The 72,089-nt window shown below is 37.8% G+C and overlaps 1 long non-coding RNA gene across 1 annotated transcript; it reads right to left on the bottom strand.

The window, feature by feature from the left end:
- Positions 1-56,808: 56,808 nt before the first annotated feature.
- Positions 56,809-63,295, bottom strand: LOC114052067. The gene is made up of 3 exons (XR_003570222.1): positions 63,242-63,295; positions 57,011-57,126; positions 56,809-56,928 (listed from the first exon to the last, which is right to left on the bottom strand). It is a non-coding gene; the product is annotated as an uncharacterized LOC114052067 (long non-coding RNA).
- Between the last annotated feature and the right edge of the window lie 8,794 nt (positions 63,296-72,089).

The following is a 72,089-nucleotide window of genomic DNA, read 5'->3' as shown; positions in this document are numbered from 1 at the left end:
CTTTTGCTTCCACTCCCAGATCTATACTTAGGTATTTTTAAATTGTAAGTAGTTACATGAGAGAAGGTGGGGATGGGAAGAGGGAGTTTAGAATTAAAATGATCATTCCCTCTATCTCTGCTCAAGGTCCTTTAATCTGGACATGTATAAGTCTGTAATCTCAGGTACTATGTAGCTATAAAATTTCTTTTTATCTGAGTATTATCAATGTGCTTGTAAATTTTCAGAGATTAGAACATCTCAGTTTATGTGGTAGAAAGCAAAATGTCAGCAAGCAATAAAATGGCATAGATATGCAAAAATAAAATAAATATATAATAATATAAATAAAAAATAAAATAACATAAATGGTTGTGGGCACAACTGTGCCAAGAGAATTAGTTCTCTCTGTCACTAAATTTCTTGGCCATTGCCAGTCGAATGGCTTTGGGATGTCTTTGAAAATGAAAGGACAAAGGTCCTTTGTTTCAGGGGCTTATAGGATTCTCTTTATATTTTAAATATTAATTATAGCCTAGATTCTGGAGGTGGAGGGGGAAGAAATATTTATAATACATAAGGATTCTGATATTAAGGGAGAGGGAAGGGGTTATACCTATGTTGTTGTTCATTTGTTTCAGTTGTGCCCAACTCTTCAGGAGAAAACCCATTTGGGGTTTCCTTGGCAAAAATGCTAGAGTCATTTACCATGTCCTTTTCCAGCTCATTTTTTACAGATAATATGTACAGATATATAACTCTATGTATATGCACATATAGATTTTCTAGCAAGGAATGTCATGCATTTATATTCACAAAGAAAGAAACACTGTCGTTACAGAAATTGTAAATAACAGATAGTCAGGACAGCCATAAATGAAACAGTATGCAATGACTTGAGGCAGCCACAATTTAACTAGCCATCAATGAGTGAATGAATAAATGAAAGAAATGGTATATATTAAACATTTACTATGTGCCAAGCTGTGTGATATGAGGGAGACAATATATATAAGAAAATCGTGGCTAGGGATGGATATTTTTGGTTTGGAATATCATTAGGATAGTGAGAAAGGCCATAAAAGAATAGATAGTCACACCCTTTCCATGAGCAATGACAGAGTTGATTCAATCATGATTCTTAGAAATGGAAAGAGGAGAGGGAGGGTTAGGGCTCAGGAGAGGGAGGAGAGAATAAGATGACATCTGGTGAATTTATGGCTGGAGCCTGGGCCCAGATACAGTGTGCAAATGAGTAAACCACCAATTAATGGAAAGCATAGCCCCAGGCTGGGAGTTCCAGGAATAAAAGGGTCAAATACTCCAAGGCTTGGTTGCTTGTCCAGGAGCCATGGCAGCTGGTCTTGAGCACTATGGTCTTGAGATTCTTCACTACCTAGGAACCCACCCCTCTAGCTCATCAAACTGCTTTCTAAAATGCTGTGATAAGAACTGAATATAGTTCTCTGAATACAGTACCATGGTCTAACCAGAACAGAGTACAGAAGGAATATTATTTTTTTGTGTCTTGAATATTATAGTTCTCAATGTAGTCTAAGACTATTTTTTCTACTCCATCATACAGTTGACTTATTTTATATCAATGATACCCCACCATTAGTGCAAGGAATGGAATCAAGGAAACCAGAGTTCAAATTTGACCTCAGATACTAGCCATGTGACTTTAACCAAGTCACTTAACTTCTATTTCCTCATCTGTAAAGTTGAATAATAACAGCTCCTACCTTTCAGGGATATTATGAGGAACAATGAGATAATAATTGTAAAGTGCTTAGCATAGTGCCTGGTACACAGTGAGTGCTATATAAACATTAGCTACTATTCTTGTGAATTTTCTGAATCCTAGTATAAGAGTGTTGAGCAAAGCTCATTTCAGATTAAGCTCTTTTCAGACATTGAATGACCAATCTGAGTGACCAACATATATGTGCTATAATGGGTACAAAATTTGGAATAGTCCATTCACGGCTTGTAAAGACCACACAACTTGGAGTGGTTCATACTCTCAGTGACCTATTATACCAGATGGTAAAGAGACAGGTGATCCTATCAGACTTTGATTGACCAGCATAAGGAAGTGTCCTCTTCTTGACTACTTTGAAGTAGTCAAGCCACGAAGAAGTCCTTTAATCAACCTGAGAGAATTTTAGGGCCTGAGCTATTCAAGGAAGGCAACTGACATCACAGAAGAAATGCTTTGTGATCAGCTAAGATCAGCTATGCCCCCGAGGCCTATGCAAAACAGCAAACTCAGCAGCTGTGGGATCAGTCAAAAGAAGAGTTCTAGCAGACAAGAAGAGACATCTCTTTAAAAAGTACTCGGATGATGAGAACTTTCTCTTTTTTTTTTTTCTTTTTCTCCTTGTACCTTTTGAAGAGGGTAAAAAGCAGAGTGGGGGCTTCTTTTTCTTCCCCCATCTTTGTCAGTGATGTATTACAGCAGGAATATGCCTTGATAAGATGTGCCTCCCCTAGCAGTGAGAGTCGAACTACAAAAAAAAAAAAAAAAAAAGGCAGACCCAGATTGCCCATTAGAACAGTGTGTGAAGTAAAGAGGTTGCATCCAGGGCAGCAGCGTGAGGACCTCACGAGAAAAGCCATGCAGGCATTGTGGTAGTGGAGATACAAGATGTCATGGGAATACAGTCCTTATGTATGTCCCTTTCTAAAAAGAGTACAGCCAATTCTACTATAACGCTTATTTTGAAAATGCAGTTTATTCTAATATGATTTAATCATTAAGGAATAACTTAAACATAATATAAATTTTATGTTTGCTTATGCTCGATTTTGTCCACAAGAAACAGTAAAAATCCAGAAAACTGTGCCACTTCACAGTAACTCACAAGCTACACTCCTTTGGAGGCTCACTTCCACAAGCACACTGCAAGTTATTTTCAGGGTAAAGTGCCATATGTCCTATATATCTTCTGGTGCGGTGGGAGCTGTGGATAGTGGAGGGCTGGCCTGTACCACTCCCTCACCTTCTGCCTCCAGTCCTGAGGCCTGATTATCCTGTCTAACTCGTGAGAGACTTTATCAGCCTGGTTCATTTGAGAAACCTTTAAACCATTCCCATGTTGTTAAAGGATTACATCTTATAACTCTTTGTAAACTTGTACAGTGCCTTGCATGTAGATATGGTCACAGAATGGCCAATAATGGCATGGCCAATACATACTTCTTTCATGATTAGTTGACTTGATTTTTGTTTTAATCTTTACAACACTTGTGGGAAAATAGCCAACTGCAGCATCAGATAGGTGGCTTAGTGGCACAGTGAATAGAATGCTGGGCCTGGAGTCAGGAAGATTCCTCTTCCTGAGGTCAAATCTAGCCTCGGACACTTACTAGTCAAGTGACCCTGGATAAGTCACTTCACCCTGTTTGCCTCAGTTCCTCATCAGTAAAATGAGCTTGAGAAGGAAATGGCAAACCACTCTAGTGTCTCTGCCAAGAAAATCCAAAAATGGGGTCATGGAGAATTGGGCATGACTGAAAAAACAACTTTAAAAATTAACAGCATCAGTTACCACCTCCCTCTGCAGTTTTTCTTCAGTTAACTTTTAAACTGAATCATTATACTTTACTTCAAAATAATCATTTATGCTGCCATGACCAGCAAAGATGACCAATATGTTTTTGTTCCCTCCACTCCTGGTTGTTCTCCCATGCCTAGAACATACTCCTTCCTTATCTCTGCCTTGCAGAATCTCATCCTTTAAGATACAGTTCCATCACCTTCCACATGAAGCCTGTCTTGAATTTCCTCCACTGCTAGTGTCCTCTACCCCAAATTACTTTGTATTTAACTTTTGTACAAGTTTGCAGGTACTCACTTTGTAATTATGCTGGATATAAGAATATATCCCCTATTAGAACATAAGCTATTTGTAAATAGAGGTTTTCTTTTTCCTTCTTTTTATTTGTCTCCCTAGTGCCTGGCAATGTTCATAGCAGTTATGTAATGAATAATGGATTAATTCATTGTTGCTTGTATACAACATTCCTCTTGCTTTCTACCTAGCTTTAATTACTAAATGGGTGTTGTCTCAGTCAAACTGAGACCTGTTAAAAATCTTAACTAAAAAGGTCAAGGTCTCCCACTGCATCCTGGGCCATTTCCAGTCATCCTGATGTATATCTTGCCCTTGGTCCCAGATGGCTTTGGAGGAGAAAGTGAGGCTGGTGACTTTGCATAGGCCTCCCTCACTTAAATCCAATTCATTTGCCCGTCATGGCATCACCTCCCTGATGTTATAGTCCCTTTCAAGAACAAAGGATAAACAGCAAAATCTGAACAGGTAATGTTCCTCACATCTCTCTCTTTTCATTCTGTCTCTTAGAATGCCTAAATTTATTCAAAGTTCAGATCAAGGGCTACCTCCTGTTTGAGGCCTTCCTGAACTCCCAAGTTACTAATACACTCCCCCTCAATGCCTTTGTTTTTATTTTATATACAGGTAGTGTGTAGTAGCAGATAGAGAACTGGTCTTGGAATTAGGAAGACCTGGAGTTAAGTCTTATTAAAGAACGAATATTTGGCCATGTGGCCCTGGGAAAGTCACTCAATGACTCATAGGCAACACTCTGAGACTAGAAGTTACAGTAAATGTAATGTTTTGCATTGGAAGGTCCTCATTAATAGCTCCTTGCACCAGTGAAATCATAGGTGCAGCCATCATACAGGGTGTCCCAAAAGTCTTAGTACAGTAACTCTAACAACTCAGAAGTACAAATGCCACAAACTTATAAAAAAAATTGAAAGATTAATTATACAAGTTTTAAAATAATTGATAGGTTTTTTATTAAAATTCAACATAACTACAGTTTTCCTTTCCATATCACAGTGGTTGCAGGTGTGGCACCTCCATGATCTAGAAAATTCATGTAAAAATTTTTGGTTCTCCCTTCATATGAGAAGTCTGAATTATTATAGTATTAAAAGATAAAAATATGTTGATATTATACAATACTACACATATATTTTATACATTTCTGAGTTTCTTAACTTTTTCTGTGTCACCTGCTGGCCTACATGTATCATCTGCAGATTCCACAAAACTCCCCCAAAATTCCCATTTAATTTCTTATGCTGACCCACGATATACTGAAACCACAATGTGGAAAGTTGTGATGCAGAAGGAATAACTGTACTGTCCTGTTACAGTGCTCTATTAAATTTCTGAACTTTGTAAAAATATTCATCAGTTGGACTCAGTGATGAAAAGGATTGCATTTGTAATCCCAGCCTTAAGATCATCCAAAGAACAAGGTTTTTATGGAGGCATCAGTTTGAACATGACCCCACAAGAGATAAGCAATGGAGATAAATCAGGTGACCAAGGAAAGTCAAGCAAGAGGACCTCCTCTACCAATCTACCTGTCTAAGGAGGTGTCATCCAAAAACTCATGGACACAAGATAGGCAGCTAGGTGGAATCATAGTGCATAGAGTGCTAGGCCTGAGGTCAGGACTAATCTTCTCCAGTTCAAATCCGGCCTCAGACACTTAGTAACTGTCTGACCACGGCCAAGTCATTTAATACTGTTTGCCTCAGTTTTCTTATCTGTAAAATGAGCTGGAGAAAGAAATGGCAATATCTCTGCAAAGAAAACCTCAAGTGAGGTCATGAAGAGTCAGACATGACTGAAAATAATAATACATAATGACTGAGTACCTCATCTTATTAAAATTAAAATTTTAAAAATATAAAAAAAAAATTAAATGAGCATAAAAGAAATTTTAAAAATAAACATTTTTTGTTATGTTTCTGGGAAGATTGTAGCATTTTTACTTCTAGATTAGCAAAGTTTAAAATTACACTAAAACTTATATGTATATACCTGTATGTATACATGTATATAATATATACATATATGTATGTATACATATATATAATACATACATATATGCATGTAAACATATATGCCTATAATATTTAGCTGTATATGTAGAAAGAAAAATAGATATAAATTCCTCTTAGGATCATAGGATTAAAACTGGAAGGGACTTTTGAGGACCTCAAATCTCACCCCCTTATTTTACAGATAAGAAGAATGAGGCTATCTTGGAAGTTCTTATTTCTTTTTCTTGGTGAGTATAAACTCTTTGAGGGCAAGTAACTATTTTGCTCTTGTCTTGTGTCTCATCTGCCATATAGTAGGCACTAAATTGCTGCTTATTGAATGAATGAAAGACCAAATGGTTATAACCTAAGTGTGCTCTGAGATCCAAAACAGAAAATGCTTTCCCTCCATAACCTGACACCTCAGATTTAATTTGCTTTCCTAAATGATCACCATAATAGCAAATGAGAAGTTCAAAAAATGAAAATGAGAAATAGTATGGTAATGAGGCATTCTGAAGCAATTAAAATGTTTCATTATGTGCTACCTAAACCAAGGCACCTCTGGCAAGAAACAGGTGTTCCCCATTTATCCCATCAATAAATTAAACCATCCTTGTTGGAATGCTATTTCCTATCACATGGGGTACTCACCACATGGCTTAGTTCTTACATTGATTTGTTTCCCAAGGTGAAAGAATTCTTCAGATATTACTGATCTTCTTACCTGAATCTTTTCTTTAACCAGCTCCTGCAAAGTTATGTTGGAGCATATTTTAATTTATTTTAATTTACATGCACAGTCTGGCAAGGAGTTCCATTTTGAATACAAAGAAAGTTGTGCAACCCTAGAAATAACCCTTGGTTCTGCTGCTTTAGAGGCAACCATAAGTGGGGCAGTGGATAAAGTACCAGTCCTGGAGTCAAGAAAACCTGAGTTTCAAATCCAGCCTCAGAAACTTACTAGCTGGGTGACTCTGAAACAGTCTCTATTTAGCTCATTTTCTTCAACCATAAAGTGGGGATGATAATAGTACCAATCTCCTAGGATTGTTGTGAGGATTAAAGGAGATAATATTAATAAAGTGTTTAGCTCAGTGCCTTGCACATAGTGGGTGTTTAATAACTGTTTCCTTTGTTTCTACTTCTTTATTTCCTCATTCCCTCCTTCTTTTCTTCCTTCCTTCCTTTCTTTCCTTCCTTCCTTCCCTCCTTCCTCCCTTCCTTCCTTCCTTCCTTCCTTTCTTCCTTCCTTCCTTCCTTTCTTCCTTCCTCCCTTCCTTCCTTCCTTCCTTCCTTCTTTCTTTTCTTCCTCTCCTTCCTTCCTTCCTTCCTTCCTTCCTTCCTTCTTTCCTTCCTTCTTATTATCCAGATCCTATTCATCCTCCAAAGCCTAATTCATGCCCCACCAGCTTCAGAAAGTCTTCCATGATTGCTATTCTCCATTTTGGTCTCTCCTGATTTTCCACAGCACTTGATCTTTCTTCTAGCCTCTTCTCTTTTTTTTTTCCATTCATGATGGATTTACTGATTTGTATTTTTTAAATTGATTGTTGTATAAATTTTGTCTTCTCAGCTAGAGAACAAACCCCTTTCCATTCCCATTACAATGATACTAGGTCAGGATTTCATCATCTCTTGCCTAAACTATGGTTAACCTACTATTTTGTCTTTATGTCTCTATCCCTTTATGTCCCTCCCTTCCATGTGAAGAAATTGAGGAAAATTTGCAGTCTGGTCTTGGGGAGCTGCTCACCAGCAAAGAGGGAGAAGCCAGATTGTGAGTGATAGAGGATTTTTTTAAAAGTGAAAATATGAAGAGGAAAATGTCATAAAAACCTAGTATTCAAGATTCATCAACAGAAATAGGAAAGCTTGGCAGAGAGGCAGGTTTGGGCAGGGAGATAATCAGTTCTACTTTGTACTCAAATTCCGAGGGAGCTCTGAAGAACAATAAGGGATTAATATATAGGTGTGCAAGCCATCTTCATAGAGATAATGACTGAATCCATGGAGAATAGACATCAGGCCCTGAAGCAAATATATGTGGTAAAGGCCACTAAGATGTCTTCCATCACATGTCTGACACATGAATATAGAAAAGTACCCCAGAATAATTCACCTACTTTATGATGTTGTGGAGGCCAGTCCTTTTTAGCTTTTAGTCTCTATCTTTATTGTTATTTCTATTATGATCCAGACTAGATGACCATATTCAATCCAGAGCATTCCAAAAAATCTGTCTTCAAGCCTATTTTCAAAGTACTCAAAAAATAGCATGGTTTCTCCCAAGACCATCCCTTGGGTGCAAGTCTATTAGGTAGCATAGTAGAGCAAGGCAACTTCAGTAAGATGAATGTCGATGGCAGTAGTGGCAGGAATGATTTATGGGAGAAAATATATGTTATATATGGTTTCATAGGTTCTCTGTCTATTTTTGTGGTTTCTCTCAACCTACACCTGCCATTATTAATAGTAAAAGCCAATTCTATCCAAGAGATCAGCATTAGGCTCACAAAATAAGCTGGCTTGATTTTGCTCCCAGTCCCCGATTACATGAGAATTTTCCCATTATAATCAGCATCACAAAAATCACTTCTAATCAGTATTATTTAAACCTTCAATTTTCTTCATTTTCCTGGAAGCAAAGAGAACCTGATATCAGAGAAATTTCTTCCAGTGACACCATTTCTTTTCAAGTATGACTTAATTGGACAGTTCACACTGCCTCAGCCATTTCGTATCCTTGCACAAGCCTTTACATGCACATTTCAGCATTGATCTAAAGGTAAGTTTGAGTGGAAGGTCTAGATAAGACAGTAAGCTATTAAATATAAAGTAATCCCCCCTTTTTTCTTATCCAATGGGGTTATCCATGGGATGTGTATGTGTGTATGTGTCTGTGTATGTGTGTGTGTGTGTGTGTTGTGCTAAGGCCCTATGTTTGAATCCTTGTTCCTCTACTTACTAATCAGTTTTCTCATCTGTAATGTGAGAGAATTGGGCTATGTAACCTGTGATATCTCTTCAAGTTCTAAATATATTGTGGTACTTGAGGATACCCTCCACCTGCATGCGGGCCCCCCAAACAAGCTTTCTAAATTCAAGATACTCTGGTTTTCCAAACACTCAAAAATTCATCATTCATGAATGAGTCTCCATCTATATATGTACTTTTAATAGTCAGCCAAAAGACGAAATTAGCTCAAAGTAATTTATGAAATGGCATACTAAGAAAATTCACAACATAATATTCCCTCATTAACCTAGGGCACATTCTAAGGCACAAATATGCATAGCATCAATAGGTAAAGTGGCAAAGTTGGGTCAGTTAGGTGGTGCAGTGGATTGTGCACTGGCCCTGAAGTCAAGAGGACCTGAGTTCAAATCCAGCCTCAGACCAAACGCTTGACACTAGCTGTGTGACCTCGGCGAAGTCACTTAACCCCAATTGACACCCCCCCCAAAAAAAGATTGGAAAGGTAAAAAGAAGGACAGATTTTGAAGGGCTTTGAATGACAAATAAAGGAATTTATATATAAAAAAAGAAAAGTAGCAAAGTCTAAGGAACATCTGTGGAATAAGACACACAGGGTATACACAGGGCCACGTGCGTGCATAGAGGGGTAAATCACGTTTCTGGTGTGTAAGATGTTGTCTTTTGGAGATTTTCTGTTTCCAGCTTTTGGCTTTAGCTGTAGTCCTTAGCCAGGGTACTACTTGTTCTCCATCAGCTATTTCAGTTCTAATTTAGAAACAGAAACTTAAAATTTTAGCTTTTTTAGAAATTCAGGGCCCTCATACTTCTAGTCATTGATTTTGCAGAAAAAAAAAGCTTCTTTTTTTCCCCTCCATATAGAAAGTTCTCAGAGTCTTAATTTTGTAGGTGTTTTTTTTTTTTTTTTTCCTCCATAAGGAGAGTTTTACTTTCAGGGACACAAAGTATGCTCATTCATTTTCTTTTTTAACCCCATTTCTTCTTCATAATCCCTTTGTCTAATTTAAGGCTAAAAAGTCTTTGTAACTCCTGCTTAATGTCTGATTGCCAAGCTGTACCTCTTTAGAATGATGGTTTTTACTTTTTTTGTGCTATGGACCTCTTTGGCACTCTAGGTCAAATAAGATCCAGATCCAGCCTTAAGATTGTAGACTACAAAATTTTCATTAATAAAGTTTAAGTTAAAGAAATCAGGGAGATATTAAGTCACATAGCTAATCCACTTGGTGAGATTTCACTAGAGAAAGAATGCTGTGCTTTACTTTCTTCCTTGAACCATGTCAGGTTTTGTTATGGCCCCAGAACGTAGGATGGCTATAGAGAGCTATGAAAAGTTACTAACTGGTTTGAATAGTCTGACTGCTGGAAACCAGACCCAATACCTCTTGTAATTATCTTGAAAGTGTTTTTAGATAAATGGACAGAGAATCTCCCCAGATTTATAAATGAGCTAAAATTTGATGTATTTTACACCTTTAATATCTTTTGTTTTCATAGGAAGGGCTACCAGCTGTCCTCATTCAGGCCATGTTGCCTAAAGCTCACAGAAGCATGCTATGCCCTCACTCTCTGTAAACTCAAACTATCATCTCAAAGGGACATCACTTGGGAATGCCACTGAGAAAAAGGATGCAGAAGAGAACTGGCCATGTCCATTGGTAATAAATAGTGAGATGTTTTGAATGGAGTAGAACCTGGGAGTTATGACAACCATAAGAATAGTCCTATTTGTATAACATTTTGTATTGCTCAGAGTGCTATCACATGTGTTATCTAATTTTGTCTTCACAATGGGAAATGGGTTCCCCAGATCAAATGCTAGAGTTTATAAACCTTTGATTCTGGCTGCACTACTTCCAGGGTGGCAGAGCAGCCATAATTCAGACTGGAAAATTTCTAAATGATCCCAGACCATTAGGGTACTATCCCAGACCATAGCTGTCACCCCTACTGCCCTCTCTCAGCATGAAGATTGGAGGTAACTTCCAAAGATCACCAGAAACATGTCCAATTAACTTCTGGGAGAGTCATAACTTGGTTTCTTTTTACTATGTAACTAAAATGGATTAGAAAATGAACAAGGTTAGTCAAGTTTTATCTGTAGTTGCTCTGACATTTAAACACTATTTATTTTATCACTTTGCTGCCATTTTGGTCAACCTTGGACTCCTTTCCTTTCTGTAAGATCTCATCCCTTAGGGGCAGCTAGGTGGCACAGTGGATAGGACACTGGCCCTGGAGTCAAGAGGACCTGAGCTCAAATCTGGCCTCAGACACTTGATTCTTACTAGCTGTGTGACCCTGGGCAAGTCACTTAAGCCCATTGCTTAGCCAAAAAAAAAAAAAAAAAAAAGATCCCATCTCTTGCTCTTGATCATGTTTCTCCGTTTTTCTTGCTTACGATAAATATGTTCCTTATATCTTGTTTGTCACAGAATAATAGAATTTTGCAGCTGCACTTGAATAACCATTTACTCCAGTCTTCTACTCAATACCCTAAGAGCATGCTAGACTTGGAATAAGGAAGACCTGAGTTCAAATGCCAACTTTGATACTTCATAGTGTTTGTTAATCTTTAGTTTAAATCTGAGCTATGATCCTTCACTCTGAGTCTGGTCCACCATTTCCTCTGCCATGCCATCACTCCTTTCATAGGGATCTGAGATTTTTTGTGAAATTATTGGAAGAAAAATATTATGAATAGACAATAGTATGTTGATCATGAGTATTTCAACCTCACTTTATTAATTAACAATCTAGTAAATATGAGTATGTTTTAGGGGATAGAGTGCTAGACTTGGAGTCAGGAATATCTGTGTTCAAATCTCGTCTCTGTCGCATACTAGCTTTTTTACTATGAAAACATAGTCACAATTTCCTTGAACCACAATTTCTTCATCTGCAAAACTGGAATAGCAATACCCCTAGTATCTGCTTCACAAAATTGTAGTAAGATTGAAATGAGATGATATTTTGAAGCATTTTCAAATGTTAAGGCATTGTTTAAGTGTCAATAAGTACAAATTAATTCTAGGAATAGGGAAAATATGAGTCAGGGCCAGAATTGGAAGCCTCTGAATAGCATTACATTTTTTGACCACACTTTCGAGACTTGAAAGTCTTTTCAACATAATTAATATTTCATTTTAAGTTTATGGAAAGATCGTGACAATGTCTGTCATTTAAAAGAGACAAGTTGAGATTAAATAATTTTTTAAAAGGCATGTCATATTAAACCAAGTATTGAGTGGCTCTGTATTACCTGATGCATAAAGTTAAAACTCTTGAAAATGGCTTTAAATTCCCTTCTTTATTTTATGCCAGCCTACTTACTTTGTGTGTGAATTTGTATCTTGACTCTCCTTAACACAGATCCTCTGGTAAAACCAACCAACCTTGTGAACAAACCTACTTACTATTTTATTTTTCTTTTCTTTTTCTTACGAATTTAACAAAAATCAACAAATGTGAACTTTTCAACATACAAATAACAGAAATGGAATTGTATACGAAACCCATTAACCTGTATATAAGGATCCCTGTAGGCTACATACTGACTTAGAAAACTACATATTCATATGATCTAAGTTTTATTGTTTTTTATCTATTTTGTTAAATGTTTCCTAATTACATTTTAATCTGGTTCAGTCCCTACTTGGGAGTATAGTGGGCTTTATGTGGCCCATGGGCTGCATGTTTGACAAGTCTAATATTCAACTTCTTTTTAAGCATATATTTAATTTAACATGAGAATACCAACACTACCTGCTGACCTGTGTCCCTTTTCAGAACTCCTGCTCACTTTTGTATAATTTGTAAAATGTTTCATTGATGCACTTTTCCCTTTTCCCTCCATCAGTATCACTGCTCACTTGCTATTCTCCATCATCCTATCCCCCATCCAATAAAAGTCCTCCTTTGTAGCAAATAAGTATAGTCAAGCAAAACAAATTCACACGTTTGCCATTTGTGATATCTCATTTTGCCATTTTAATCCATCACCTCTCTGCCAAGGGAAAAGATGCATGCTTCATCAATTAGCCCTCGAAATGTTGATTGGTCATTGCGTTGATCTGAATCTTAAGTCTTTCAAATCTGAATCAAAGTCTTTCCTTTACATTATTGTAGTCATTGTATAAATTGTACTCTTAGTTCTGTTCAATTCACTTTGCATCAATTCATACAGGTTTTTCCAGTTTTTTCCCAATTCATTGCTCATATCATGCATGTCTTAAAGTATACAATAATATCCTATTACTTTTATATATCACAAACAGTTTAGTCATTTCTCAATTCATCATTACACACTGTTTCAAGTTCTCGGCTGCAACAAAAAAAGTGCTTCTATAAATATTTTTTTGTACATATGGGCTCTTCCTCTGTCTTTGACATCTTTAGAAAACATGTCTTAATAGTATAAATATGTCAACATATAGCAGATTTTAATTACTTTTTAGTATATTTTCAATTTGCTTCGCATGATGGCTGTATCATTGCATAGCTCTATCAGTAGTGCTTAGTATGCTTGTCTTCTTATATTCCCACCCCCCACCAACAATTGTTATTTTCTTTTCAATTTTGTCATCTTTGTCAATCTTATGGGTGTGGAGGTAGAGCTTCAGAGTTGCTTTAAATTAAATTTCTCTAATTATTAGTGATTTGAAACTTTTTTTAATATGGTTATTGATAGCCTAGGTTTCTTCCTTTGAAAAGTGCCTTTTCATATTCATTAGTCATTTATCTATTGGGGAATGCCTCTTATTCTTATAAATTTGAATCACTTGCAGATATATATCTTGGATATGAAAGCATAAGCAAAGAAGGTTGCTGCAAAGATTTTTTTCCCCTCAGTTAGCTGTTTCACTTCAAATTTTAGCTGCATTTTGTTTTGTTGATATAAAAACTTTTTAATTTACATATTCAAAGTTGCATATTCTATCTTCATTTGTTTGATCAAGTACTCTCTTCTGAACCATAGTTGTTAACATCATCTTCATCCATTCTCCAACTTGTTTCTGATAATATATTTAATTGCTAATTCTTTTATCTACTTGGATTTTATTTTGGCATATGATAAGAGATGTTGGACTAAACCTAATATCTTTGATAGTATTTTCTAATCCTCCCACGTATTTTGTCTAATAGAAAGTCCTTGCCCCCATAGGTGAAAGCCTTTGATTTGGACACAGAATCACTATATTTCATTGCTTCTAGAACTTGTGTATCTACTGTCTTAATAATTTTATATGTTTTAACCAGTATCAAGAAGTTTTGACAATTACTACTTTTTAGTATAGTTTGACATTTGTCACTGATAAAGGTATCATACAAAGAGGAATGTGTATACCCCTTTCTATTTCCTTTCAATAAACACCAGAGATATAGCATATCTAACTTTTCTAAAATTCTACTTGGATTTTCATTTCTTTCTTGTTTATATTTTTGTTAGATTTTTCTAAATCTGAAATGTACACATTGAGAGAAGTATCATAGTTTTGCAGTCCATTTCTCTTAATTCTATTTTTTTATTCAATTGCTTAGAAGCTACAGCATTTGGTGCACATATATTCATTACTGATATAACTTAATTATATGTAGCAAACACAATGCAGTTTCCTTGGTAATTTCTTTTAGTCATGAGTATTTTTACTATTATTTGGTGTAGCCTAAGGAGAACCTGGGTCTAATAATGGGGATGCGAGTGTAGCAAGAACCACAATATAGTAGCAGAAGAACATTTATTTAATGAAGATAAATATTTTTGTAAAGAATCTGCAAAATGGTGGCCTGTAGGAGAACCTTCTGGCATGACTGGCTCAAGCCAGATGGAGGTTTCAAAGAGCCTAATTAGGACAGTCCATTTGTGTGTCTTATAATTTCACTACTCAAGGTCAGAAAATGGTCACAATATCATTGGAATTCAGAGATAACCTTTGTTCATACTATTTTCTCATAAAGTCTGCTACAAAATCCCTGTCTCCTATACTTTGTCTGAGATCATGATTGTTGCCCTTGACTTTTTGAATTTGCCTTAGGCATAATAAATTCTGCTCAAACCTTCTATTTCAACCGTGGATGAATGTTTATTTTTCAAGTGTGTTTCTAATAGATAACATACTGTTGAATTCTGCTTTCTCAACCCTCTTAGTATCCTCATCCTTTTTATGGTGAGTTTTTCCATTCCCATTTATGTTTATGATTGATATTTGCATTTTATTTCTTCCATCATATCCTTTTATATTTTGTTCCTCTCTAATAATTTCCTGATCTTTACAAAGAAGAAGAAGTTGGGGAAAGCAAATGAATTGGATTGATACTGGTAATTTGTAATTGAAATTCTCTGATCCCACTTTTCCATCCCCTATTCTTCATCCACCTCATAACTTGATCACTAATTTCTATATTTTTCCCTTTAATGATCCACCTGTCAAAGTTTGCTATGTTTGTGACTATTCCCTTCTCAGTTCTACTCTCCCTCTGAAATCCCCCTTATCCGTAGCCTAATCTACACCTGTTTCCCTACTAAATTTAATGTATTTTTACATTAAATTTCATGTGCATGTGCATTTAACCTCCCTTTGCCTGGCACAGATCAGGATCAAGTTCACAAAATGCCCACTTCCCTAAACTCTTCCTCTGGATTTGTATATTTAGCATAATGCTGAGGACACAAAAGATATCCTATAAATACATGTTCAATCAATACCACAAACATTAAGTGTCTGCTATGAAGTAATGTGCTAAACTGTATTTACAAAGACAAAAAATGAAAAAGATTCTACTCCACAAGGAGCTTATGTCCTATGTAAGAAACACAATTAACATTTATAGTTATCTACAAAAAAAAGTCAAGGTAATTTTGGAAAGTGAGGCACAAGCAGTTGGCAGAAAGAGGAAAGGTGTCATGTAGAAAATGATGCTTGAGCTCAATTTTAAAGAGAACTGGGGATGCATAGAGATGGAGCTGAAAGAGAAGAGAATTCCAGGCACCACTGAATTAAGTTATTGAATTAAAATGAAAATAGACCAGCTTTCTATCTCTGGTAGTAATTTCAAGAGTCATTTTATGAAATAAAAGAACAGGATATTTACCTGTTGGAGGTCATTCTTAACTGTAAGACACATCCCTTGAACATTTTTCCCTTCTTTTTAATAACCTATTAAAACCTTCATTAATTTATCCTTCATTAATTTACTGACACTCTTTTTGAACATGTTTGTATTCTTGGCTTCTTCAGCCTCTAAAGAGCCTGTCAAATTTATCCTTGATTTGGAAGCGCAGGTTAACCTGTCGTATCCAATTTGTGACCTAGATTCAAAATGAAATGTGCTTCTGCACTTAAGTCATTTTAATTCCAGTCCTGCTGTGTGTAGAAATGCTTCCTGTTTTAACATGCTTATCTAATACAAAAACAGACACACAGAAAATGCTAAGGGGTGGGTTGGAGGGGCAGCAGGGAGATTTCTTTCCCAGACATCTCATATGGTGGTTATCTTGATTTCTTATCTAAAATTTGGAAATAATACTTAATTTCAGTCATTCTTCTAGTAGTATGATGTGTTTAAAGAAAGGCATAACTAGGGAATGTGGCACACAGGACAACTTCAAATGCAGTTGCATTGGGATTGGGGAAGAGATTAACTCCCAGGGAATTTGGCGCTAAATCTGATGGCATAGAAGAGGTGTGGGGAGGACTTGGAGCCTAAGAGTTGGTGGTAAGGGGTTGCTTAGGATCACTATAAGGAGGTAGTATATGCCCCAAACCCTGTTCACCCCATTCTAGTTACTGCCCTATTTTGATAGAAAATGTACAATCTACTTTGTTACAGAAGTAAGCCGTTGGCCAATGGGTTCCTCTCCAACAAGTGCTCCAAACCGGTCACATTACAAGTATTAGTGGTGGGGGTGGTGGTGGTGGTGATAATGGTAATAGTTGTAGTAGAGGCAACAGCAGCTAGCATTTGTATAGTATTTTAAGGTTTGCAAAGCATTTTTCAAATATTTTATTTTACCCTACTAACATCCTATAATAATAACCTATAACAACCTTAGGAGGTAATTATTATTAGGTATTATTATCCCTACTTTATAGATGAGGAAATTGAGGCAGACAGAGGCTAAATGACTTATCCAATGTTGCATAACAAGTAAGTGACTAAGACAACTTGTTTCTTCTCCTTTTCATGATATTATTCCAACATTTGCTTCATTTGGTTGCATGATAGATGTGGTCTTAGAAGACACCAGAAGACAAATAGAAAGAGCTCTGGCTCTATAGTAAGAGGAGCTAGTTTCAAATGTTGTCTTTGATGCTTAATATTTGTGTGACCTTAGGCAAGTCACTTAACCTCCCTGGGCCTCAGTTCCCCCATCTGTCAAAGGAGGGGGTGGATTGGATGACTTCTGAGGTCTTTCCCAATTCTAAACCTTTGATCCTAAGTTACTAAGAGCAGGTGTCTGCAGGAATTTAGTAATTTAAAATGACAGATGGAGGAATCCCTTGCTTGCTTGGTGGCTACAGTTTTAAATGTAAATACAGGCACGGGCAGGATAGTTAAACATTGGAAAAGTAAGTTAAGAAATGCTGGGTAGGCCTCCAACATCCAAAACACCTCCTTACTCCACTTGCCTTGGTTCCTGAAATGTCAGTATTCCCCAATATTTTGACTGATTCCTTGGTAAAGAAAGTAATGCTCTTTGCAAACAGCATAGATAGGTCTTAGGGTTGGGAAGACTTGTGCTCAAACCCTTCTTTAGACACTTATTGCCTGTGTGAGCCATTTGACATCTATGTTTTTCAGTTTCCTCATCTGTTAAGTAAGGGCCTTGCATCCAATGGCCTATAAGTTCTCTTCCAGTTCTCAATCTACGATCCTGTGATCCTTAGGATGGGCCAGTGCCCTGAGGCTATTGGCTAAGTGCTTGCATCTACCTTAAAGTCATTTTAACAGTGACAGAGCGCAATGGCAACTGGCCAAGGAGGCCAAATTGCAGTGGCAGTGTGAGGGCAATGTGAGGGCAACCTGAGTAGGGGTGGAAGTTGCCCAGAGCAGAGAGAGGAGAGTACCAAAATCCAACTCTGCTTACTTAACAAAAAACACAGGTCTTGGAAGAGAGTGACTAAGTTGCCAAGGAGATTGTTAAACCCATAAGTGTAGGCATCACCTGGGGCAGTGCCACCCTTCATTTGAGCTGAATGGTGTAACATCGAACAACCTCTGGGAGGGAGAATTAACATTCTGGGCACTGTTCTGTGCAGCTAAAAGGCTCCAAGGCATGCCTCCAAGCACAATGATTGAGGAGCCCAGGATGCTCTGCCAACAGTTCCACTTTCCTGGTTTTCTTTCCAAAGACAAGTCAAGGATGACAACCTCCCTTGGATACCTAAGAATGTGGACCCAGTAGCCCCTTTTGGCAGTCATATTGCCTTCAGTGCAAGGATTAATTCAACCTTCCTGACCACAACAGGTGTGCACATTGGGCTAGTGGCCAAGGAATCCTATATGTAAGTCTCTCAAGGTACCAGATTTGTGCTCTGACACATGCTGCTGTTTTATTTTTTAAGGACACATGCCAAAAATCCAAACCTAAATAAAAGACACTTTTTATAGACAGTTCATTTCAGTTTTTTAAGGTTTTCATCCTAAAGCATGAAAATTCTCTCTTTGACTATGTATTCTGAGGTCTGTTTGGATCCATCCTTTGTTCTCTGGCCTCACTATGTAGTACTAATCCAGAACATTGCCTCCTCACATGCTCCTACGTTCACATTTCCATTAAGACAAGAATCTTCAGTGCCTTGAACAGGCACTCACCAAGCTCCCATTAGCAGGGATGGGAGTGGTAGGACTGAGCTAGAAAAATGGCTTCCAAGATTCAGACCACCTTGGACTCAAGTATAGTGCCTCTCCATTATCCAAAGACACCTGACCATCCTTTAAAGCCAGTGGTGGGGAATATAGATTCAAAATTGGTAACATTTATTTCCTCTGCTGCAGTTTCCTGGCTGGATCACTAAGTTTGCAAAAAAGAAATCAGCGTGAGAACCTGGTCCCAGCAGAGCTGAGCAGAGTGCCATGTAATGGGGTCTCTTGTTTTATTTAAACCAATCTCCTGTTATCACTCTGAAATGAAGAGAGTCTTTGTGGGAGACTAAAGCATTCCAGAGAGGAGACAGCATGCTCCACCAAATCGAACTCATTACCCTATTCTGCAATTTCCTTTCCACCTCTGTGTGTGTGAAGAATATGGTATTTTGCTGTATGCCATGTGTATGTTTCTAGGCTCATTTAAAAGTAAGTGCAGATAGAAGCTATCTCAAGAGCATGAGCTTGAGTAATTAGACAACAAGATCAGAAAAAGACTAGTACACTTAGATTTTATCAAGGAATGTGATAAAGTCACTCACAACATTCTGGTGAACAAGATGCAAAAAATACATATTGAAAAACAGTATGGATATATGTATTTAGAACTGATTGACTCACTGGATCCAAAGAGATTAATCAACTTAAAACTATAGAAAACTGGAGATGGGATACTCAGAAATTACTTATCCCAAGCTGTAGGAGAGTCATTTTTAAGCAGCTGTTCTTGGCCCCAGACTATCATTTTATCATTTTAATCAACATCTTGCATGAAGACATAGAACCTATGCTTATCAAATTTGTAGATACCACAATGCTGGATGTGGTATGTAATATATTGGATAACAGAATGGGATACAAAAAGATCTCAAAGGGTTAGAATCATGAATCAAATCTGGCAAAGAAAATTTAGTAGAAATAAGGAAAGATCTAAACATGGATTCCAAACTTCACTTGCCCAGGTACAGAACTGAAAAGGCAAGGCAAGGAAACAGTCCATGTGGAAAGCAACAACAAAAACAAATCTTTGGGTTTTCAGTGGACTCCATGCTCAACCTAAGCTGACATAGCAGCCACAATAGCTAATTATCTTAGGCTGCTTTAACAGAAGACCTGCATCCTGAGTGAGTGAGTGAGTGAGTGAGACGATTTTCCCGTTATACCCTTCATTTGTCAGATCACATTTAGAGTACAGTTTGTAGCCTTGGGGAAACACTTTTAGGAAAGAGTGTGACAAACTGAAGCTTGTCTGGAGCAGGATGACTTTGGTGGTAAGGTGATTCAGAGCAATATCTGAAGGCTAGTCAGAACAATATTTGAAGGGCTAGGGATGCATGGTCTGCTAGATAGCAGACTTTGGAAGGACATCATAACTGTGTTCAAATAGTCAGAGTTTTCATATGGAAGTGAGACTAAGGCTCTAGAGAAGATACCAAATGGTTAGAGGTTCAACAAGGTGTGCAATATAAGCAAAATCTTCTTAACAACTAGGGTTGATTAGAAGTTGAATGGTTTCTTCCACTCTAAAGGTCCTGAGGCAAAAGTTAAATGGCTATTTAGTGGGAATTATAATGAGGATTTATGCTTTCGTACCTTCCAACTCTAACATTATATTATTCTATTTTAACCACCAGGTAGCATTTCTAGTCACACTCCTGATTAATTCACCTAAAAGACCAGGTCCTTGGAAGTCCCATAAGTTTTGCTCTTTACTCAGCCAAATGAATGTTCTGGGGAAGAACCAAACTGTCTACAATTCCAAGAGAGAAGGAAACCTATCTTCCAGCTCCAATTCTTATAGGGAGGCCTCTTGTCCTCTTAATCCAAGTCTATGGATTTGCCCAATTGGAATTATCTCATGAGCCCCCACCTCTTTCTCAATATGTTATTCAATAAGGCATAGCCAGGTGACCTTATCAAAATGGACTCTCCTTCCCAAGTAAATACAGATGTGCTTAATTGTATAAGGAACTTCTATTTGCAAAAAATAAACAAATAAATAAAAAGTAATACATAATAAGCTATCTAATGCACATCTGAGATATTATATTTTCTCTCAGACCTAAGCTGCCCCCAGATAATACATAGACATGTTCTGAACATGGATGTTCTAGGAATGAAGTAGCCCCGCTATAGACCTAAATTCTAGAGAACTGGCAAAGTAATGCGGGAAATAGAGCCATTCCCAAATGCTATTTTTATTAATTTATTTTGATTTATCAACAATCACTTCCTTAAGCTTTTGAGTTTTAAATTTTTCTCCCCCTCCCTCTCCACTTCTCTCTCCAAGACAGTGTGCAATCTGATGTAGGCTATACACATACATTCCTATTAAAGATATTTTCACAGTGATGTTGTAAGGAAGAATTAGAACCAAGAGGAGGAACCATAAGAAAGAAAACAAAACAAAACAGAAGAAAAAAATAGCAAATAGCTTCGATCTGCATTTAAACTCCATAGTTCTTTCTTTGGATATGGATAGCATTTTCCATCATGAGACCTTTGGACATTTCTTAGATCCTTGCATTGCTGAGAAGGGCTAAGTCTATCATCACACAACGTGGCTGTTACTGTGTACAACTTTCTCCTGGTTCTGCTCACTTCACTCAGCATCTTCTCCAACCCAAATGCTATTTAACTGGAGGTCTTGGGAGAAGAGGGAGAAGTTGGTGTCATTGTTGACTTGTGGGGACTTTGATTCCACATGGGGTCTGGTTTTAAAGACCACTGCTTTTGCACAACTGGGTCTGTCATAAGAATCAGCCTCTGATCCTATCTCCTACTGCTTCCTGATTCACTGCTGGTTGGGCTGACTCCAACTGTTCCTCTTAACTTGTTCATCACTGGTGGAGTGCTGGGGGGTAGGTAAGGGCCAGTTAGATGCAGTCTTTCCACTCCACCTACCGTCTTGCTTTATCTGTCCATCTTTGTCCTTGAACTTTCTTCTTTCTTTTTCTACTCAGCCAAAAAGTATATCATTTCCCTCTGGGTCTTTTTCAATCAAGACCCAAGCTTGGCCACTCTTTACTAAGAGGGAAAGGAAAAAAAAAAGATGAAGCAAGAGGACAGCTCTACTGTGAAAAAACCACAGTTACAAATAACTCAGGCAGAATTTTAACCTGAGTCTTCTTAACTCCAGTTACAGTACTATATCTATCTATTACACTATCCTGTCAAAAAGTAGTTTCTTATACCAATGAAATCACAAGTCCAGAACTATTTCTTCCCATCCCCCATTGCCAACAACAACAACAACAAAAAAAAAAAACTCATTACCCTGAGGATTACCACAAGTAGGAAATAAGAACAGACTAAACAAAAGTTTGAACAAAGTTTTAACCAATAGATGTATAAATGGCTATTAACAAAATTTGTATATTGGCAGTAGAGTAAGATGAATCATTTCTCACCCAGTGTGCCATTTCCTTTGGAGGGGGTTATTTTCTTTCTTATGCTACCTCTTAGCTCTTCGCTTTTTGTTCTAAGCCTATTGTCTCTCTAATTTTTAAATTGTTGCTTTTAATTCTTTATAAGTATACCTAGTTGGACATAATAAAAGGTTTACATAAACCTGTTTGTTTGTTTCTTAAGATTTAAAACCAGTTGATCAAAAGAATTACCTGTAAATCCCATTGGAGAAAAAGATAGGAAAATATGGATTGTCAAAACCCTTTCCCTATCTTATTCTTACCTTCACCAAAAAAGACTGCTCCAAGGTAGAGTGAAATCTTTGTGTGACTATAAAGTGCTCTACACTAAAGTCTTATCTTAGAAGACTCTTTGGGATGCATTCAATAGGTCAGAGCAGAAGTTAAGAGCCCTTTCCTTTTTTTTAAAATTTTCTTTATTAATTTGTTTTGATTTATCAATAATCACTTCCATATGCTTTTGAGTTTAAAATTTTTCTCCCCCTTCCTCCCCATCACCTTCTCCAACATGGTGCACAATCTGATATAGGCTATAAATTTACATTCATATTAAACATATTTTCACATTAGTGATGTTGTAAGTAAAAATTAAAGCCAATAGGAGGAACCATCAGAAAGAGGAAACAAAACTCAACAGAAGAGAAAAAAAATAGCAATTCAACTTCCATACTTCTTTCTTTGGATGCGAATAGCATTTTCCATCACAAGGCCTCTGGAGATGTCTTAGATCCTTGTATTGCCAGGAAAGGTTAAGTTTATCAATATTAGTCATCATGCAACATAGCTGTTATTGTGCACAACGTTCTCTTGGTTCTACTCACTTCACTCAGCATCAGACCATACAAATCTTTCCAGGTTTTTCTGAAGTCAGCCTGTTCATCATTTCTTATAGCACAATAGTATTCCATTATATTCATATACCACAATTTGCTCAGCCATTCCCCAATTGATGGGCATACTCTCAATTTCCAATTCTTTGCCACCACAAAAAGAGCTGCTATGAATATTTTTGTACATGTGGGTCCTTTTCCCATTTGTATGATCTCTTTGGCATATAGCCCTAGAAGTGCTATTGCTGGGTCAAAGGGTATGCACATTTTTATAGCCCTTTGGGCATAGTTCCAAATTGAAAAGCCCTTTCCTTTTAATGTGATATTTGTAAAGCCTTTAGCACAGGACCTGGCACAGATCAGGTGCTGTATAAATGTTTATTCTCTTCCCTCCACCTTTTCTATTAGAAGACCAAGAATTTCTCTATACAGAGACAATCAGAACACTTTATCATGAAAAGTAAAAATGTTATGGGCAATTAACAGGGATGATGGGAGGATTTTCCCCTTATAATTCAAAGGTACAGAAGTGGCTCCTCCAAAAAAGGTTAATTTCCTCACATTTTTATTTTTTTCAATATGAAGGAAATAGCACAGCTTATTGATTTTGTATGTACACTTGCTTATGGTTGGCTCTAAACATAATTGGTTCTAGCACCTTACCTTTCATTGATGAAGCATAGAAACATCTCCTCAGCCACTTAGAATTCTTCCCTGTGTAAAGATTCTAGCAGGGAACACTCAGGAATTTTTCATCTAAAGCAGGGGTCTTATTTTTTTTCTAAAGCAATTCCTTTGGCTATCTGAATAGCATTGATTTTCAATAAGCTAATCCTCAGAAAATGTTGTCAGGCCCCTTTGTAATATCCTTTCTCTGATCTGTGTTTCTCTGCCTTCAACCCATGCTTTCCCCTGTTCTCTTTGTCTTCTCCTGGATGTTGCTAGCCATTTCTCCAAACCATGGGTCCTTTATTTGAGCCTGCGATGCTCTCCCTACAACTGACACTTTTTATACTTCTCAGCTCCCAGAAGATAGCTATCATTCCCTTTCCCAGGGGACCAGCTCTCCTCCTGAATCCTTTGCTAACCTATTTCACAGCTCAAAAACACAGCTGTTTCTGAAGCCTTCTCAAGTACTGCAGATCCCATAGTCTAACACACAAGATTTCTGTCTCCCAAGGGTCTAGTGGACAAGTCTCTCTCAATCCTTATAAATAGATCTCTTTTTCAAATTTCTTACTGGTTGAAGGAAATTTGTGATAATTTAATGTCCTCTCTCCCCAGTGCCCAGGCAAAGGAACACCTAGACACACCTGTGTCTCCCAGGGATCTAAAAACTAGGGAGAATACCCTATCCTTGCTACAATGTCTCTGATGGTACCATATTTCTCCCTGAGGCAGCTGGGTAAAATTATTTAAATTTCAAATATCCAGAGGGAATAAGAAACAGGGTTGTGCTGGAGGCAGCTCATGCTGGCTCAGGAGAACTGATTTTTTCAAGTTTTCAGTATGAATATTTACAAATCAGAAGTTGATGAATGCTACAAATCAGGATTTGATTTTTTCCCTTATTACCTTTAAGAAAGTGATGGAAAAATATATTAGTATTGCAGATTAACTTAAATGTGCTTTTTTTTTTTTTCAGAGAACAGGTTGTTAAACATACCCAGCACACTACTGGTAAAGAGTCACACATTCTCCCATCCTTACTGCATGCCATGAAGAGAAAGATTTGTCAGAGCTGTTAAAGACAAATGTTTGTAAAACCAGTACTGTTTTAACTCAATTATAAGCATATATTTACTGTGCTATCAAAATACATCCTAGTTTGTTTGCCTAGACAAGTAGGTAAAAGGGATGAACTCAGAGTCATAAAATAGATTCCTGACCCATGTTTCAGATTGTTTTATGGAGATTACTTTAATTTTGTAATGAAATTCTCTTGAAAACAAGATCTAAGACAGAACTGAATTCTATACTATGTCCTATATCACTCTTATATATTTCTTTCTCTCATCCCTAACCAGCATTTTCCTGATACCTAATGTATTCTGTGCATATTTCCTTTGGGGGAAAAATGTTTCAACATTTTGCTTCCATCTGGAAAACTATCATTGTTTATTCTAGGAAACCATATTAAAACACACTAAATTTTATCACGTGCAAATTGAGGTTATTGTTGTTTTTCAGCACATAAATGCTAATAACATTACAGCTGACAACCTTCGCATTCAAAAGACTTACCTCTACAAATTGCCTTTGACTATATTTACAATGTCAGATTTAATCAGCTAGCCTGTCAGATCAATGTACAGTATTTCATCTCTTTCTATTGAAACGATTTATGAAAACAGTGACCTGGATTGAATGCTGTAAGCTTTTACTGATAGCTCATTTCATGCTAGTATTATCTCCTTAGCAGACAGTAATAGATTGCTTTTCCATTTGTTTGAGAAATAGTCAAAAAGTAGTCTGATTCACATTTTTTTAAAGGAGATGACAAGGCAAAGTGTAATAATAATCTTAGAGTTATGGCAACTTTGGGACAGGGATTTCATTGCCATTGAATATTGTATCATGGAATCCTGGAGTTAAAGACTTTTCAAGAAGTTATATGCCTTAAAGGTCATGCTGCTACAGCCCTTTCCTTGCTTACAAATAAGAAATGTAAGGTCTAGAGTCAAGTAATTTGCTCACTATCTTATAGCTAGTTAGCATCAGAACTGAGAGTAGAACCTAATTCTTCTGGCTCCCAGTACCGTGAATCAATGCCAGAGATTTTCATATTGCAAAGTATATTTTGGTGTTTGCTTTCTCATCTTCTGAATGGATCAATAAAACCCTTCACCCCAAATCATTTCATGACCTTAAAGTCAAAAAATAAAATTTAAAGGGAAGAAATATTGTACATTAATTTATTTTCAATTTTTCAGATTTGGCATAAAAATGGATATCTTCTTTTCCTTTAAGATCTTTTTTTTTAAAAAAATCTACTGATAATTGAGGAAATAATAATTGATACTTACAGAGTGCTTTAAAAGTTTCAATGTATTTTACATAAATAATATCATTTTAGCCTTACAACTTAGCTGTGGGATTAAATGCTAAAGATATTAGGCCCATTTTCCATATAAGGCAACTGAGGCTGAAAGTAATATGGTTTTTCCATTGGTAGGGCTGCTAAATATTAGAGGCAAAAATTAGAATTTAGGTCATTCTGACTCTACATCTCTCTCTGTCTCTCTGTCTCTCTCTCTCTGTCTCTGTCTTTCTCTGTCTCTGTCTCTCTCTGTCTCTCTCTCTCTCTCTCCTTCTCTCTCTTCCTCTCTCTTTTTTCTTTCTTTCTGTCTCTGTATGTCTGTCTATGTGTCTGCCTCTCACCTGATTTCAAGATACATAGGAATCTCCTGTAACTAGCCAAACCTGTAAAGGACAGTACCCCAAGAAATAAAAGACAAGGGAAGAACAAAGTATAGCTTTGGAGTTTCCAAATTCAGTTAAGATACTTTTAACTGTTTTCAGAGGCCACTAGTGAGTCTTTCAGACTCAGGTTATAACCTTATGGATGAGTCTCTCATCTCTTTTACTCTTCTGCACTTAAAGCAAGCAGGTTTTGTCATTATGTCTAATAAGAAAATGTCATTGAAAAGCATTGACATTCAAAATGTCATTCTGCCTATCCTAGATGAAAAAGCTTGGCTTTAACTTACTGCAGATGTTAAAGTGTTTGATATTCTATTCATTTCAAGCTGGGGAGTGGGGGGATGGGATGAGTCAAGGTTCAAGAGCAGTTACATTTACCCCCCAACCTATACATCATCTCTCCTCGCTCCATGAGGTTGGTGCACATATCAGCCAAAGGTAGCTTAGACAAAAATATACTCAAACAACCAGCAGTTTTTGCCCCTTTGTTCAAGAACAAACATCTTTATCTAAAACTTTTGCATTTTTTTACAGAAAAATATATGTATGTATGTATATGGAGAGAAAAGGAAAGAGAGAGAGTGTGTGTGTGTGTGTGTGAGAGAGAGAGGGAGGGAAAGGGAAGGAGGGGGGAGGGATGGAGAGAAAGAGAAAGAGTGGGGGAGGGAGAGCAGAATAAAAGTAAACTTTTATTTTTTAAAAATAATAAGTTTATTTATTTATTTATTTTTAGTTTTCAACATTCACTTCCATAAGATTTTGAGTTCCAAATTTTCTCCCCATCTCTCCTCTCCCCCCACCCCAAGATGGCATGCAATCTGATATAGGCTCAACATACATATTCATATTAAACCTATTTTCACATTAATCATGTTAGACTAACCAATTAGAACCAAAGGGAGAAACTACAAGAAAGAAAAAACAAAATAGAGAGAAAAAGAGAGAGACATTGCAAATAATATGCTTGAATCTACATTCAGACTCTACAATTCCTTTTCTGGATGTGGATGGCATTTTCCATCATGAGTTTCTGGAGTTGTCTTAGATCCTTGCATTGCTAAGAAGAGATGAGTCTACCAGAGCTACTCATCACGCAATGTGGCTGTCATGGTGGTCAGTGTTCTCCTGGTCCTGCTCATTTCACTTTGAATCAATTCATATAAGTCTCTCCAGGTTTTTCTGAAGTCCATCTGCTCATCACTTCTTATAGCACAATAGCATTTCATTATATTCATATACTATAACTTGTTTAGCCATTATAATGAACTCTTTTTAAAGAAATCATAACCAAGTCCATGTACAAGAATTGCTTTTGAACAAGGAATTATTTGTGTGGGAGGGAGTATAAATAACTTAACTAAGCGTTCCAGGGGTGGAGCCAAGATGGCAAAGTAAAGGCAGAGACTTGCTTGAGCTCTCCCCCAAAACCCCTCAAAATACTTTTAAATAATGACTGTAAGCAAATTCTAGGGTGGCAGAACCCACAAAAAGATGGAGTAAAACAATTTTCCAGCCCAAGACAACTTAGAAGATCAGCAGGAAAGATCTGTTGCACCAGGGTAAGAGAGGGGTTCAGTCCAGCACAGGCCATGCCAGTGTAGATTAAGCCCCAGCAAACCAGTAGTAGGCCTCAGGGCAACTGAGTCAGTGGCAGCAGCAGTGGTTCCCAGACCTCTCAACCTACAGATAGAAGAAGATCAGACAATTGGTCAGAAGTAGATTTAGAGGTTTCCTTTTGCTGGCACCAGGGGCAGGACTCTGTTGTATTGCCTATATTTGGATCCTAGGCCTTAATCCCAGTGTGAGGAGGAGCACTAGCACAGCAGAGCTTGATCAGGGCTGAATCAGGGCTGAAAGCAGTGCTTGTGGTAGCTCAAAAACCAGTGCACAATACAGGAGAATAGTAAACACACCTCTTCCTAGGCCATACCACCTTGTAAGAACTAAAAACTTACAGGTCCCCAGAATTACCTCTGAAAACAGCTGCACATAAAAACCAAAGCTTGAGACAGTGCCCCTCCACTTGGGAAGCAGAGCCCCACTTTAGCACAAAGTTCAAAGTCAAGAAACAGGAACATGAGAAAACCACAGAAACAATTCTGACCATAGAAAGTTACTATGGTGACAAGGGTGATCAAAATACACACTCAGAAGAACACAACAAAGTCAAAATTCCTTCATCCAAAGCCTCAAAGAAAAATGATAATTGGTCTCAAGCCATGAAAAGACTCAAAAAGGATTTTAAAAATCGAGTAAGAAGTAGAGAAAAATTTGGGAAGAGAAATGAGAGTGGTGCAAGGAAATAATGAAAAAAAAGAGTTAACAGTTTGTTGAGGGAGGCACAAAAATATTAAAGAAAATAATACCTTAAAAATGTAATAGGTCAATTGGCAAAAGAGGCACAAAAATCCAATGAAGAGAAGAATGCCTTGAAAAGCAGAATTGGACAAATGAAAAAAAGAGGTACAAAGCTAACTGAAGAAAATAATTCCTTAAGTTAAAATTGGGCAAGTGGAAGCTATGACTTTATGAAACATCAAGAATCAGTCAAACAAAACCAAAAGAAAGAAAAAAATAGAAGAAAATGTTAAATACCTCATGGGAAAAACAACCGACTGGGAAAATAGATCCAGGAGAGAGAATTTAAGAATCGTTGGACCACCTGAAAGTCATGATCAAAAAAAAAGCTTTAACATCGTCACTCTAGAAATTATCAAAAAAAACTGCCCTGATATTCTAGAATGAGAGGGTAAAATAGAAATTGATCACCAATCACCTCTTGAAAGACATCCTTAAATGAAAATTCTGAGGAATATTATAATGAAATTCCAGACTTCTCAGATCAAGGAGAAAAAACTGCAAGCAGCCAAAAATAAACAATTCAAATATCATGGAGCTAGTGTCAGGATAACATTACATTTAGCAGTTTCTACATTAAAGTATCTGAGATTTTGGAATACGATATTCCAGAGGACAAAAGAGCTAGGATTACAACCAAGAATCACCTATCCAGTAAAACTGAGTATAGTCCTTTATAGGGAAAAAATGGACATTTAATGAAATAGAAAACTTATCAGCATTCCTGATAGAAAAAGACCAAAGCTAAGTAGAAAATTTGACTTTCAAATACAATATGCAAAAGAAGCATAAAAAGATAAACAGGAAAGAGACGTCATAAGGGATTCAATAAGTTTAAACTGTTTTTCTTTCCTACATGGGAGAATGATATTTATAACTCCTAAAAGTTTTCTCATTATTAGGGCAGTTAGAAGGAAAATATATAGAAAGAAGAAGTGTGAGTTGAATGGGATAATATGGTTATCTAAAAAAATAAATAATTAAGGGAAGAAAAAGAAGAACACATTGGGAGAAGGGGAAAGGGAGAGGTAGAATGGGATAAATTATCTGACATAAAAGAGGCCTGAAAGAGATTTTACAGTGAAGGGGAAAATGGAGGAAGCAGGAAGGGGAGCCCATGAACCTTACTCACTTTAGAATTGGCTCAAAGAGGGAATAATATACACATTCAGTTGGGTATGGAAATCTATCTTACCATATGGGAAAGTAGGAAGGGAAGGAGATAAGAGAAGGGGAGGAGCTAATGGAAGGGAGGACAGTTTGGGGGAGGTAAGAGTCAGAAGCAAAACACTTTTGAGAAGGGACAGGGTAAAAGGAGAGAGGTAGGATAAAGAGGGGTAAAACAGGCTGGAGGGAAATACATAGTTGTTAATCAATATTGTGAAAAAAATAGTGAGTTTCTCTGATAAAGACTTCATTTCTCAAACATATGGAAAGTTGAGTCAAATTTATAGAAATAAGAGCCATTCTTTGTTTGGCAAATGGTCAAAGGATATTAACAGGTAGTTTTCAGACAAAGTACTCAAAGCTATCTATAGTCATATAAAAATGTTCTAAATCACTATTGATGATAGAAATGCAAATTAAAACAACTCTGAGCTACTACCTCACACCTGTCAGATTGGTTAATATGACAGAAAAGAAAAATGACAAATGTTGGAGGCAATGTAGAAAAATTAAAACACTATTGGTACTATTGGTGGAATTGTATACTGATTCAACCATTCTGGAGAGCAATTTGCAACCATTGCCAAAGAGCAATAAAATCCTGCATACCCATTGACCAAGCAATACCACCAGTAAGTCTATATCCCAGGGAGATTAAAACAAACAAAGAAAAAAAAAAAGGAAAATGATATATGTGTACAAAAATATTTATGGCAGCTCTTTTAGTGGTAGCAGAGAATTAGAAATTGAGGGGATGTCCATAAATTGGAGAATGACTGAACAAGTTGTTGTGTACGATTGTGATGGAATATTACCGTGCCTTAAGAAATGATGAGCAGGATGCTTTCAGAAAAACCTGACAAGAAATACATGAACTGATGCAAAGCGAAATGAGCAGGACCAGGAGAACATTGTACACAGTAACAGAAATATTGTATGATGATCTAATATGAATAACTTAGCTCTTCTCAGTAATATAATGATCCAAGATATTCTGCAAGACTTATGAGAAAAGGTGCTGTCCATTTCCAAAGAAAGAACCGGCAGAACTCTAATACAGATCAAAGATACTTTTTTCTTATTTTTCTTGGTTTTTGTTGTTTGTGTTTTCTTTCACAGAATGACTTCTCAATGGGTGGAGGAGGGAAGCGAAGGGGATTATTTGAAATTCAAAATTTCAAAAAAAAATAAAGAATGTTAAAATTGTTTTTACATGTACTTGGGAAAAAATAAAATATTAAATAAGATTCTTTAAAAAAAAGCATTCCTAATCTTTAAAAGTCAGTGGGGAGGGAGGAATGCTGGGAGAGAGGGAATAATGGAATTAATTATGCACAGTTCTATAGGACTTTAAAGTTGATAAATATAAAGATGGGTACAATTTAAGAGGGAATATTTTGATGAAGGCAGTTAAAAAGTTATGAAGAGGGGCAGCTAGATGGTGCAGTGGATAGAGCTCCAGCCCTGGAGTCAGGAGGACCTGAGTTCAAATGCAACCTCAGACACTTAACACTTACTAGCTGTTTGACCCTGGGCAAGTCACTTAACTCCAATTGCCTCACCAAAATAAAAACAAAAAAAAAACCTATGAAGAATTCAAAATTGGAGCTTCCATAGTGGGCAGAGCCAAGATGGTGGAGGGAAAGCAGTGACTTGCTAGAGCTCTCCCCTAAACCCCTCCAAATACCTACAAAAAATGGCTCTAAATAAATTCTAAAGCAGCAGAACGCACAAAAAAACAGAGTAAAACAAATTTCCAGTCCAAGACAACCTGAATGGCTGATTGAAAAGGTATATCTCGCTGGGCTGGGAGAGGAGCACAGTTCGGCATGGGAGCACAGGCCGCAGTGACCCTGGAGCAGGCCTCAGAGGACTGAATCACGGGCAGCTGTGGCAGTTTCCAGACTTCTCAACCCACGAACACCAAAGACACCTTACAAGGTCAGTGGGAAAAGTCTGTTACTGTGGTGAGAGAAAAAGCTAGATCTCAGCCACCCCGAGGGCAGTGGCTGGCTTCTGAGCTTCTGGCGCACAGACTGAGGGGGAATCGAGTGGCTGATCAGAGGGGGATTGCAAGGATCTCTTTGCCAGGGCTGAGGTAGGAATCTCTTGCTTTGCCCATGCTTGGATCTGGGTCACAGTTCTGAGGGACAGTCCTGGGGTGAGGAGGAGCACTGGCCTGGTGGAGCTTATTGTGGCGGTGGAGAGGAAACACCTCACCCCTTCTCATACCACCTTGGAAAAACTGAAAATTTACAGGTCTCTAGAAGTATCTCTGAAAACAGCTGTACAAACCCCCAAAGCTTGGGACAGTACATTCTCCACATTGGAAACAGACTCTTACCTTAACAAAGAGTTTAAAACTCAAGTAATTGGTTGGGATCATGAGCAAGCAGCACAAAAAGAGTCAGACTATATTATCTTACTTTGGTGACAAAGAAGATCAAAACATACAACCAGAAGAAGAAAACAAAGTCAAAGATCCTATATCTAAAACTTCCAAGAAAAATATGAATCAATCTCAGGCCATGGAAGAGCTCAAAAGGGATTTTGAGAAGCAAGTAAGAGAAGTAAAGGAAAAACTGGGAAGAGAAATGAGAGTGATGCAAAAAAATCATGAAAAGCAAGTTAACAGCTTGCTAAAGGAGACCCAAAAAATTACTGAAGAAAATAACACCTTAAAAAATAGCCTAACCCAAATGGTAAAAGAGGTCCAAAAAGTCAATGAAGAGAACAATGCCCTAAACAGCAAAATTGGACAAATGGAAAAGGAAGTCCAAAAGATTATTGAGGATAATACTTCCTTAAAAAAAAGAATAGAGCAATTGGAAGCTAGTGACTTTATGAAAAATCAAGACACTGTAAAACAAATCCAAAAGAATGAAAAATTAGAAAACAATGTGAAATATCTCATTGGAAAAACAACTGACCTGGAAAATAGATCCAGGAGAGAGAATTTAAAAATTATTGGACTATCTGAAAGCCATGATCAAAAAAAGAGCCTAGACATCATCTTTCAAGAAATTATCAAGGAAAACTGCCCTGATATTTTAGAACCAGAGGGCAAAATAGAAATGGAAAGAATCCACCAGTCTCCTCCTGAAAGAGATCCCCAAAGGAAAAGTCCTAGGAATATTGTAGCCAAATTCCAGAGTTGCCAAGTCAAGGATAAAGTATTACAAGCAGCCAGAAAGAAACAATTCAAGTATTGTGGGAACACAATCAGGATAATACAAGATTTAGCTGCTTCTACATTAAGGGACTGCAAGGGATGGAATACAATATTCTGGAGAGCAAAGGAGATAGGATTACAACCAAGAATCACCTACCCAGCAAAACTGCATATAATTCTTCAGGGGAAAAAATGGTGATTCAGTGAAATAGAGACTTTCGAGCATTCTTGATAAAAAGACCAGAGCTGAATAGAAAACTTGACTTTCCAATACAAGACTCAAGTGGAACATGAAGAGGTAAACAGGAAAAAAAAATCGTAAGAGACTTATTAAGGTTGAACTGTTTCCATTCCTGCATGGAAAGATGATATTTGTAACTCATGAAACCTTTGTCAGTATTAGGGTAGTTGGAGGGAAAAAATTATATGTATGTACTTACATACATATATATATATATAGATAGATAGATAGATAGATAGATAGATAGATAGATAGATAGATAGATAGATGGATGGATGGATGGATGGATGGATGGATGGATGGATGGATGGATGGATGGATGGATAGATAGATAGATAGATAGATAGATAGATAGATAGATAGATAGATAGATAGATAGATAGATAGATAGATAGATAGATAGATGGCACAGGGGGTGTTGAAGATGAAGGGGTCAATCTGTAGAATAAAATTAAGAGGTGAGAGAGGATTTTACCAGGAGAAGGAGAAAGGGAAAGCTGGAATGGGGTAAATTATCTCACAAAAAAAAAAAAAAAACAGAAAAGAAAAGGCTCTTACAGTGCAGAGGAACCGGGCGAAGGTGAGAGGAAATGAGTGAATCTTATTCTCATAGGATTTGATTTAAGGAGGGTATAACATACACACTCAATTGGATATGGAAATCTTTCTTACCCTACAGGAAAATAGGAGGGGAAGGGGACAAGAGAGTAGGGGGATGATAGAGAGGAGGGCAGATTGGGAAAGGGGGTAATCAGAAGCAAATGTTTCTGAGGAGGGACAGAGTCAAAAGAAAGAATAGAATAAATGGGGGATAGGATAGGATTAAGGGAAATAGAGTTAGTTTTTCACAGCATGTTTACTATGGAAGTGTTTTGCATAACTGCACATGTATAGCCAATATTGAGTTGCTTGCCTTTTCAATGAGGGTGGGTAGTGAGGGAAGAAGGGAGAAAATTTGGAACCCAAAGTTTAAAAACCACATATTCAAAAAAAAATGTTTTCACACGCAACTGGGAAATAGGAAATACAGGAAATGGGGTACAGGATAGATATCCTGCCCCACAGGAAAACAGAAGAGGAAGAGGGGAGAGATAGCAGGGAAAGCAGACTAGGGGAAGGGGTATTCAGAATGCATGCCATCTTGGGGTGGGGGAAGGGGCGAGATGGGGTGAAAATTTGGAACTCAAAATCTTGTGGAAGGAAATGTTGAAAACTAAAAATTAAAAAAAAAACAAAATTGGAGCTTGCAAACTTACTACTGATAACTGAGCTACCATGAGAAGCTAGCTTGTCAAAAAATTCAGATGAAAATAATAATTAATAATAATAATTAGCATTTATATGGTACTTTAAGGTTTTCACATCACTTTTTTCTATGTTATGTCATCCAACCTCTGGGCCTCACTGTAAAATGAAGTGGATGGCCTCTAAAGTCCCTTCCTTCTTGTTGCCTGAGGCCCAAAGAGCTCACCTTCACCTATTCATAGTCATACTAGTTACAAGTAGAGGAGCTGAGATTTGAATTCAGGTCATCTGATTCCAAATCCAGTGTGCTTTTCACTGTCCAAAAGGCATGGAAGCTAAGGAAAGGACACTTAGTTTGACCATTTTTTTTTAATTTGAGCCTCCCAAATTTGAGCCTCCCAGGTATTTTTTGTCCTTATTTTACAACTGAAGAAATTTTATCTAAGAGAAATTAGGTTCTTTACCCATGGTCACATAGCTAGTAAGGCTCAGAAATAGGATTTGAACTCAAATCTCTTTAAAAAAAAGACAATTCTACATCCAGGGAAGGGGGGGGGAGATTTAAGAAGGTTAATTTTCCTTAATTTAAATGTCAAGTGAATAAGAATTTTAATATTGACTTTAATTGTAATTTTGAATATTTTGTGATATTGCAATTTCATGTGTATACATATGTTTGTTACATATTCTTCTAAACAGCTATTCCATGAATTCCATTTTATACAGAAAAATATACAAATCACATGTTAATTCTCAACAGTTTAATGCTCCAAGATAGGAGGACAGTTGGCATCATTAATGGAAATAGTAAGTAAGAAGAAAATATTATCTTGCTGATCAGCTCTTTTAGCTGGATAATCAAAGGCTGCAGAAAAATTATTCATTCCTTAATACAAAGTAACTATGTCCCAGCTGTACTCATTGTGGCGTATTGGAACACACCCTGGCTTGGGAGCCAGAAGACCTGAGAGTCAGCTCTAGTTCTAACATTCAAGTTCTAACATTCAATTAACTTCCTGGGCCACAGTTTCTTCATCTGTCACATATAGATAACAATACTAAAAAGTATTTAAAGCTGCCTGCAGCTTTATGCATATGTATGTATGTACACACACACACACATACACACACACACACTTATCTCTATCCCACCCAGAGAAAAGCAATCTATTATAAAAAAGAATAAAAAAGAAAATTCAGTTCAATATTTTTGTTGGTGGCATTCTTTCCATTTGCCTTATTGTACACATTGTTTTCTTTATTCTACTTACTTTACTTTTCACCAGTTCATATACACCCAACCTTATCTGTATTCTTCATATTCAGTTTTCATTCCATTCACTTTCCATAATTTGTTTGATCTGCTATCAATTGATATCTGCTTTGTTTCTAGGTCTTTGATTTTATCAAGAAGTTTAGTGTATACCCAGTGATTTCTTAATTGCCAAATCCAATGGCTTCTTCTTAATCCTTCTTGATATCTCTGCAGAACTGGACAATGTGGACAACCCCCCTCTTCCAAGTACTTTTGACTCCTTGAATTGGTACGATACTGTTTTCTCCTCTTTCTCTTTCAGTTGACTGACTACCTTGGTTTGGTTTGTTTTTTTTCAGTCTCTTTTATTGAATTGTGATCTATGCCCTTTCACATATGCATGAGTGGACCCATAACTTTATTCTGTTCCTTCCTCTCTCTTTGTTTTTTTTTTTAATGAAATAGCAATCTCAGGATCTTTTCTTCCCAAAGCCCTACACACCTTTTTTCTCCAAGTCCAGCAACAGATAGATGGATGGATGGGTTCTCTATCTTTGTCTCTGTCTCTGTCTCTGTGTGTGTGTGGGGGGGGGGGGTGTGAGTGGGTGTGTGTACCTGTATCAGACCCAGGTATTAGCCCTTCTTTCCTTTTAATAAATCCAATCCTTGTATACACTTTGTCAAAAAAAAAACTCCTTTCACTCCTTTACTCAACCCAGCCTCAAACCCTTTGACTTTATTTTACTAATATAATCCTTTTTACATTTTTTTATAGAGTTCAAAGAAAGTATGTTTCACTGACCTCTTTATTTGAAGGAACTTCACATGGGCTGCCCCAATTTCAATTAATATCAAGGCACTTTATCTAATCTCTCTCTCTCTTTCTTTCCATTAAGATACTTCTGTTATATCATTATTCATGGAATTAAGTCATTTGTTCTCTCTTTACTCTTTCAGTGACCCTTAGACAAGAAGGGACTTCTGAGGGACAAGGTCTAAACTCCTTGTTGCATTATATAAACAATGAATCATATTACCTAGCCTTTCATCTCATATAGCTTGTTTATTCTTAATATCTTCATTTCAATTCAACTAATATTAATATACTTTTAAACTTGAGCATTACATTACAAAGGTCTTACTTATCTAGCTTTTTCAGGAGAAATGATTACAAGTTTTCAATTTTGTTGAAAGTCCATCTTTTTCATGTAAAAATATGCTAAATTTTGAAGAATGTTACTTTTTAGAGTAAGGTTTTTTCTATGTCATATTCCAGTCTTTTAAAAAAAAATTATCATAAGCAGATAGCATTGGTCAATTTGAACTTACATTTCTTGATATAGGAATTGTTTTCTCCTAGGAAATTGCAGGAGTTTTCTTTGACCTCAAAGTCAATGTTGATGTTGGATGTTGATGACTACATATCTGGGTGAGTTAAATATCAAGTTCCTCTCTGAAAGCATTTTGTGGGGTTTTATGAAATTTCTATTTGCTTCCTAATGTCAATGCTTCTGGGAAAAAATGTCTCTTATTATTTTTTGAAATATTACTTTTGGATCATTTATTTCACCATATGTTCTTCTGGAAGCCAAAAATTCTAATATTCTCTAGTCAAGTTCTATATTAAGGTCAATTGCTTAAGGTCAATTTTATATAGAATTTGTGCACTTTCAATTTTGCTTCTTTATTATTCCTTTTTATATTCTTAAGTCATATGTTCTATATATGTTTATCCTTTTCAAAATGTGCTGTATATCATTCATATTTTCAAATTATTTTTTACTCCATTCATTTTTCTGACTTTTCTTTAAAAGTTTGATTTTATTCCTTAGATCATCTTGAATTCTTTTATTAAACTTCTAAGTCATGATGGGAGTTCTTAGTGTGGGCCCAGTTATTTCTATTGTACTACTCCTTCTTATGACAAATTTTTCATACTTTCTTTAATACCATTATATATCTTCTTTTTTTTTTCATTTGGGCTTACTTATTATTTCAGACTCCCTGATTTTTTTCTGCCAAGTTTGCTTATGAGAATTCTTCCTCTTCCCCACCCCTCACCATTTTGCTGTTGTTCTTTTACTTTATTTTCACATGCCTTGCTGTTTGGAGGCTAATAATTGAAACTAGGCCTAGGAATATCCACTCACCTAGCTGTTTTGCGGTAAGTCCCCACTGAAAAGAGTAATGACTCAAGTCCCTCTCTCCTTCCCAGGCTTGCTGCCACTTCTCACTTCCAGCAACTATATTTCAAAGACTGGTGTTATAAAGCTGCATTTAAAGACCTAATTATTTCCTTTGTAAATGTTGTTTTAAAATGATTGGTTACTAAGACTAAAATTTAACAGATAGCAATGAATTAAATTAATGTAGTAAGAAATAAGTTACTTCCTATTCCCTATGATTTAGTAAGTAATGACAGCTAAAAGGATTTATAGGAAACAACAATAATGTTTTTATGCCTCTCTTTTTAACAATTCTTTTGAGTCTGTTCTTACTCCCCTAGAAAGGCAGGAAGGTCTAATCTTGAAAAAGTATAAGAAAAGATTGAGCTCTCCACCATCCATCCTCACCCTCCACAGTAAATGTACTTATTTGTAAAAATGAAGGGGGATGTACTATATCAGAGAATGATTGGGAGGAAACTACTTTGCAAACTGTAAACTGTCACATAATTGTGAACTATATAAGCAAGTGGCAACTTGGTATAATGATTATAGAGTCCCCTCTGAGTCAAAGACTCAGACACACACTGTGTGAAAGTCATTTAACTTTGAAAGACTTTAGAACTCTGATCAATGCAATAATAAACCATGAGTTCAAAAGAATGAAGATGAAACAAACCATTCCCCTCCTGACAGAGAGGTAATGAACTTAAAACTCAGAAAGAGACATACATTTTCAGACATGGTCAATATGGGAATCTGTTTTTGCCAGCCTAGAAAGTATTTATTTAGATCTTTCTTCCCTCCCTCCTTTCCTTCTTTCTTTCTTTCCTCTTTCCTTTTTCCCTCCCTTCCTTTTCTCTTTCCTTCCTTCCTTCCTTCCTTCCATCTTCCCTTCCTTCCTTCCTTCCTTCTTTTCTCAGTAGTAATGAAGGTAATGGGGGTGACAATTTAATTTTTTTTAAGTGGTGGGGTGGGGAGAAAGTCATTTAACCCTCAGAACTCTAGGCAATTCTCAGAGCCCATACGTTAATAATAACAGCAAAAAACAAAACATATTATTCCTTCCCCTTGTGCTTAAAGTCCAACCCCAGTTTTAGGAAATAATGCAGAAGGAAAAATAAGAAGAGAAGGGAGGAAGAAAAGGAAAGAAGGAAGGAAGAAAAAGAGAAGGAAGGAAGGAAGAAAAAGAGAAAGAAAAAAGGAAGGAATGAAAGAGGGAGGAATAGGGAGGAAGAGAAGAAGGAAGGAAGGAAGGAAGAAGAAATAAAGAAAAAAAAACTAAAAGAAAAGAGAAACAGTATGTGTGCTACTGAAAAGGGTTCCCACTTTCAGGTGTGATGGTATTTAACATCTGGGCAGTTTAATGATGTTACCTTGGCTATAATCTACTGAGTCACTTGAGAGATGAAGAAGCTGAGACCCAGAGCGGTGATGTGACTTGTTTGCTATTAAATAGTTAAAGCATCAAATCTAGAATCAAGACATCTGGGTTCTACTCGTGATTCTGTGACTCTTAATGATTCTGATACCACACTAACATCTTGGTAAGGGACATATCACAGGCCGCCAGACCCTTCTGTTGTTTTGTGCCTGATTTTCTTCTTCTGAATTGTAACTAGAGGTAGAGTCTTATACAGAGTTAATGCTAAATAAATGTTTGTTTATTGAATTAAAAAAATACATTGAACAGACGGATAGTTATATTTTACAATCTTTCTAAAGAATCTGAAATAAAGAATATCATCCCACATTATCAGGAAAGAAATTGAAGTTAATAGAGAAGTGATTATTCCTAACTGCCCATCATGGTAAAGGATAAATTGAAGCTGGTGTCTATTGCATCTCTTCTATAAATTATCCAAAAATGCTCTCATTGATGGGGGTGGGTTAGTGGTGGTGGTGCATTTTCCTTTAGGTTTAGAATAGATCATAATCTCTTTTGATTTAACTCTGTTTTGTTCTTTTTCATTATTTCAGCATGCTTAAAATTATGTTCATCGCTGAGGCACTGGGACATGGGAACAGAAAATTACATCTATGTCACTGAATAATAGGAAATAATGATGGGCTTATTAGAAAGAATATTTGCTTTAATACTTCAAGGGTCTGTGATTTCATTGATGAGAATATTCCCTCCACTGACTCTGATCATCACAACTTACTAGAAGGTTTTTGAGAGACATTTAGGCTAAACTATTCATCACTTTGAAGCCAAGCCAGTGATGTGTCTTTTTGAACTTAGTTAGGCCAACCCTCATAAAACATGCATGCAGCTCTTCACTGGGCCTCCATGATAAATTTTTGGTTTGGTGCCACATTGTTGAGTGGAGGTGCCCCAGCCTCTCAACGCTCAACTAAATTTATGCAAGGGGGAGCAGAGATTGCCCCAGGTACTATACCAATTTTTCCTCCTCTTCTTTCTTTCCTTTTATTTCTTTCTTCTTCCTCTCCCTCCTCCTCCTTCTCCTCCTCCTCCCCCTCCTTCTTCTTTTCTTCTTCTTCGTCTTCTTTTCTTCTTCTTCTTCTTCTTCTTCTTCTTCTTCTTCTTCTCCTTCTTCTTCTCCTTCTTCTTCTCCTCTTTCTCCTTCTTCTCCTCCTCCTCGTCCTTTTTCTTTATCTTCCACCTCCTCCATTTCTTTCTTCTTTTCCTCCTTCTTTTCTTCCTTCTTCTTCTCCCTCTCTCCCTCTTCTTCCACTTTCTCCTCATTCTTACTACCACCACCACTACTACTACTACTCCTCTCTAAGTACTACTTGAAACACACAAACATGATAGAAATGAGGTGCCTGAAGTCAAGAAGAACTGAGTTCACATCTGGTCTCAGACACGTACCAGTTGTGGGACCATAGACAATCACAACCTTTGTCTACCTTGGTTTCTCTGTCTGTAAAATGAGATTAACAGCATCTCCCATCGAGAGTGGTTGTGATGACAAAAGGAGATAATATTTGAAAGTGTTTTGCAAACCTTAAAATACTTTATGAATGTTAGCTATCATTAGAAATTTTTACACAGATATATCACAAAGTTTACAAGCTCTGTTTGATGTTAGGGTTAATGTGATGAAAGATCCCCTTTTCTCTTCACAGGGAAGAAAATGTATTACAATTTCAATATTTCTTTAAGGAATGTACTGTAATATTTTAACAAAAAGAAGCAGTTTATTAGGGTACTGGGGTAGAAAGAACATTGCCCTGGGAGTCAGGAGACCTGTGTTCCAGCCCCCCAATCCACCCTCAAACATACATACACACATACACACACACACACACACACACACAAACACACACATACATGCACAAGCTCACACACATGCATGCATGCTTGTGGGCATGTGTGCAGAGAACAGCTGACATGGAAATTCCTTTCATCAATGCAAATCAGCCACTCGTCTGTAATTTGTTGTCTTAGAGAGCTGACACTGATTACTAACGGTTTAAGTGATTTGCCCGTGATCACAAAGGTATATATTAAAGGCAGAACTGGACCCTATGTCTTCCTGACTCTGAGTTTGGCTTTATCTATTCTGCTACGCTGCATTTTAGCAGTTCTTCCAAACCTTTTCTTTACTCCTCAAATTTCCCATGGCTCCATCTCCCCCTATCCTCTTAACTGAGAACCTTGCTTCATATTATACAGAAAAAAATTGAGACCAATGACCATGAGCTCACTGTTCCCCCTTCTCCCTCACCTCTTATTAGTCAGGTGCCTTCTGACTCTCTCTCTCCTCCTTCACCTCTGTCTCACATGATGAAGGGGCCTTACTCCTTACCACGTCTATCCCCTCTACTTGTTCATGTGATCCCATTCCCTCCCAACTCCTCCTGCAGTCTCCACTCTTTCTTTTATTTTCAATCTTTCCCTCTCTACCGGCTCATTCTCTGCTGCCTAAAAACATGCCCATGTTTCCTCTATCCTGAAAAACGAAAAAAAAAAAAACCAACCCTCTTACCTGACCCTTCCATTCCTACTTACTATCTTTCTTTATTTCTTTGGTCCTTTGTTACTAAACTCCTCAAAAGTCATTTACAATAGGTGCCCCCACCCTCTCTCCTTTCATTCTCTTCTTAACCCCTTGTAATCTGGCTCCCTATCTCAACATTTCACCAAAACTGTTCTCTCCAAAGTTACCATTGATCTCTTAGTTGTCGAGTTCTCCTTGACCTCTCTGAAGCCTTTGATAGTGTTGATCACTCTCTTCTCCTTGTACTCTTTTCTTTCTTGGTTTTCTGGATGTCACTATTTCCTGGTTTGCCTCCTACCTCTCTGACTGCTCCTTCCATGTCTCTTTTGCTGAATCCTCCCCCAGATCATGTCCTCGAATTATGGGTATCCCTCAGGGTTCTTTTCTGAGCCCTCTTTTCTTCTCCTTCTATACTACTTCAATTGATTATCCCATCTGCTCTCATGATTTTAATTACCATCTCTATGTTGAAGATTCTCAAATCTACCTGTCATGCCCCAATCTCTCTGCTGACCTCCAATCTCACATCCCAAACTTTTTTTTCAAACATCTCAAACTGGATGTCCAGTATATATCTTAAACTCAGCATGTCCAAAACAGAACTCTGTATTTCCCCCTAAATCTCCCCCCTTCTATCTTTCCTATTATTATAAGGGGCAACACCATCCCTCCTGCCCTCAAGCCTAGGAGTTATCCTGGATTTCTTATTATCTCTCACTTCACATATCCAAAGTATAGCCAAGGCCTGCTGATTTTATCATTGCAACATATCTCAAATGTTCCCTCTTCTCTCCTTTGACACTGTCACCATTCTAGTGCATGCCTTTATCACCTTATGCCTAGATTATTGCAGTAGCTTACTGATAGATCTATCTGTCCCACTCCAATCTATTCTCCATTCAGCCATCAAAGTGATCTCCCTAAAGTGCAAGCCTGATCATGTCATTCCTTACTCAGTAAATTCCAGTGGTTCCTTATTGACTCCAGGAGCAAATACAAAATGCTCTGTTTGGCATTCAAAGTCTTTCATAATGGAGGTTGTACAGGAAGGAAGGAAGGAAGGAAGGAAGAAAACAAGCACTGTGTTAAGTGCTTTACAATATTATCTCATTTGATCCTCACAACACTTTTGGGGAGTAGGTGCTATTGTTTTCTCCATTCCACAGTTGAGGAAACTGAGGCAGAAAAAAGTTAAATGACTTTTCCATGGTCAAAGCTAAGGGACTTGCCCAAGATCACAAAACCTACATGTTGGAGAGCTGGGATTTAAACCTAGGGCTTCTAAATACAAATCCAGCATAGTGCCCATATGCTTTGATAGAATTTTGGCTTCATGGCATCAACATTTGACTACCATGAAAGGAGATTAAGGGAAAATAATCTCTCTACAGTTAGAAATACATGGACATCTGGTGCTACTCACTGAACTAAAAAACGCACAGAAAAAGAAAACAGTAAATAAATAAACAAAAAGGGCTCTTTGTGGTATTTACAGACTAAAGAGTGACCCAATACAGGCCTCTCATCTGTTTGCCAAAGTAGTTCCCATTTCCAGTTTCCAGAAGATGAAATAGCAGAAAAGTTCAAAGAAGGGAATGGTATTTCCATGCTGTACTTAGAAATGAGAAAAGTCTAAGCAAACCTACTGGCTAAAGTTGGTGCCAGTGATATCTCAATGGGACTGCCCTGGCTGGGCTCTTCACTCTTTCTGCCAAAACGAGCTACCAAAAAAGTTTGGAAAAGAACCCATAAGGGAGCTAAGAGATTGGCCTGGTTTCTTATTGATGACCCCCTGACCAAGCCGGCTAAGGTTCTCACAGGCCTTTGGCCTAAATTGTTTACAGAGGGAAGGAAATAAGTATTTATATAACACTTACTAAGAGCCAGTCATTGTGCTAAGTGCTTTTACAAATATTATCTTATTTGATCTTCACAACAACCCCATGAGGGATGTGCTGTTATTGTCCTCATTTTTTCAGTTGAAGAAACTGAGGGAGGTAGAAGCTAAGTGACTTGCTCTGCATCACACAACTAGTAAATGTCTGAAGCCCATTTTGAGTTCAGGTTTTCCTGACTCCAGGCCCAACACTCCATCTACTGTGCCATCAGCTGCCTTTTTTTCTTTGTGAAGACTAAATGGAGACCTCCTTACAGAAAACCAGTAGCAGTGATAAGCCTGAATCATAATACTTTTCTTAAGGTTACATTCCAATGGCACATACTTTTGTCAGAAACTTTGTTATCAGGTCTAGATATAAAGTATAAACCATGAGTACAAGTTTGTAGATGCCATAGGATTTGGTCTGGGCTTATTGTATCAGGTGAAGAGGTCTCCCTAGGGTATAAACCCCTTTATCAATACACATGGACAATTTCTTTGCAAATTAGATTTTTATTTTTGAAACAATTAGAGTTAAGTGACTCACCCAGGCTCACACAGCTGGTGTCTGAGGCCAGATTTGAACTCAGATCCTCCTGACTCCCAGGTCGATGCTCTATCCACTGCACCACCAGCTACCCCATAAGTTTCAGAGAGCAGTCTGGAACACTAGGCGATGAAGTGAGTGATTCATTCATAGCCACACAGCTAACATGAATCTGAGTCAGCACTTGACTCCAAATATTCTTGACTTAAGTTTAGTCCTCTATCCACTCAACATCTTGATCAAACAATGCCAAAGTATTATTGAATACTCACTAAAATGATATCAACTATGTTGAAAAAGATCAAATATGATTAAAAACTCACATTTCCATAGAACCTTAAGCTTTATAGAAGTCTTTCCACACAACAACCCTGAGATTATTATTGCATGTGTAATTAGGTTAATCAGGGACAGTTCCTCTTACAATGTCTGCATCCTATACGGGACAACTGCCCCCACACCCATTTCTATTTGGTAACTTTTTCCTAGGGTATGAGAGTAAACATTTAAAAATCGGCACACAGGATATAATATTCCTGGAGATCAAAGGAGATAGTATTATAACCAAGAATCACCTACACAGCAAAACTGAGTATAATCTTTCAGGGAAAAAAGTGAACAATCAGTGAAATAGAGGACTTTCAAGCATTCTTGATGAAAAGAACAGAGCTGAAAAGAAAATTTGACTTTCAAATACAAGACTCAAGAGAAGCATGAAGAGGTGAACAAAAAAGAGAAATCATAAGGGACTTATTAAGGTTGAACTGTTTACATTCCTGCATGGAAAGATGATATTTGTAACTCATGAGACCTTTATCAGTATTATGGTAGTTGGAGGGAAAAAAATTATATGTATGTATGTAGATAGATAAATAGATAGACAGAGGGTACAAGGTGAGTGGAAGATGAAAGGGTGACCTGGAGAATAAAATTAAGGAGTGAGAGAGGATTATACTGGGAGAAGGAGAAAGGGAGAGGTAGAATAAGGTAAATTATCTCACATAAAACAGACAAGAAAAGACTTTTATAGTGGAGGGGAAATGGGGGAAGGTAAGAGGGAATGAGTGAATCTTATTCTCATCATATTTGGCTTAAGGAGGGAATAACATACATAATTGGGTATGAAAATCTATCTTACCCTACAGGAAAATAAGGGGGGAAGGGGACAAGAGAGGAAGGGGATGATAGAGGAAGGGGCAGATTAGGGGAGGGGGTAATCAGAAGAAAACATTTCTGAGGAGGGACAGGGTCAAAAGAGAGGATAGAATAAATGAGTATGGGATAGGATTAAGGGAAATATAGTTAGTTTTCCACAGCATGACTACCATGGAAGTGTTTTGCATGACTACACAAGTATAACCTGTATTGAGTTGCTTGTTTTCTCAATGAGGGTGGATGGGGAGGAAGGAAGGGAGAAAATTTGGAACCCAAAGTTTTAAAAACAAATGTTAAAAATTGTTTTCACACACAACTGGGAAATAAGACATATAGGCAATAGGGTGTAAAAATCTATCCTGCCCTACAGGAAAATAGAAGGGGGAGGGGATAAGAGAAGGGTGGGGAAATAGACAGAAGGGTAGAATAGGGGAAGAGATATTCAGAATGCACATTATCTTGGAATGGGGGAGGGGTGAAATGGGGAGAAAATTTTGAACTCAAAATCTTGTGGAAGTGAATGTTGAAAACTAAAAATAAATTAATTAATGAAGACAAAAAAATCAGCTCACAGGGAGAAGGGAATGAACACACTTTTAAGTTTAATATGCAGCATTGATATTTTTGTCATCACTTTCTTAAGTCTAGGCAATAAATAAAACAATAAGTCAAGCTCTGATTTGTAGCATTTGCAAATTTCCAAGGTGCATATGCTCACATTTGAAAATTTAACAATCATCTCTCTCCTCTGTTGAACCTATCCTAACTGACTACAGTATGCCCCTGACTTTGCCCTCAGGACTCACCATGACACTTTATTTTGTGGGAACCCTCTAATGAGCTTTTGATGTAATATTTTGCATTGTGGTTGTTTATGCTTATATCTTATCCTTATAATAGATAGTAAGTTCTATAAGGGCAAGGCCTGTGTTTCATATAAAGTTGCTATCTCCCCAAAAGCCTACCAATCTATTCTGAGAATAATAGGTGCTTAGTTTATTTTATTTTATTTATTTCCCCTGCAACCAAAGCCACAGTCAACTTCCATGTAAGACAGGCTGTGGCTCCTTGGTTTTCCCAATCAGAGTTGAAAGACCTCTCAGACATCCTCTCAATGCAATTATGAAGGGTATCAAGTGCCATTTTGAAAGCTGACAATTCAAATATGGTGATCTATGTTGGTTCTCCATTCACCAGGGAGGAATTATAGAGTAGCTACATACTATAGCCCTAGTTTACCCTCCCCCTACCAGTAAAATGTAAGCTCTTTGAGGTCAAAGGCTGTTTTCTTTCAATTTTTGTAGGCCTAGAGCCTAGTGCAGGAGTCTATTGTACATATATTGTACATGATCTGTATTGACATTAACATTAGAGTGAGTCAGAAGATGCAGATTTCAGTCCTAGATCTGTAACTTAAACAGGGTATCCAGTCTTTGTGGATCTCAGATTCCTCTTCTGTAAAATAAAGATGGTTACTAGATAATTCTCTAAGGCCTCTTCAAGCTCTAGAATTATTTAATTTAATCTTATTCCTTGTCTGCTAAGAATAAAGGGTCTTTTGTTGCCTAAAACAACTTGCAATATCAGTTAAAATATGGACAAAAATTTTACTCCATGTGTTGCCAGAAAAAACAGAAAATGGTAATTTTAGTACAAGCTCCACAAAATGCAGTTGGGGCAAGCAGCATGAAATGTTTTATCAAATCAACTTTTTAAGATAAATTCAATTAGAGGAAATGAGAGATTCTGGAGGAAAAAAACCTGGAACACTACTCCATAGTGGGATATAGACACCCTGATACAACAGTCTCCATGGACAGAGACTTATTATTAAGGCCATTGCGGGGGAGGCCATCACTGGAGAGAAACAGGATAGAACTGAGTCTCAGAGAAACTCATTTGAAGAAAAGCTTATGGAAGGGAGACATGGCCATCCTATTTCAACTATTCTTGGTAACATGGCACTAAGCTTACTTGTTTGTATTATAATGTTTTGTAAGTGCTGTAAGTCCCAATCGTCCCCACTGTAGTTATGATTCTACTCCACAATTTTTTATGTGTCTGTATGTATGTGTGTGTGTGTGTGTGTGTGTATACACACACACACATATACATATATATCAAATCATTATATCATGGAAATTCTGAAACTAAGCTATTGTGTTATACTAATTTTCAATACCCATGTCATTAGACATTTTACAGAAAAAAGAAAAAGAAATAAAGGGAAACTGATGATTCCTATCTCTTTGGCTCACATTCTATTTCATTACACTAGTAAGTAAAATATTCATGTAACTTTAAGTGTCCTGAGACCTCAAAACCCAAAACAGATGAGTTTTTCACAATCTTGTCAGTCCTGGAAAATATGAAAATACAGAAGGAAAGAGAGATTTCAGTATCTACCCTTGGCCTCAGATGTAGATGTTCAATAGTTGATCAGGTTTACCTAGCACTTTCTCCTAGAAAATTGTAAAGATGTCACAACATGCAAGTGTTGGTGTCACAGTTATTTTGGTCAGGAAATGTCTGGCAGTCATAAATTCAGCTGCCACCCAAGTAGCCCTTGCAGTATCCAGGACACCCCAAAGGGCCTTGGACTATAAAACTAAAGCATTCCCATAGAGAGCGGTCCCGTGGAGAACCTTTTGGTTAGGCCGACCAAGAGGACAAACTCATGACACTGGAATGGACTGCATCACAATATAACTTCTTGTCACTAAAAGTACTCAAGTTTAGATTGGATAAACAAGGATTTGTATAGAGGAAAATGCATAAGTGTGTATTAAAGTTGGGCTAGGTCAATCCAAAGGACCCTTCAAACTGTAGTATTCTAAAGTCATCACCACTTGGAACTTAGCTGTTTCTGATACCTACCTGGGAGCCAAAGAACTAAATTCATTTAACTTTGTTTCTCACCCAGCCCTCTGCTAAAAGGAAAAAAAAAGTTATCACACACACACACACACACACACACACACACACACACATGCTAAACTCTAACACTTTTTTTCAAAAGTTTTAAAAGACAAGATGTATGTAATAAAGAAAAACAAAGCAGAACATATATACTCTGTTCATATGTCGTAGAGAAATTCAGCAAAAGAAAAAACTCAAAGGTCTGATTAATGAATATAGGGAATAAACTCTGGCTCATGGCCATGATTGTATCTATGTTGGAAATAAAACTTGTTTTATCTTTGAAGCTCAAAGAGTTGAGTTAAATGCTCTGTAAATTTTATTTACATTGTGACTTGAAGTATCATTCAGAGAAGAGATCAACTATTTCCATAAGTGACAAGCACACAAATGACTTAATTATTTCCTTGGAACTAAGTCAGCAAAGTAAAAGCCACATGTTTTTCTCATCTGAGGGCCCCAGAGCATATTGTGTTTCACTTTAAGATGCTACCTTATAATACAAGAATCTGAAGAGAAAACCTGCTCTCAAGAGTCTTTGCTTCTTCAACAACACTGGTTTTTATACTGATATAATAAGAAAGCTATACAATATGGAAGGACATCAATTCAACCTAAGAGTACACCAGATGTTAAGTCTAAGTTCTGGAGATATATATAGCCTTAGAGACATAGGCCATAGACTCAGAACTGGTACCTTATCAGAAATATAGCTGAAGTTGTCTCGGGAAAATCTTCTCCTCACACTCTGCCTTCTCTAAAGACTGACTCCTTGAACTACAAGGATTCAATTTAATTCAGTTCAACATGCATTTATTAAACACTTATATCATATTAGATATTGGATATATTAAGAGAAAAATTAAATAGTTCCTGTACTTTTATAAAGCTATCTCACACCTAGGGATAGGAGAAGGCATGAACATACACAGTTTCTCCCAGTTTTCTCAACGTATGGAGTGGATCAGGGGAAAAGATACAAAGATTTGCCCACCTTTTGGAAATTTCACTTTGAGAAACCAAAGTAATGATGACTGTCCCATGCCCTGGTGGCTCACTTGGGATCTTATTCTCAGTAGTTTAACAATACAAACCTTCTGAAGGCATGATAGTCAGCTAACCTAATTTAATCTGCCAGTAACTCATTCTTCCTTGTCCTAAAATATCTCCAATGATGTCAACCAACTTTTTGCTGAAAATGTCAAAATGAAGTCTTGATTCAAGAATTCCACTGCCATCCTACTCCTTGGTGCTGAACCAGCCAACCCCTCTCAGTTTTGTTACAACCACCCCAACTGATGTCTAGCCCCCACCCCACCTAGTTTCCACTTTTTTGCTACAACAAAAAGAGAATCTTAAATATTTCTTGTACACATTAGTCCTTTCCCTCTTATTTTGTTAAGTAGCAGCTATTATTACAACGGAAAATGAGGCTCAGAACAATTTACATAGAGTCATTCACAAACATCTGAGGCAGGGTTTGATCCCAGGTCTTCCAGACTCCAAGTCCACTACTTTTATGTGTGAGAGGTTGAATTTTGAAGGTCAAGAATATCTAGATCACAGGGAAGACTTTGGGAACTAGTCATAATTGGTCATTCTGTGTATTAGCAGGGAGGCAAGGTGCTGTCATGATCCTCTGACTGCCATAGGCAGGTGAGCCAATTTGTGAATGGACCTAATCCTGGATGATGCTTTGGGCCCAGATCAGAGACAGGAGAAGGAGCAGAGCTGTGTTTTATGGGCTCCTATACAGCAAGCACACTGTACTCAGTTGGTGGGCTAGAGGAACGCTAGAGGCACAGAACACCCCAGATTTGATTGTATCCAAAAGCCTGTGAACACAGTGCTTATAGAGTTCAGGAAAGCCAGAGGCCACTTTCATCTGGGCTAATTTATTGCAAACAGATTCTGTGAAACCTTCAAAAATCTGATTAACCAAGGCAGACTTATTCCATGATAAATTGTAGCTTAAGGTCTTTTTTTTTTATTTTTTTTTCATAAGGGAAACATTATTTGGCACATAAAATTTCTGCAGCTACAATACTACTTTTGGAATGTTTCAATAGGACACTACAGTTATTTAAAAAGTATTCCCTATATAACTTTGGCAAACTTATTGCATTCCCTGAGGACACTCATGCTGTAGATTTGGTACACCATGATTTATATGACCAGAAAGCCATGTCAACTGCTGGAGTCATAGTCTCCTGGCTGGGGAATTAAAATTTTTATTTTTTTGTTTTATGAAGTGCTTTACATATGTTATCTCACTTGATCTTGACAATAACCATGGAAGGGAGATGCTATTATCATTCCCATTTTATAGATAAGGAAACTGAGGCTAAAAAAAGTTTAAGGTTGGAAATACCTGAGGCAGGATTCAAACTCAGGTTTTCCTGAATAAAAATCCAGTATTCTATCCACTCTGCCACCTAATCACCCACTTGGCTTGAGAGCTTGATGGAGCTGGTCTGTTTTACCCATATCGCTGGTGGTTATTCATTTCAGAACAAATGGGAGTATTATCAATTCCTTGTAAGTAACCTCTCCACATTATCTAACAGTTATGTGTCAGTGTTATATGGTAAAGACAAAATTACTCTGTTCTGTGGAAGAGTCTATAAGAGAGGAAGGCTATAAGTTTGCATTAGACCAGAACCCTGAGAGGTCCCACATTCATCTGTTGAAGGAAGGCAAAGGACTCACAACGTTGGCAGGGAAGTTAACTCCCCATAAAGCTGGGGCCAATCATTTGTTTGTTTTTAAGCTACCCTGGGTAAGCCTGTTCTTCAGTGATGTGATTCACCTGTAGTTGGAGAACAGAAGTCAAAGTCAATTAAGCAGCAAGCATTTATTAAATACCTGCTATGTGCCATGCTTAGTGCCAGGCACTGGATACAAAGACAACAAGGAAATAGTTACTGCCCTCAAGGAGCTTACATTAAATCAGGTGAAATATGTATATATGTATATATATGTATGTATATATATGCACACACACGAGTGTGTATGTGTATGCATGTGCGTATAAATATATGTGTGTGTGTATATATACATAAATATATACACACACATATATACACATACATATGTATATGTATGCATATGTATATATAAAATACACACATATGTATGTGTGTGTATATATACAGAAAATATATAAATATATACAGAATAAATGCAAAATGAATTGAAAATTTGTGGAAGGAAGAAGGCACCATCAGCTGAGGAAATCAACAAAGGTTTCATATAGAAGAGAAGGGTTTAGTTGTGTTTTCAAGGGAAAAAGGGAATCCTAAGGCAGGGGAAAAGACAGTGAAGACAAAGAGGCAAGAGTTAGAGTGACATGTGTGGAGAAAAGCACGAAGACCAGTTTGGCTGGTCCACAGAGTATGGGAAGGGTAATGATGTATAATAAGTTTGAAGAGATAGAATGAAACCAAAGTGTTCAGAGCTTAAAATGTCAAACAGGGAGTGATGTGGTCAAACTTTTGCTTTAGCAAAAATTAATCTTTCATGTGGAGGATAAATTGGAGAGAGTAGAGACTTGAATCTAGAAGAAATGATTTTGTATATATCATGCTTTTGCTTATCTATGTACATATAATAGAATATAAGCTCCTTGAGGGCAGGGACTATCTGTGTATTCCCAGCACCTACCACAATGCCTAGCACAATACCAATTAGGAAGTTATCACAACAGTGTAGTTAGGAGGTGATGAGGGCCTATAATTAAAATGGTAGTCATGTGATTAGAGAGTGTGATGTGGATGTTGTGCAGGTTAAGAAGAATATTTGACAACTGATTAAGTATGGGACATGAGAGATCGAGGAGTTGAGGATGATGCCAAGGTTGAAAGCTTGGTGACTGGGAAGATGATGGTGCCTTTGACAAAAATAGTGAAGTCCCGTCTAGGTGAACATTTTTATAATGGCGATTTCAAGGTACCTGCAAGGAACAAACTTAGGAAACAAAATCCATGCCAGTAGCAACTAATAAATGGCATTAGTCAGATGGTGGTTTTGAGAGAGATCCGTACATCTGTTTCTCTATGCTGAGCCCTGTTTCCATTTGTTATGGGCTTCAACAGATTGGTCAGTCTGTCTGGCTACATATGGCTCTGCTATTATCTCAGTCGGGATGGTGGTTTGTCTTTTGCTTTTTGGTATAAGATAAGATTCTCAGGTCTCTGTTCCCTCTCTGTAAGGATGGGGCTTCCTTCAGCCAGTGATTAGAACAATCCTCTTTCCTACAGGGCAGGAAGAAAATATATATCCAAGCCATGATGGATGAGTAAAGATTATCAGAATGTTGTGCTGAGGTAAGATGGGGATAAATAAATTCAAGTGAATAGGCAAGGCGTCATGAAGCAAGAGCTGGAGCAGTATAGAATATTGGATGAGTTTGGAATGGACTGGGTCAAAAACCACTATGGTGGGAATAGTGCAAAGCATCTATGAATCATCCTTTTTCTCACTTAAAATCTCTGCCTAATCACAGCCCTTGTACGGCAGCAGCCCGAGAACCCCTTTCATTTCTTGGTTTACATAGGTGTCATTTAGAATCCAAGTACTGCAGAAGGTAAACTTGTGAAGTCTCAGGAGCTTTGTCCTTGGTATTTCCTCCCTTTTCTGCTCCATTCTCTGATTTCTACCTTTCTTTATCCTTTCCCTGCTCCCAGTTCATAAGACCAGACACGCTTATGGTACGCAAGTCCATATCATGATGGAGGAAATTCAAAAGAACATTATGGGTTTTGAAGTCATTGTCAAAATGGTGCTGTGGGCAGCAGAACCATTTTTGGAATACCAACATAGTCTTCCAAGTTGACTACTTTGAAGATGATCACATTCATTTAGATGCATGATGTCTATTTTTATTCTTGTTGTTAATGTTTTTTAAATGATGACATATTAGTTTATAATAAAATCTCAAATTTTAAGGCAGAGGCATTATTGATACCCCTGAGATCAGACCACATATGTGAACATTGAAGTCAATTTAGATTCGACAGGCACTAGTTTTGATGTGTCTGCATGATATAAGATGGGGAAAGCAGTTAAGAAATAGATGGGGGAAGGGAAGAAGAGGAAGGACAGAAACCAAGCTGTGGGGCTGGTATGAGACGTAAGGAAGCACTCTGGAACTGGCCTGCTGATGCACTGACTCTCAACCTAAGGCTGGAGACTCAGACCAGAGATGGTGACTCAGAAATACCTGTTGCCACACTGACATTCTGTGTTAGTCTACAGGTTCCTGCTTCTTTTTTTTTTTTTTTTTTTTGGCTAGGCAATGGGGTTAAGTGACTTGCCCAGGGTCACACAGCTAGTAAGTGTTATGTGTCTGAGGCCGGATTTGAACTCAGGTCCTCCTGAATCCAGGGCTGGTGCTCTATCCACCACTCCACCTAGCTGTCCCCAGATTCCTACTTCTGAAAGGTCAGTCCAAAAGTTAGCAGGATACATCACTTACTCTAGCCTTAGAGAGGCCCCAAGTTATAGTGGAAAGACCACTGACTCTGGAGTCAGAGAACTGGGTTCAGTCTTGCTTCCATCACTAACTTAGGCAAGGTGCCTAAGTTTCTGGGTGTCAATTTCCTCCTCTGTAAAATGAGAAGGTTGAACTGGGTGGCCTGTAAGTTCCCTTTCAGCTCTAAATCTATAATTGCCCCAGACTGAAGATGAGTCCAGTGCTCTAGCTTAAACTTGGCTAAACAACCATGTAAAGTAAGCAAAGAATGAAAAAAGCAAATTATATTTTAGCTTTCTTTCTTTCTTTTTTTTTTCAAATAAAATCAGTGAATCAATTCTATCTAATCAAGGTAGGAAGCATGAACAAATGTGTTATTTAAAATATAAAAGAGAAATTACCTGATCTGTTTATATAGTTAATTTATTCATCCAATAAAAATTTATTAAGCAGCTGCCATGTGCCAGGCAATGTGTTAGGTGCTAGCAATACACAGATAAGTACATTTGTCCTTGATATTTCCTCTTCCCTTTTCTGCACCTTCATCTGATTTTTATCTGTCTTTATCCTTTTCCCACTCCCACTCCATAGGACCAGATGTGCTTATGCTATTCCAGTCCATATAATGATCAAGGAAATTCAAAAGGACATTAAGGGTTCTGAAGTCATTGACAAAATAATGTTATGGGCAATGGAAGTATTTTTAGAATACAAGCATAGTTGACTTCTTAGAAGGTGAGTACATTCATTTAGCATAATAAATAAAACAGTCCCTTGCTCACAAGGAGCTTATATTCTATTATATAATATGTATACAAACACACACACACAACACACACACACACACACATATATACAGAGATAAGTAAAAGGATGATATATACAAAATAATTTCTGAAAAAAATGGTGTATTTATTATGACTATCTGACTTAGAAACTTACCATAATTCAAGATACAAAGTAGATCTAAAGATTCCTTTCAAAAGCCACTATTTGACTCATGCATGTTTATAGATGCTGCCAGAAAGAACTTCTCTCCCCAGCTCTCTCATCACAAACACCATGAGGTCTCCATCTTAAAAGGATCCATATGGACTTTGGGAATTTGGAACACAAAGAAGAAACACAATCTACTAGCTACAGCAAAGGTCATTTTAAAGCCTCCAAGGTGACTGACTCACTCTCCTTCCCATGTCTCCCAGGAGGGTTACAAAACATTACATGATGTTTGGTCCACTGTGACCTCTCCATGGGGCACCATGAACTGGAAAATTGGGGTGGGGAGGAATGTGGATTTTTAGCTAATTCTATTTAAAAAAAAACTAAACCTGACACTGTTTCAACACAGCACAGTGGAAAGTTGAGAAATTATCTATTGAATAATGGGTTACCAATGAGAAGCACTAAGGAAAAAAAAAATCCACTTTTTCTTCTATAATCATTTTCCAGGGCTCAATTCCCTACGTTGTGCAGTTTGTCTCAACACTGCAGTCTTTTGAAATGGATTTGCGTTGGTTTCTTTTTTCTTTTTTTTAATTGAAGGGGAATGACAGGAGGCTGAGTCATCTTTTGGAAACTTTATTACTTTGCTTTCACAATTCTGTGTCTCAGATCTTCAAATGACTTCAGAGTGTGCCTTCTATTCTGCCTCTGCCTTTCTCCTTCTTCCTTTTCCCAAGCCTGGAATCAGCCTCAGATTAAATTGCAAAATGGGCCAAATATACTTTGGCACCATCCTACTTCTCTTTTATGTAAGCATTTTCCTTGATACATGCCTCCATATCACAGAAGTGGCCACCTACTCTAAATATTTATAAACCACTCCTCCCCTCCCCAGGCCATTCTTTTCTTCTTTTCTCCTTCTTCCTAAGGCAGTAAAAAAAAAAAATCAAGACTGTGATAGGATGTGCTGGGGAGATTTTGATTCATGATAGGAAGTACTCCAGCAACTTTTTAAATTCTTATCTCATGAAAAAAATAGTATGATGTAATGGATAGAGAGCTAACCTTGAAACCAGGAAGAGCTGTATTCAAATTCTGCCTCTGATATTTACTGACTGAGGAAGTTTTTTTAACATCTTCATTTTCCAGGCAATTCTCTAAGAATAAGTTGCAGAGAAGATGCTTACCTCCAACGGTCAAGGGAATTTCCTTGCCTATAGGTTTCCTTTGCCAATGACATTATAGGCCTAGTTCTTCTCCTGACTTATTCTACAGCTCCAAGGCTTAAGGAAGAGAAGCCTTAAGGGGCACCAGGATAACTAGTTTCAAGTGTTTTAGGGGCTAATCATAAAGCAGAATAATTATATTTATTCTACTTGGCTCAGAAAATGGAACCAGTAAATTAGAATCTCCTTAATGTCAGGGGTTGTTCCTTTTTTGTCAGCGTATCCCCAGCACCAAACACTGTCCTGTGAATATAGTGCATGTTCAATGAAAGCTTGCTGAATTGAACTGAGATGTATTAGGAACAGTGAGTGAAATTTAGAAGTTAGCAAACTTAAGCTAGATGTGAAGAAAAACTTCACATCAATTAGAGTTGACTATAAGTAGAATTGGCTTCCTGAGGAGGTTCCTCAGGAAGTTCCCCCTCATTCAACCAGAGTCTAGATGACTACTTAGGGTTGTAAGCTCAGAGCTAGAAGAGACTTTGGAGGTCATTGAGTCTAATCCTCTACATTTTACTGATTAGAAAACTGAGGTCAATACAGATTAAATGACTTGCCTAAGCTTATACCAGTGATATGTTCATTCATTCATTCGTCAATCATTCATTCATTTATTTATTCAATAGTCATTTATTAAATTATGTAGAAGAGATTCTCTTTCAGGCCAGGGTGACCTCAACAGCTTCTGAGGTCACTGTCAACTCTTTCTGTGATTCTTCTGTGATTTGTAAAGTAATATAAATTCCACTTCCCCAAAGTAATCAGTAGCATCAGGAAACCATCCAACAGCCATAAGACTAGATAGTAGTTCAGGTATGTTTGCTGTAGAAGAGAATGTTTTGTCAGAGGACAGCCTTACAGGAGTGCATTCCAATTGTTTGTTTGTTTGTTTGTTTTCTCCTACCATTAATTGTTTCAGTCCTCTCATCTTGTGTTGCTTAAAATTCTTCCACTCCAGGCAACAGCTAGCCATGAATATCTGCCTCTCATTATTTCCATGCTTATCATGTTTACCAGTCCCTGGACAATGGACAATCATTCAATCTTAGTTTTTGAAAAATGTAAACAAAGGAATTCCATGATGACAGATGAATTTATTTGTTTGGAGGTATTTTCCCTGTTTGAAATGCAGCAACTATTTAATCTGGGAAGAAGCTTCCCTGGTTTTCTCACTGGACCAATCAACTGTGTCACTCTCTTTGAGCTGGAACACAACCAGTCCCAAAGCTACTGATTATCTCTTTGAAGAGAAGGGATTATAGAGCATATGAGCCTCAAAAACACAAAGCAGGGAGGAGGGTTAGACCAGTCCACTGGGAGGAACTCTGGGGAAGGGGGCGGTTCTAAAAGTGAAGGCAGATTTCTTGTTCTATATAGGATGAGAAATTTTTAAATAATAAGTATCAGATCAAGTCTTAAGAAAAATCTATTCTAGAAACTCAAATGTTAGAGATCAGTTCCAGGGTGTGGTGAGTGACTGATGAATTAGGCATTTGCTGCAACATCCCAGAGAGATCAAGAAAAGGGTTAGTATTAGTATTTGAGAGATATAGAGGTCACACAAGATGCTCAAATTCACACTGTCTATCAGTGGTCAAATTAGAAATCACAAATATTTAGAGTTAAAGGGATCTTAAGATAGCCTTTGATTGAATCTTCCACCTTACCAGAAGGTAATGAGAGAGAGAGAGAGAGAGAGAGAGAGAGAGAGAGAGAGAGAGAGAGAGAGATCATCTTCTGTTCTTTACTCTTTCAGCCTTTCTCCAATCTGTTGCCAAGGTCAGTTGATTTTAGCTTCATAACATCTCTCATGTATGCCCCCTTCTCTCCAATGATACTGCCACCATCCTGGTGCAGGCCCTCATCATCTGACACCTGGACTATTGCAAGAAGTTCCCAGTTGGTCTCCCTACCCCATGTATCTATCTCCCCACTCTAGTCTGTCCTCCACTCAGCTGCCAAAGTGACATTCCTAAAACATAGTTCTGATTATGCCACTCCCTACTCAGCAAATTCTACTGGCTCCCTATCATCTCCCAGATCAAATAAAGGGCTCTGTCTGACATTCAAAGCCATTTATAGGCTCTTCCCTCACTTTTCCAATCTTCTTATACCTTACACCCCACCCACCCCCAAAAAGTACCTGCCTCACCTCAGAATCTCTGCCATTGCTAAGAGGCCTCACCCTGGGACACCCATCTGCCCTTGTGCCCTTTGTACAGTGGGATATCCCTCCTTCATACTATTCTCCTTCTCCCATTCCTCCCAGTTAGTCAATAAACATTTGTTAAGCATCTATTATATGCCAAGCACAGTGCTAAGCATTGTGCATGAACACACACACACAGAGGCAAAAGACAGTCCCTCCCCTCATAGAGCTCACAATCTACTGGGAGAGACAACAAGCAAACATGTACAAAGAAGCTCTATGTAGGATAAATAGGAAATAATTAAAAGAGGAAGGGCACTAGAATTGAGAGGAATTATGAAAGCCTTATTGCAGAAGACAAGATTTCAGTTGGAACTTAAAGGAAGCCAGGGAAGTTAGTAGACAGAGATGAAGAGGGAGAGAATTCTAGGCATGAGAGATAGCCCATGAACATTCTTAGAGTGGAGAAATGGAGAAACCTATATTTTGGGGAAGGGCCCGGGCTGACCAAACTTCATTTCTCTCCTAGCTGTATTCTAACTTTCCAGACTTCAACACCGACCCCCCAGTGGGTACCTTTACTCTACTCTTCCCATCTCCCTACTTTCCCACTTCCTTTGTTTATTATCTTCCCTCATTAGTATATAAGCTCCTTCAGGACCAGGGCTGTCTTTATTTTTGATCGTACTCATGTTTCCAGCACTTATCACAGTGTATAGCACATAGAAAATATAAAAAAGTATATTTGATCATAGATTTAAACTGGAAGGACATTTAAAGATCATCAGTTCCAACATTCTCTTTCAAAAATGGAGGAAATTGAGTCCTGGAGATGTTAATGACTTGTCTGAGGTCACACACAAGTAGTAAGTGACAGAATCAAGATGCGAACACAAGTCCTAGTTTGATAGATTTAGAGCTCCAAGGTCATCTAGACCAAGTTGTTCACTTTATGGATGAGGAATAGAAGGTCAAGGAGAGGGGAAGGAACTTTGCCAAAGTTACTTTTGCAAAGTATAAGAGCTGGATTTGGGCTCTGAAACCAAAACTCTTCTCATTGTACTAAATTAGACCCAAACATGTCTATGACACTCCTTTGACCTTTTCTGAGTTTCTCATCTCATGTGTCAAATACGTCCATCCTTGATTGACACTACTATTTTTTTAATAGTGGAAGGGAAAATATATGAAAATAAATTAGCACATTTCAGGGCTAAATCTCGTTACAGGATAATTCTTGTTTTTATCTGTCAAGGCCAGGTAAAGTTCAACAGTTACTCCTGCTGTCCAATGGATAGAAAAGATCAACACATCCTCTATGAGGGATTGCTGTTGTTTTAGAACATTGACAGATAACACCAATGGGGGGGAGGGTACAAATCTTGCAAAAGAAAACTTCAAGGATTAAAAATTTACGCAGAAGGATGATCCAGGTTGATTATGTAACACCAATGAGAATTCTCGAGCTTTCCTGGTTCTGCAACCCCATCTCCATCTGCAGTGAAAATAGATAGATAGATAGATAGATAGATAGATAGATAGATAGATAGATAGATAGATAGGTAACCTACTTTGATGATGCACTATACTTTCTTTGACTATTTCATATCCAGTATGGCTGGCCTTAATATCAAAAACACCATTACAGGGCTGTGTTCTTATATATATATTGAAATATGCAAATGGATCTGTGATCACATCAACTTGGATGCTCCCTCCAAAGATGGACATTAAAGCTCATCTTTCCTTTTCCCTTCTGGGTTACTCTTGTCTATATCCTCCCAGATTTTCACCAGAGGGAGTCCATCTAACATACTGAAGGCCACTCAGGCTGCCTGCCATTCTGACACTTCACTATAGGTGTAAGTAACCTTGGGTTCTCAGAGGCTGTGTCAGCAAAACATAAGCTCTGGAGGTTTCTACCATATCAGTAAGGCTTTGAATGTGTGCTTCTAGCCACAAGCTTTCCAAATAATAACGAATTCATGGCCTTAGCAAGCCATGAAAGAAAGAAAAATACAAAATGGCCCCCATCCTATATGGCTTTCTTTCACTTCTGCAGTGACCAGAACGGTGGTAAAGGGGGCAGAGCTACTAAGAGTCAATTTTTTGTTGTTTGTTTCAGGGCATCTGTGAACTTGAATTTGACTATCATAGCAAGGTCTTCTTTTAATCATTACAGTGGGGAAGATTTAAAAGCATGTGTGCGGGGCAACTAGGTGGCACAGTAGATAGAGCACGGGCCCTGGAGTCAGGAGGACCTGAGTTCAAATCCGGCTTCAGACACATAACACTCATTGGGCAAGTCACTTAACCCCAATTGCCTCACAAAAAAAAAAAAGCATGTGTGCTCAGGTGGTTGGCTGAGCACCTGACATACCTGCCTCTAAGTGCTCTCTACCTCAGTCACTCCTTACACTACAGTTCCAGATCATGGGGGTTAGGAGCATGCATAGCACTGAAACCTGGAAAATCCACATAAAATTTTTTGGCCCTCTCTTCGTACCAGTGAAGACGTCATATTGTTATGGTATTAAAAGATAAAATATGTTGATATCATGTAATACTATACATATATTTTATGCATTTCTGAGTTTCTAAGCTTTTTTTTTGCTAGCCTTCATGTGTTATCTGCAGCTTCTGCAAAACTGCCTAAAAATCCCCATTTTATTTCTTATGCCAACCTGTATGTAATATATTGAAACTGTGCTATATCAGGATTGTGATGGGGAACGTTATAATATGGAAAAGATAACTGTTGTTGTTTATTTATTTTTAGCCATATCTGACTCTTCATGATCCTATTTGGGATTTTCTTGGCAATGATACTAGAGTGGTTTGCCATTTCTCTCACCAGCTCGTTTTACAGATAAGGAAACCAAGGCAAAAAAGGTTAAGTGACTTGCACGGTATCACACAGCTAATAAATGTCTGAGACCAGATTTGAACTCAGATCTTCCTGACTCCAGGACCAGCATTCTATCTACTATGCCACCTAGCTGCCCTGTCAAATCATATAGGCATGGTTACTGTGGCTCTGTTTTGGAGGAAAAGGTTTGCCTCCCACCCAGCAACTTCCTGTAGCTGAGTTCTCATTCAAAGACATTCCTCTTCCTGTTTGATCTAACACCCAATATGGTTAAGCCACTGTCTCCTAAGAAACATCTGTCAGGAGGCATTGTCCCTTTGCCTGCCTCAAAAGCAGGGCAAGGCTTAGCCTCCAGCTACTGCTGTCTTTGCCTGAGCCTAGGAAACTACACTCTAGAAAAATCATTAAGATATATATCATTTCCCCAGGCACCTGAGTATGGGGATGCAATTGCATTAATTTACTAATTTGCCTTTGCTATCGCTGACTACACAGCGATACAATGTCTTTTGCTCATCAAAATTGCTCAGCATTTTATGTAATTTTAATGTCTGTAATGGGAAGCAGTTGATAAGAGATGGGTGCAAGATACTGAACAAGTTAATAATCTGGGGGGCATAAAATTATAACACACTAGTAAAGCATGGAAGCAGCTGCCTGAAATAGTCTTTATCTTGGAAAGTGTGCTGTGGGGTCATTATAGTATGATTTTATTGGCTATTTCTTGGCAAAATGCCAGAATGGCTTATGGCTTCTCAGAAAGGTAGCATTGCATTTTATGAATGATAGACAGATGGTTTTTATGACACCTTTGCATTGTAGTTTATGGTTAGTAAAAGACTAGTGCCAATCCCCTCCAGACATGTGAAATCAAATGAACAAACAGCCTTTGAAAACGTTTTTCTTTCTTTTTTTTTTAAACAATTTTTTTGGCTGATCAGATTATCAAGGCAGAAACATTCACTAGCTGGCCCCAATTATCCCAATACTCTGACTTAACATGCTTTTTTAAAAAGTCAATTGAGTGGGCGGTGGGGTAGAGATCACTGTTTCCTCCCTATTTTAAGCTAGACAGATGTCTAAGATTCAGGACTCTATGTAGGCAACTTCATCTTTTTTTTTTGCCTCTCTATCATCTAATTGGATTTTCCTGATCAAATCCTGTTCTCTTAATCAAAAAGCAAGCAAAATCAATTTTTCTAAGCTACTATAATCCAAATGAAACATTTAGTCATAAAGCGCTGAAAGCCTTATTCTGCAAAGCTCTGTCAGAAGCCGCTCACCAAATTGTTTAACCTATCTCCTTATAAAGCCACACTAATCATTGCTGCCCTTCTGGAATACTACCTTGTCATGGGGGAGGGGCTTGTGTAGATCAATGTAACTACAAGCTATGCTGTGCAGGGTTACCCAAGACAGACAGGTGATAGGACAGCACTCTGATAAAAGGTGATCCACTGGAGAAGGAAATGGCACGCCACTCTAGTATTTTTGCCAAGAAAGCACTATGGACAGACTTTGAAAGAGAGTGCAGCATGGAAGGACCTGGTGTGGTATGGTCCATGGGGTCACAAAGAGTCAGATAGATTGAACAGCTAACAACAACAAAAATTATTGCTGAGTTCTACCTGGATCCTTCTTTGTGTTACATCATTGTTGATACACACATACATACATACATACATACATACATACATACACACATACATATGTGTGTATGTATATGTATGTATATATTACACACACACATATATATAAATACATACATATACAATCTCAAATCTTTATTTCTCATTGCAGTTATTATATCTGGCAAAGGTAATGAATCATTTAAATGTTTAAAAAATAGCATTGGCATACTTAGATCCTGCACTACAACACAGAAAAATCATGGGACTACTAGTGGATAGAGGCTCAGGGCCATGTCAACATCCAGCTCCAACATGGTCCCTTTTGTCCCAGTGTCATGGAAAGACAAGAATCAATGAAACAACCAATACCAAAGTTGGAAGATCAGTCAGTCAGTCAGTCAATAAGCATTTATTAAGCACCTACAATGTGCCAGGCACTGTGCTAAGCATGGAGGATACAGAAAGATGCAAAAGACAATCCCTTACCTCAAGGAGTTCACAATCGAATGGGAAGGAATCTTAGTGGTCATTCAATTTAATTTGATCACATGGTTATGAATCCTTAGTTCACAGCTTGCAGAGTTCCAGTAGCAGGAAACCACTAATAAGTCCTGAGGAACATCATTCTACCCTCAGGGTTTTTTTTTTTAAATTATTATTTTCAGTTCCAAATTCTCTCCCTTCTTCCACCTATCCCCCACTGCTGAGAAGACAAGAAATGTAATACTTTAATGTACATATGAAGTCACGTAAAACATTTTCCAAATTAGTCATTGCAGCTCTCATTATTAAGAATTTTTTTCCATGCATTAAGTTGAAATTTGACCTTTCCAAAATGTGTACCCATTACTCCTATTTCTGATTTCTCAGACATTTCCAGGCTTTCCAACAGGTACACTGTGTTTGGCAGGTTGCTTTTCCCTGTCTCCTGAAAAAAAGCTATGGGCTCCTTTGCATCCTCCACTCTTCCCAAATCCACAGCTAGGTCCTGACTAGTATGAAGAATGAATCCCATGAAGGGGTCTCATATATTTAAATTTGCACTATTTGAAGTTAAAATTTTGGAAAATATGAGACAGGTTACACAGTGAATAAAGTGGTGGGCCTGGATTAAGGAAGACCTTAATTCAAATCTTGCTTCAGATACCTTCTAGGTGTATGACCCTGAGCAAATCACATAAAATGAGGATATTAATAGCACCCACCTCCTAGAGTTGTTTTGAGAATCAAATGAGATAATAGCAGGATGACATGGTCAGACCTGCACTTTAGTAAGAACAATTTGACAGCTGAGTAAATGATGGACTGGAGCAGGAGAGACCCAAGTCAGGGAGACCAACTGAAAGGGATTGCAATGGCAATTGTAGGATTTCTGTTAGAGGTAGCCCCCCAATCTGAGCTTTGAAGGAAGCTAGAGACTCTGAAGTGTTGTATACATGTTACATCTATTATTATCAAATAATTCAAGGTGGGATCACAAAATGTTAAAGGAGGAAGGTAGCATAGCCGTAATCATAATAATTAATGCTTAGATAGTGCGTTATGGTTTATAAAGCAATTTCCTGACAACAACCTCATGAGAAAAACAGTCTAATTCAACCCTTCATTTTTTCCTGATGCAATAAGGTGTTTATGACTAATAGCAACTGAATGAGTAGTCCACACTTACTCAGATTAACTTCATACAAAGAAAGGCATCTCTAATAGTGGACTGAAATGCAATATCTGCAGCGTCATGGAGATGTGTCTGTGTGTGTGTGTGTGTGTGTGTGTGTGTGTGTGTGTGTAATTCCTTCCTAGCCCATCCTAGTTAAATTTCCTTACACACAAAATAAAGGAGAAGGACTAAATGACCTTTTAATGTCCCTTTTAGCTCTGGCATTCCATGAGTATGAAATTCCTCCACTTAGTAACTATTCATTCCCATTACAGTATATCTAAGGCAAGCCTGGCCTAAGGTAGGTATAGATGACCCACTCTCTTATCTTTTCTTTGCCCTTTCAATCTTTTTTTCCCCTTTTATTTCTTTTGCCTCTTCTTTTCTTCCTTCACTTTAGCCTATGTTTTAGGTTGACCAGAGACACCACTGAGGTCTGCAGGATTCCTCAGGGATACCTAATCTACTGTTTCTGGAGAATATTAAAGAGCTTTCTTTATACACCAAAGTGAACCAACCAAGATAAAGTAAAATTTAAAGTCTATAAACACAGAAACAGGCTAGGAGTGAACAACATGTATTGTCATATCATGTGCCAAGTTGAGACCAAGTGGGAATGTAAGGAGGTAGTCACCTGTTTGGTGTTATTTCTGGGTACTTGGAATACCTATCTATCTCTAAATACCTCCCACAGAATAAGACTTTAAATTCCTTTAATAGGGGATAAAGCTTTATTTTCACAATTGGAGATAAGGCTTAAAATACAAATACTCTGAGAGAGATATTCAAACTAATGGATAAGTGACTGATATCTGAGCCTTCATCTAAGAGTATAGGCAAGAGGGTACTAAGTACCTCAGAAGGAGTAAGGTATCCCATGAGGGCAAAAGAAAGCAGAGAAATGAGATTGTAAAGGTGCTAAAGACCCTTTCCAGTCTGTTCCTCTTGCGGATGTAAAACACAAGTCTATCTAATAGAAATAAAACTACATTTCTTAGGATACCCTGGGCTTCAAGGATGGAGCTAAACAGAGTGCTAAAGACTTTAATTCCCATGAAACTAGATATCTAAGTACAGGATGCTTTGCATTTTTGGGGTGATATAGAAAGAGGACAAAAATGGCAACCACAGCACATACATCTTAGGACCTGGCCAAGGGAAGATTTACTTTCAAAGTTGAATTGGTTATAGGTGAATAGGGAAAATGTTTTGAATCCAACATTTTACATTTGATGTACAGAAAAAAATAAGTGTGTTAGTATTTGACATTTCCAGTCTCTCCAACAGGTATAGTGCATTTGGCAGGCTACTTTTCCCTGTCTCCTAAAAAAAAGGTATGGGCTTCTCTGCATCCTTCACTCTTCCCAAAGCAAGTCACACAGCACTAGAATTGTAACAGTCTCAGTCAAGAAAGCTAACCTAGATTCCTGTGGCCTTGCTTGAGTGCCTTTGTTTACCATCTTATGTTTCTGTGTACTCCATTTGTAAAAGCAAACAATAATCAAAGCAAAAGCAAACAATTTGTCAATGGAATTTTACTTCCGTCACTTAAATTACCAATTGTCAACATACAGAAACCATGGACTCTCTCTTGCACTCTCAAGTTGGTAAAGAAAGGCACTCAGGCAAAGGCACAGGAATCCTTTGCTTGACATGACACACTGAACCTATTGGAGAGACTGGAAATTCCCCCATTCCATTCTAGCCTCTCCTGATGGCAATTAGGAAGCCAAGCCCTTGCTTTAAAAGACACAATTCACATTATTTAGAGTGTGTGGACCAATGAACGGTCAGCATGGAGAGAGAGGCAATAACTAAGTGGTATGGTGGAGAAGCTTGCTAGACCTAGAGTCTAAAAGGCCCGAGTTCAAATCCGACCTCAGATGTGTGTTAGATGTGGGACCTTGAGCGAGTCACTTAACCACTCTCTCTGCTTCAATTTCTTCATCTTTAAAATGGAAGTAATAATAACACCTACTTCACAGGGTTGGTCTAAAGATAAAATGAGAATCTTGTAAATTTTTTTATAAACCTTAAAACACTTTATAAAATTTAGTTATTGTTATTTCCACTATATCATTCACTACTTTCATAATCTTGAAGAGCTGGAAGAGGTCTTTGTATTCATCCAATCCAAAAAATTTTTTCATTTTAAAATTGGAGCAACTGAGCTACAAAGAAAGGAAATGATTTGGCCAAGGTCATTTCCACTTTCTAAAGTTCAGAAAAGATTTGTACCTGGGTCCTCTGAATTAAAATCTAGTCAGTTGATGTTTTTCCCAATCCAACATGTTGGAATAGGTTATATCAGGGCCCATCTACCCTGGTCAAAATTAGATGGTAAAGTTTTTCTTTGATAATCTCTATGGTTTATCCTTTCTCCAGTGGCTCAGCATGCCTGCAACCCCCTCCACCATGATCATTTCCAAGGGCCCACCCTCTGTGTAAACATTAAAAAAGTAGAGCAAAAGAGGGGAAAATTGATGTCAACTCCCCACACATGACATCCCTTCCCTTCTCTTTTTGTTGGGGACTTTTTCAAATGTTTTAATCTTTTTGAAAAGTCAAATAATAATAATGAGTTTGTATTTATATAACACTTGAAGATTCAGAAAGCACTTTATATGTGCTATCTGATCCATTCTAGATCCAAAGACTAGATCCTAGAAATACTATGAGTGAGGTACTATTATTATTTTCACTCTACAAATGAAGAAACTGAGGCTGAGAGAGATTAAGGGATTTTACCTGGGGCAGCTAGCTGATGCAGTGCATAGAACACTGGCCCTGGACTCAGGATTACCTGAGTTCAAATCCAGCCTCGGACACTTGACACTTACTAGCTGCATGACCCTAGATAAGTCACGTAACCCCAATTGTCTCACAAAAAAAGAGAGAGAGATTGCTCAGACCCACACAGCTAGTAAGTATCTAAGGCAGAATTTGATTCTTTGATTGTTCCTGATTCCAAGTCCAACACTTTATCTAATGTTCCACTAAAAGTGGTACTGAGGGAGAATAAAATGAAAAAAAAATCTATCTCCTTATTCCTCACCTCATCCTCAACCCCTACTACATACACACTTTTCTGATTTTTTAAAAATTTTCTTCTCCCTGGGTCTTTTGCTTTCTGCTTTGGTCTCATCATTCCTATAGGGCCTAGGTTGCTCTTGTCTAATGGTTGGGATTAGAAAGTAACTTAATCATATTTGAACTTATGATGGTGATGAGTGGGAGCCCTTTTAGCACTAGTTGCATTTTGGTGAAGGGTTGGAAGATGCAAAGAAATGAATCTTTATTGACAGAATGTCAAAGAAAATGCCAGACATTTGGCAAAATTTATTTTTTTTTCCATCAGGGGTTTGGTGGGAAGTGAGGAAAAAGACTCTTCTTAGAATCTTCAAAATCTATTCCTTATAATAAATAAATAAATAAAACACTTCTACTAAAAGTCTAAGTATTTATTGCATGAGTTTAGTTTGAGATTTCCTAGGGGACTCCAACTGTGTTTCTTCATGTGCTTTTTTCTGTATGGCCACAATGAACACAGTGTGACAGGTTTAGAAATTGATCATCAGGTTTGAGTCAACAAAAAAACAACAACAAAAAACCTACTCACAGCATAACCTGGCAGAGTAGAAACTCTGTGACAATCCAGGACTGAGCACTTTTGCCTGCAGAAGGGGGAAAGACAGAGAGCTCTGTATCCCCATGTCCTGTTTCACTGGAATGGCATAATGATTCATGTGAGTGAGGCCTATGAATTGCCTCAAGAAAGGTGCCATGAAAATGACCATTATTCATTGCTATTGCTGCTCTGGAAAAGGCTGTAAACTATCACTGATGACTTAGAAGCTGAGAAAAAGGCCGGAATTAGAACTCTAAGGTACTAGTAAGAAAACAGGAGAAAGGAGGTTGGGGACTTGAGTTCAATTCCCAATCAGGCCCTTAAGTGCCTCCATCAGCTTGCCCAAGTCATCCCATTTATTAGTTTCCCTATCAGTAAAAGGAAGAGGTTGGACTAGATATCTTTTAATCAATCACTCAACATTTATTAAGCATCTAAGGTGTGCCAGGCACTGTGCTAAGTGCTGGGGATACAGAAAGAGGCAAGTCCCTGGCCTCAAGGAGCTTATAATCTAATGAGGGAGTTTCCTTCTAACTCTAAGTCCATCATTCTATACTCACTACAGGACCAGGGAACTTTTGTCACCTCCAGTCATTTTATCTCGTTATCCTTACTGTCCATGTGCTCAAGGGCTATGCAAAGGAAATCAAGGCAAGACTAGGAGTTGGAATCCGAGAATCCGGATTCAAATCCTGGCTCTTCCACTTACTGCCTTTGTGAACTAGGGTAAGTTACTTTCCCCCTACTTCTCTGAATCATTTCAGTCATGTCCAACTCTTTGTGACCTCATCTGAGGTTTTATTTGGCAAAGATACTGAAGAAGTTTGCATTTCCTCCCATTTTACAGATAAGGAACTGAGGCAAACAGGGTCAAGAGACCCTGGGTCACACAGCTAGTGAGTATCTGAGGCCAGATTTGAAATCAGGTCCTCCTGACTCCAGGACCAGGGCTCTATCTATTAGCCCCCATCAGTTATTTTACCTCTCTCAATTTCAGTGACCTCTTCTGTAAAAAAAAAAAAGGGGGGGGCGGGCATTGGACTCAATGACCTCTAAAGTCCCTTCCAGCAATAAATCTGAGATTCTATGCCCACTTTATCATTCAGTAGGACTTCATCAAAACTCTGGCTAACATTTTAATAACAGCAAGATTATGGGCTTTACTGGAAGAGCTAATATTTATATAACACTTTAAAGTTTGCAAAGGGCTTCATAAATATTATTTCATTTTATCCTTATAAGAACCCTGAGAGGTAAGTGCTGTTGTGATCCCCATTTTATAGATGAGGACTTTTAAGTGACTTGTCCAGGGTCACTCAGCTGGCAAGTGTCTACGGTGGGACTTAAATTCAAGTCTTCCTGAGTGCAGATCCAACCCTCTATCTATTGAGCTGCCTCATTGTACACTATGAAGGGATATGTTGAGCATGGAGGCAATCATGAACTCATAAATGATGCCAGAAACCTACACCAACATGACCAACACTTTGAGCTCCATTTGCTTTTTGGTGTGAGCAAAGAACAGTGACAGAGTTTAACCCTGAGAGTTACCAGGAGAAGGGGATGGCGTAGACGGGGCTGGAATGGGCCAATTGCTCAGAGAGGTTCCCTCTAAAGCAGCTTGTATAGTAAGATTCATAGGCCTTCCAAAGTCATCTAGCACAACCTCCAAATTTTCTAGTTTAGGAAAGTGAGGGGAAAGGAGGTTAAGTGACTTGCCCAAGGTCACAGACGTAGTAAATATCAAAGGCAGGGTACAAACACAAACCCTGACTGTAGGGTTATTTTTCCCACCCTTTCCACATATTTCCACTTTCTACACCGTGGGAACAGGTAAGCAAGAACGTTAACTACAATTCTGCAGAAATATTTCAGATGATCAGGAAACCAGCACTGGTATATGGGGAAATGTGGCAACCATGGAAACCAGCCTTGGTGAGAAGAGTGTTACAGTGTGGTAACAGAGATATTGATTATGTTAAATGTGGGCCAAGGTTTTAGTGTCTTTGTTTTGAGATTATCTCCATTTCATCCTATCTATATTCTGTTTGTATGTGGTTGTTGGCATGTTATCTCCTCCATTGGACTGTAAACTCCTTGAGAGCAGGGATTGTTTTCTGCCCTTCTTTTTGTTTGTACTTCTGGTGCTTAATAAATGCTTGCTGACTTCATTTACCTTAAGGTGGGAGTTAACCCCCTCAAATCCCACAATCTCAGCCTGCAGCAGGCAAGAAAGTTGTGGGACAAACCTGCAATTGGCATTATTTTTACCTCCAGGTAGATTAATTGGAGACCCAGCTATGAGCCTTTTGACAAGAAGAATATAAAAATAATTTTAGGGATTTAGTCAAGAACTACTGGGATCTCAGAGATCCTCCTTTCTGAATGTTTTCTAACCTTCTTCCAGTGTTTTTTTTAATTTGTTTTTAGCCTCTGGACTACTTTTAAACCATCACCTAATGTAATCATTTCTACTTTGGGAGTATTGGAATATGATTTTAGTAAAAGGATTGCTTATGTGAACCCTCAAGCTCTGAATGATTCATTGTCCCAGATCATAACAGTGATTTGGATAGTGAGTAAATGTGTTACTCCCTCCCAGAGCTAGTGCCTTCCCCCTCTCCATTACCTTGTATTTATTTTTACAAGTATGTATATGTATACACGTTGTTTCCCTTGCTCCATAAAACGCAAGTTCCTAGAAGGCAGGGACTGATTCATTTTTGTCTTTGAATCCAGAGTGCCTGGCCCATAGTGGATGCTTAATCAACGCTTTTTGATTGCTTGATCTATTGGATCTTGTGATTGGATGAATGATCAAATGATTGAAGTGAGTAGCAGAGTCAAAAAAGTGAAGGACCCCAGAGGCATTTGTAGCAACAATGTGTGCTCCCATCACTGCTTGGCAATTGGCTGAACAAGTTATGTTATGTGAATATGGTGGAATATTATTTTGCCATAAAGAATAACAAAAGGGCTAGAACATCCTCGGTTATCCTTTCCACTATTGGATAACCTTCTCTCTCATGTACATCAACTTACTCGTCCAAGAGGAGGAGTAGGTATAATCATTGCTCCCTGCTGACTCTTCCAGACTACTAAGAGTAAGCTTTACTCAGGTCAATACCCTCCTCAGGTTTGAAGTTGGACTGAAAGGAAGCACTTTCAGGTCAGTGAACAGTTAACAAATGGAGTTTACTTGACCGGATCTAAAAAGGATATCCAACAAGGATATAGCGGTATTTAGCTCTGGAAGAAGTGGTCTTTCTCTTCTCCATATGCAAATTGATCTGATCATCAGGGTAGTGAAGGAGTTGGACTGGATTATCTCTAAGGTCCCTTCCAGCTCTTAGCACAGTGCTTGGCATCTATTAGGCACTATATAAATGCTTATTCCCTGTCCCCTCCCCCAAAATACCAGTAATCTCAAGAAAAAAAAAGTTAAGGTAAGACCAAGACTGGAGTATAGCCACAAGGGCCAGCCCCTTTTCTGCCTGGGGTCCTTCTGTTGCAGAGTATGGCCTGAAATGCAATGGACAGAATATTGCTTCAGACCAGGTCACACTGGATATGTTGAACTGATGTCAAGATCATTTTTTGCAACACTTTTTCCTTGTAATCAGAGCTTTCGCAACCAGTCAGATGCCCTTTCTAAAGCTAAAAATTGACCTCAACAAAATAGAGCACTTTTTTCCCAGTTTCTATAATGTTCAAATGTAAAATCATTGTTCCCATCTGCCTCTGTCATTCTTTCCTTTGGCCATTACGCATCTCAAGTGACATAGTATAAATGTGTATAGTTAAAAACAAGTCAGACTGAACTATGTAAGAAACTCCCTTACATAGTGCTGGGCTAACTGACAGCAAAAGTGACTGACAGTGAGATACTGAAGGATGCTTGGAATTTGGGATTTTTATCATGACCCCGGAAAATTTCTTAATGACTCTGAAAACTTAACAGATCAAATCATCTTCAATTCCAAAGAATTTAGGTTGGTTGTTTTTTATTTTTTTTTTAAATTGAATCTTGAAAGGTCTGAGTCAGAACA

This window comes from Vombatus ursinus, unplaced genomic scaffold, assembly GCF_900497805.2.
Source record: "Vombatus ursinus unplaced genomic scaffold, bare-nosed wombat genome assembly UNPS02014807.1, whole genome shotgun sequence".
NCBI lineage: Eukaryota > Metazoa > Chordata > Mammalia > Diprotodontia > Vombatidae > Vombatus > Vombatus ursinus.
Note: the sequence above shows the minus strand (reverse complement) of the source record. Positions and strands in the feature narration are given on the sequence as shown.